This window comes from Centropristis striata, chromosome 9 (assembly GCF_030273125.1).
Source record: "Centropristis striata isolate RG_2023a ecotype Rhode Island chromosome 9, C.striata_1.0, whole genome shotgun sequence".
NCBI lineage: Eukaryota > Metazoa > Chordata > Actinopteri > Perciformes > Serranidae > Centropristis > Centropristis striata.
Genome location: NC_081525.1, coordinates 15,603,172 through 15,675,260, shown reverse-complemented (window position 1 = coordinate 15,675,260; position 72,089 = coordinate 15,603,172). Strand labels below are relative to the sequence as shown.

Sequence of the window (72,089 nt, the reverse complement as noted above, 5' to 3'; positions counted from 1 at the left end):
ACTGTATATGTGATAGTTTGAATGCATGTCATGTAATGTAAACTTGAACTTGATAATCAGTGGTGAAAAATGAAATAAGTACTTTTAAGTGCTATATTACTATACAGAAGTCTCTTCTTTTTTATGCAGCTTTGTTATACTACATTTGTACCTAAATATCGCACCTTTTACCTGACTAAAGATTAGGGCTGGATTGAGTCAATAATGAGGAGAATAAGAAGTTACTGATTTGCAGTAACTTCTTTTAAATCACTTCTCAAAACCACCTTTTATAGACTTGCTTTTATATAATGCTTTCTATTTTACTACTCCTTTTTACTTCTTCACATTTCTTCTTTTTTTGCTCCTTTTACCTTTATTTTCTGTGTATCTGAGAATGTCTTGTGATTGTTCTTGCTCTGTCTTTTATTGTTTTTCTTTTAATGTAAGAATTGTTTTTAGCCTTGGCATATGGCATAATTCACATCGTAATTAACTGCTCTCTGTCGGAAAACTTTGGGAACTGCTGTTTTAAAAGGTGCTATATAAATAAAGTTATTATTATAAAGTTATTATAATAAACTACCCTTGGATTTTGGCACAGACCGGACCCCCATAATCGATCACACACTAACTACCTTCTACCTACTGCACTTACTAAAAACACAAAATGTACACAAAAGTGTACAAAAAAAAGAAATGGAAAATATTCATGAGGCGATGCATTATTCACACAATATTATCATATGTGTATTGTCAGTGTTGGCATATTGCAACACCCCAATTTGAGATTAGGATTTTTATTTTTTTTAATGAGTCCCAATTGTATCCAGTATGTAGCAGGTACTAATTGTATAAGTATACTGTTAGTATAGTTACACAGCCATTAGTAATAGTTATTAGTAAGATACGAAAAATAAGAAGAGACTAACATGAGATGATGCAATACTAAATAAACATTTGTTATGCATAATTTATTATTTCCAATAAACATAACTATCTTTATTAGTTTTTAAATGAAAAAGACTAGAAAAGAAAAAAGAAAAAAAGGATCTAAAAAAGTACTGAATCAAACTTCAAGTCAACAAAACTTTCATATTGATTTACTTTTGACTTTTCTGGTTGGCAAATTGTGGCATATTATGATGTCTGATCATCTTAAATGCATAAAGAAAATTCTATCATATAGCAAGTCAGATCACAAGAGATTCACTGTCCCATGAACATCACTGATTCACTGAACATAGGTAGCTCTGTTATTGGGGATGAGACAATGAAAATAAAAAAGTTTGATGCTGGGAAAAAGCTAAAAAAAAATCTTGTGGATGTTTGATCAAGTTTTGTGGCTGCAGCAGCTCTCCCAGCAGCTCTGCAAGCTTAATCTCACTTGCACCCTCATCAACACAACACAGAAGGGAACAAATTTACTGTTTCATCCTCATTCTTCCAGGCACGCTAAGGAGCTGTATACAGTACACACCAGATCAAAGCCTTAATTGAAAAATAATTATAGGTACTTAATCATAGAAAGCACTGGGCTAATTGAAGTGAAAACAAGGAGGCAAACGCAGACCCTCAGAATCGTGGCAGAAAGAGGATATTGTAAAAGCTTCTTCTTCAATCCCTATTGTCTTCCAGATTAAATAGGAGAGGGCTATTAGCAGAGTTAATTGGCTCTCTAATTTAGATCTCGCCCCACTGAAAGCATAACGGATGCGAGCCTGTCGACCAATGATGTGTGCACTCTGTCACACTGTCCTGCTGGACTGTGATTGGTTAATTGCTCAGGGATTTTTGAAGTTTTCTCTCATTCTTCAAATGTAACAGATTTGTGGGGGGTGCACTCGTCTCCCTGGCTGCCCAGGTAGTGTTCATTGTTTGAAGTGGGTGAGAGCTGGAACTCATGTGACTCATTTAGCACAACTAGATCACTTGGTCTGCCTTCTGGCTCATACTAAACCTTTTTTTTAAACCAAATTCTATAACAGTAATAATTCCGACTGATGTCTGTCATATGCACCCTTATGCACTGAAGGAAATTTGCACTGAAATCCTGATTGTCCTCCTCCTGACCTGCTCATATTTTGTAGAAGTTCCTGATGCCCTCAGAGAAATAGCACATTCCCTCCAGGCCACGCTACGTGAAAGGACTTCTTATCACACTCCCAGCAAGTTTGCTCCCTGCTGCGACAGCCGCCTGTGTTTCTCTGCGCTCACTCTGCCCTCTAGTGTCCAGCCGCCAGCAGTGCACTGATTACTGAATAAAAATCCATTTACACACCCAAAAGGTGGAAGAAAGTAAATGGGCCATTTTTCTACCATTTTCCAGAGACAGCCTTTCATCATTTCAGCACATCTCTTTCTAGTGTTTTCTTATTGTAGCCTGAGTGGTAATGGAGCTCTTGACTGGAGTTCAAAATAAGAGTTGGTGTGGAAATTTCTTTTAAGGTCTGTCACCCAAACTTTTTTTTAACAAACTCGGAGAAAATGAGAGCAGATAATGCCATGCAGCATGCCATGCTATATGAGATACTGTTTGTTGCAGTTCCCCTGTTGTTTCAACTGAATTAGCCTTACCAGTGTGTAGGATTGAGAGAGCTTTAGAAGAAATGGAGTATAAAATTCATAATACATACATTAGTGTAGAACAGTGGTGAGAGAAATATTCAGAACCTTTACTTAAGTAAAAGTACTAATGCAACACTGTGAAATTACTCCACCACAAGTAAAAGTCCTGTATTCAAAGCTTACTGAAGTTAATAGTACAAAAGTATCACCATGAAAATGTACTTGAAGTATCAAAAGCAAAAGTACTTGTTATGCAGAATGAACCCACTCAGATTGTTATATATTCTAAATATATTATAAGAATATTTATATTGATGCTTTTATGGAAGCAGTGTTTTAATTTTGTAAAGGCGGGGCTCCTTTTATTACCTAATATATTGTTATAAGATTTACTTTAAAAAGTCTAATCACTTTAATTTGATCATATTTTTTTTTAAATTTCGACCTGAAAAGTAACTAAAGCTGTCAGCTCAATGTAGTGGAGTAAAAAGTACAATATTTGCCAAAAATGTAGAGGAGTAGTAGTGAAACGTTTCATAAAATGGAAATACTAGTACCTCAAAATTGTACTGAAGTACAGTACTTGAGTAAATGTACTTAGTTACTTTCTGCCACTGGTGTAGAATCACCTGAAACTAAGAATGAGCCCTTCTACATAGGGAGCGGATCCTCTACCCATGGATGTAAAATAAGAAACCAGATCCGGCATTGGAGGTGAGGCCTGAAATTGCTCAGTGGCAGACAGAGCCAAAAACCTTCAACATCCATGTGTAAAAAATATCCAGATCTTCCATTGCTCTTCTGCAATAGAGTCTTCTGCCAGAAGATTCGGCTACTTTCAGCATAGCACTCCGCTAACTTCAATGGGTTCGGCTTCTCTTACTTTCTTACAGCAGTTGCCACTTTATTGCCACTTTTTCTTCAAAAACCTCTTTTTGCCATTTCACAACTGTCTGCTGCTTTTCTGACATGAAAATTAATATTTCTGAACGACTTTTTGTTTTAGAAAACGTTCAGATATTAAAATAATCCTAATTAAATATTCAGTTTCTAATACTTGAGATTTGTACTAATTTTAAGATAAACTAATAATGATTATGTAGTGGCAAAGTCCTACCAACTTCTGTCTCAAGATAACTGGATATACGAAATAACATAGATATAGTTATTAATGTACATTCTTTTCTAACCCCATTTTATCCTGCTGAGAGACTATACTCTATATTACAGCTTGCATTCAATTGACTTTGACTTTTTAAATGTTATTGTACTGATAGGGAAATGAGCCATTTCCAGAGGAGCTGTGATGTTAAAACAAATACATTTGCTGATTTTTAGACATCTCTTTCCCAGTGCAGGTCTACGGGAAAAAGTCTTTCTGGGTCCCATGACATCAAGTGACGTACCTGGGAGTTGTAATTCCATTGTTGGCCCTTCCACTTCCTGGGTTCTTCCCTCTTCCATGGAGCTAAAAGATGATATGTCGTTTTGGTGTTTACGGCTTGTTACGCTGCCCCCAAAGTGGACACAAAAAAATCACTGAATGTCTGAGTGAAGGTTGTTAAAATTAGATATCACTTACACATTGCATTCACATCCCAACTCACCAGATACTGATTCTTTGGTTCTGGATGCGTCAGGGAAGGTATTTCACTTTCTGCTAGTTACATATATAGTGGGTTTTCAAAATAAATGTCTGTGTTTATTAGGCCTGTCTCAATAATTACTATATGGACTTATAGTTCCATTGATAAAATGAACAGATAGTTTGGTCTGGACTCGATAATTGTTGTTTACATGCGTGTTTATTTACATAAGCCATAAACCAACCAAAATCTCCCAAACAGCTGTTTATATATTATTTTTAATATTTAATAATATAATATTTATCTCAGTGAGTATATTTTATTTGTTTTTATTGTAGTTTATTTATTTATGTTTTATTTATCTAGAATGTTTAAATATTTCTTTTCCACATTTCAATTCCAATGTTTAATATTCTTGAGATTTAAAAATGAATTGTTGTGGAAAAGGATGTACTCAACGATACTATCGTTTATCGTGATAGTTGCATTACATTCAAAGTCAACATTTTTGTTTTATTAAAGTTCTGTGGCTTTAACCAAAATGTGGGTGCAGAGCATGAGTTTAACTGTCCAACTGCCAGATTAACAATAAAAACACTGCTTCTTACAGTACTTAATGAAGCATTTTATTCATAGTAAACCAATACCTTTACAGGGAATAAATCTTATGTTTGTAGCTACTTGGCAAATCCATGTGTGTGAAGTAGCTTCTCTTTTCATGTATATTTGTAAGGGCAGCTCATGATAAGTAAACAGCAGCTCCTACAGATGCTGAAAAAGTTGTTTGCTCAAGGTTCAGCCTGCTGGGGGAACAAATGGCTTTGCACAGCAGACAGCAAAAATCATTAGTGCGACACGCTACTGTTATTTCTATTGACAGTGATTAAATCAGGTCGCCAGTGTGTGTGAGTGGGAGAGAGTAGTGTGTGCTTGACTGGGTGGGTCACTTGAACTACTTTCACAGTCCTTTCAGCAGTGATTTATTGCACAGTTGCAAGTCCTGAGAGGTCAAGTCTGCCTTTAAACATATTTATTTAACCTTTTTTGTCACCTGCCTTTAGGTCATGTGTACTTTCGTCAGAGCAGCATTAATGAGAGGAAAGTCTAAGATTCTGGTATTATTTTGAGAAATAAATACAAACGTACTGGGGTTACTTTTAAATTTATGTAGTTACCATGTCATATATTATTCTAGAATTACTAAATAATTATTGATAATTGCCATCTTTTACACTGAATGAGAAAGTTTTTTAATAAAAGGGAATAATTTGCATCTGGCAATGCTTCTTTTACCACCACCAGTCATAAACATTGTCTAACTTCATTAGGATGATATGAGAAACATTAGGTTTGTCATAATTAATAATTAACTAATTGTTGCCGTCCTGCACTAATTAATGTGAGAAATATATCACAACTTTTATACCTGCCCTAAGACACCTTACATTACCTGGAGTTTAGCAAAGGTACAGTTCTGTATGTTTATTATATATGTACATGCACAAGGTGTGTTGTACTCTGAACACGGCCCCAGCCCGGTTTCGACTTAGTCCTAGTGCCTCGACATATCAGTCACAGGCAAATTGGTTTCAGTTCTCTACAATCATATCAGTATTTACTTTTGCCTGACTGGCTGCTGGAGCCCAACGAAACAGAGCTACCACCCAAACAACAGTGTCATCTAGTATCGCTTATTACAGTTTGGCTGAGACATACTGTAGAACAATATTCAAACTGTAAATGTGCTTCAGAGACAAAATGATTTAGTTTAAGACTTATAATAACACTAAAATAACATTTTAGTAAAGTCCTTTGTTATGAAGGAGTACATTTACTCAATTACTGTACTTAAGTAAAATTTTGAGGTACTTGTACTTTACTTAATTATTTCCATTTTATGGAATACTTCTACTTCACTGCATTTAGAGGCACATCGTGTACTTTTTACTCCACTACATTTAGCTGACAGCTTTTGTTACATTTAAAGTGATTTGACTTGTTTTTTATAAATTAAATCTCGAAACAGTATATTAAGTAGTGTAGATGAGCGCTATCTTAAAGAAATTAAATGCTCCTTACATAAAAACATTTATTTTAATAATAATAATCTGAGTGAGGCCATTCTGCATAAAGAGTACTTTTACTTTCGATACTTTAAGTACAATTTGATGCTGATACTTTTACTTCAGTAAGTTTTGAATGCAGGACTTTTACTTGTAGTGGAGTAATTTCACGGTGTGGTTACTTAAGTAAAGGATCTGAATACTTCTTCCACCACTGGTCCTTAGTATTTTAAATATGACAGAAACAACCCCACTGAGTTAATACAAGCATATATTTTCTGGTTTCAAGCTCCTATTAATGTCTTATTTCGGGGTGTTTCTATACATCTGGATCAAAATAGTGTCAGTGTTACTTTGGGATTTTGCAAAGTAGACAGACAGCAAAAACAACTCTAGATTGGAGAAAATATCAACATGTATCATACAGTTTCCTGCCAGGTATTGCCACATTGCAGCCCATCACATCACATTTAGGTTTCCCATCATTAGGATATGACTCAACCACCAAGCTGTAAACAGGATACAGTACGCTGGATGTACACGGTTTTGTCAGGAGATAAAGAAACATGAATGGCAGCCAACGTTTGGATATTCAAGGCAAAAACATGTTTTTTAAAGCCCCTGGAAATCTGAAGTACTTCTGTAAAACATTAAATATTCATGGCTAAATCAGCAACAATCAAAGATAAAGATTTGTATAGTTATTACATATTTTACATTGATATTTTGGGAAATATGTTTGGAAATATTCACATTCTGGCAAAGAATTGGAAGAGATGATTATTATCAATATCATCATTTAAATCTGTTAAGTAGCCAGCAGCTGGTTGGATTAGCTTAGCACAAAAACTGGAAACAGGAAAACAGCACAGTAGGTAACAAAATCTGCCCACCAACTGTAATTGGCTGTAATATTTTCTGGTAAGAAAGAAAAGCCTCTGTTTGAGGCATGTTTTTCGCTAGGCAAATTTGGCATCTCAATTAACATCCAGGTAAACCTGAATAATGCACCTACCGTGCTAACATAGCTAGTTTTCTATGCTAACGGTAGCTTGCCTCGCTGCCGGGCTGCTAACCTCCCCAGGTTCACCGTCAAACTTGTCCAAATACAGTCACCTATGGCTCCAAAAACCAAAATGACGACAAAATGTATGACTTTATAATCGCCTAATCTGACACAGTGACCGTCAAAAAGGACAAAGTTATTGTGTAGTCTGAACCTGTCATGAAGCTCTCATTATTAGCTCACGTTATTAAACAGTTTATAATTGTTTCTACACTTTGGTTTTCGTGCAGTTGTACAACTAATTAATACAACTGTACAGTAGTTCAGATATATATATATATATATATCAGATATATAATCCATTAAGAGTCACCAAACTCTGTTATTAAATTGCTTCATCTATGAAGGTGTGGTGTGATCAGGCTTGATTGACAAGGCAATACAAACACACAAGCACACAAGCGTCATGATATTCTAAACTCAAATTTTGCTTTATCCCGATTAGTGCACAGAAATACACCTTGTTTTTCCAACTGATTCAAAACAATGAACACAGACAACAAAACAAATACACAAATCTTTCATGAATAATCACCAAAACTGTAAGTTTGGAAGAAAATTGTGTGTTCATAGTGAGAAGCTAATTGAAAAAAAAAATTGGTTTTCAGGGTGTTTGAGCTTGATGGTTTGAATTCAGAACAACTTTATCCAACAACAGTTTGAATATGAAATAGTAATTTGGGAATTTTTTGCATAAATGTGCCAACAGTACACTCCAACTGAAGTTAAGGTTTCTGACGCACACTGTTTGCAGTAAAAAGTTAGAGAACCACATCATGTTCACCCTTTACTGGCCTGAATTAGAAAGCAACATTAATAATATTTTACTAATATGCTCCACCTTCTGTACATGACTGGGCTGTGTGTAAACAGGCAGGGTCATTGGTAAAGTCCTTCTTGACTTCACACCTGCCGATATCATATTCAAACACACAGCCGCAGTGCTGAGGAGTAGCCGTTAGCTTTTTGAATCCAGAGTGTCACTTATTTTTTACAGCAGCAGAGAACAGACAGCACCATGGCAGCTACTCTCTGTCAGGTGATGGGCTTCCTCCTGAGTTTGTTAGGGGTGGCGGGAATAATTGCAGCGACAGGAATGGACCAGTGGGCGACGGAAGACCTCTTTGACAACCCTGTGACGGCCGTGTACTCGTATTCGGGCCTGTGGAGGTCATGTGTCCGCCAGAGCTCAGGCTTCACGGAGTGCCGACCTTATTTCACCATTCTGGGACTGCCAGGTACGGTTTTTTTTAGCAACAAAGAATATGGACAAAAATGTGTGATTTTTAACGAAAACAATTTTATATGAAATACCTGTGAAATAACAGTACACAGCTGTTTTAATTACAGTAACCTTGTGATATAAAACTACTTACGGTTAGGCAATATAAACTACTTACTGTAACATCAGTGACTTTCATAATGTAACATGACTAAAAAAGTTTCCAACTGGAGAACGAATACCATTTTCGTGGGTTTGTGTCCACCTGCCCTTAATGCGTACACTGTAAAACCCAATGTTGCTTGTTTGTTATCATAACTAATTTTTCCTTTTCAATACAACAAAGATTTTAAAGTCATTTTAACTAAAAATATTGAGTCAAATAGCAAGATTCATTTGAGTGAACTCCATTGTCTTTGTTGTCTTGACATACAATTCTTTCGCAGCATGGACACTCAAATATTTAAGTTGAAACAGCAAGTTGGGTTTTACAGTGTACTTACATAAGTGGATTGGTACGAAATTTAGTGCTTTTGTTTTGCGGGATAGCTACCAAATTTCATATTACTTTTCGTATGAATTACTATGTTACTATGTTGATGAAAACAGCATGCTATGTTACCAAATTTATGAATCTTAAGTAAAGTTGCATGGCTGCATTTTTGTGTTTTATTCAGTTACTTATTTGGGTATTCTGGAATAATGGGTTCGTAAATAAGCAGTTCCATCATCAAGTTGTCATAGATTAAAAAAAAGCTGAATACACTTAGAATAATACTATATCGAACTGCTCATAGTGAGAAGCTGATTAAAAGAAAAAACCTTTTTCAGGGCGTTTGAGCTTGATAGTTGGAATTCAGAACAACTTCAACCCACAACAGTTTGAGTTTAATATAATAATATGGAACATTTTTGCATAAATGTGCCAACAGTACGCTCCAACTGAATTTAAGGTTTTTGACTCACTATTTGCATTAAAAAGATGACAACAAATCATTAAGGTGACTCATAATTGGCAGTTGGAAACCACATCATGTTCACCCTTTACTGACCTGGATTAGTAGGCATCATTAATAATATTTTACTAATACGCTCCACCTTCCATGTCAGTTCAGTGTGTCCTTCGAATGATGGGAATAATAACGAGAGGTCAAACCACACCCTCGTTACTAAGGGGTGGAAATTATCATTGCCGTCATTTCCCGAAACTGGGACAAAGACTCATGAAAATTAGGTAAACACCTGATAAGAACTGTTCCTTGTTTAAGCATACAAAACGATAAGCTGGAACTCAGATACTGCCATTTCAGGGCTCCATGACATTGGCGTTAACTTAGTTTGCGCGGGACATCTAAAATGGCTGTCTCGATGATCCAGTTGATAGGATTCATGTTGTCCACGTTGGGGCTTTTTTTAATAACAGCCGCAACAGCAATGGACATGTGGAGCTTGCAAGACCGATCTTTTACAGTTGTAACAAATTTCTTCACCTATTCTGGCTTGTGGAACACGTGTGTAGGGACATCATACGGTACCACACAGTGCAGGCCTTATTTTACCATACTAGGACTTCCAGGTAAGAGAATTACACTTAAAGAGAAAAAGACATTTATCAAACATTTCTCTCCACATGTTGGATTAAGGAGAACATTTTCCAAAAGGACCTTGGAAAGGTGCTTTAGAATATTCGGGAGGCTTTAGGGCAGATTTTCTCCATTTCCCTCCTGCATAAAAATGCAGCGGACTGCAGAAAAGATGGTGTCTCTCCGGAATCAAATGGAAATTTGATGAGACATCCAAAGCTTAGCTGAGCAAGCACAAGCTTTACCAGAGTGTCACACAATGTAAAGTACATTTCCACACTCTGTACTTAACAGCTGAATGTAGTGTAGAGCATATTGTACATAAGGTCTTAAAGGCTTAAGTCTAGAATAATACAGCTACAATATCTCAGGCCATTGAAAGATGGCATTTGGGTCAATATGTTTTACTACATGGTGCCTCGATTTATGAGTTTTATATCGCTACTGCTGCTGGAAAGATGTCGGGTTTTTTTCTTGATTTACTTTTTGCTTTAATTTATTTAAATTGTGAACAAATGCCATATGTGTTGAGCTCTCTAATCTCCTTTCAAAGTATTGTCTTGATATAAACATGCCTCAGTAAAACATGAGGAAAAGGAGATTCTGACCTTTCACAAGTAGTTCATTAAGGAGCTACATAAAAACCCTACAACCCTCCCCTTATGCAATTTACTTGTTGATTTTGTATACATGTATGTATGAGTGTGTATGCATGTAAGTATTTCTACTTTTATTATCCTGTAAAGTACCCTGTACTGCCTTTGTATACGTACAAGTGGTGCTAGACTGATGAGATTTGAATGTGAGTTAGTTAAGATTAGTAACTCAGTCAGTTTTGCTTACCTATCAGAAATATATATGAGAAAGCCAAGTTCAAAGCTGCTTTTTTTTAAATGAGGCTATATTTTGTTTGTTGTAAGTTACATCCTCAACAGAACACGTGTAAATGTTTATGATTATGAATAATTTCTAGTGTGTGTTCTATACTACACTGGCAGTGGTAAGAGAAGTACTCAGATCTTTTACTGAAGTACATGTAGTAAGACTACAGTATAATTAACAGGAAAAATACATTTGTTATATAAAGGATCATCATTATTGGTGAAAGCAGTATTTCTGGTCAAGATGGAGATCATTTTAATGGGGACTGCTTATTTTGTCAACATCCAAATGGTCCAACACATAGCTACATGTGTCAGTAGTCTGAAAATACACACTGGAGTTTAGTCGCTGCTGAAGTGCCTCTTAAAAAAAATTATTATGTTACAACTAGGACTGCAAATTTGGGAAATTTTCAAAGTTGAAAACTTTCCATGTGAATTAATGGGAATTTATGGGAATAAACCTGGAATTTACAAATATGAAGGTTGGCCCTTAACAGGGAACTTAAATATAGTTAGTTATATAGTTATAGGTAAATATATTTTAGCGTAACCTTGACTAAAACAACCAGATTTCATTTTGCATTTTACTTAATATTTGAATGTAAAACATTCATGTTTTAGTTGTTCAATGAAATAATTGATTGTTCAATAAAATAATTAAAACTTGATAAGGTTCGACTTTAAAATAAAGTTGTTGAAATGTCATGTTTTTTTTTAAGTTTTCCAAAATTCCCCAGCTTAACTTCCTACGGAAAGTTTCTGGAAATTTACCGGAAATTTACCACCCCTTTGCAACCCTAGTTACAATGCTGTGGTTAAGTAATGGTTAGGTTCGGGAACAAAACGACTTTGTTTGGGTCAGAAAAAGTTTACTTATTTGGGCTACTGGGCCGTTAGAAGAATGGCATGGTACTATTTAAGTAACATGCTGTTGGATAGCTTCGTGTGTACAGCTGCACTATAATTTATTTATTGATCATATACTTTTGTATAGAAAATCATACCCTGCTAAGTAATAAGAAACAGTCAAATAGATGTAGTGGACCTCAAAACTGCACAATGGTTGAGTAAATCTACTGTTATTATTTTCCAGTACTGTAATTTAACAGCTTGCAAATTCAAATTGTAACTTTGCCTTGCAGCTCTGCTCCAGGCCGTGCGGGCCCTGATGATTGTTGGCATCATTCTCGGAGCCATCGGTTGCCTGATCACCATATTTGCACTGAAATGCTTGAAAATGGGGAACATGGAGGACAACATCAAAGCCACAATGACTCTGACAGCTGGGATCATGTTGCTTATTGCAGGTGCAGTAATGTTCGCAATGTCTTGTTCTGTTATTACATCAAAAAACATTTTGCACTAATTCCATTATTTTCTCTTAATCCGTAGGTGTGTGTGGCATCGCTGGAGTGTCGGCCTTCGCTAACTTGATTGTGCAAAGTTTTCGGTTCACAACGTTCAGTGAGGGGTTCAGCTCGTTTGGAGGAGGAGGGGGGATCGGTGGACTCTCAGGAAATCTGACTCCAAGGTAAAGTCAAATTAAGATTAAGATATTATCTGCTATAGCACCAAGGACTACTTTGCATCACTTACAAATGCAAATGCGTAGCCCTACGCATCAAACTATAGACACACTACTATGGTCACAGTTTGTTCAATGTGTATTTGAAAAAAAACTGACTTTGTTAAATGGAGGGAAACATCGTGGTTAGAGTTAAAATAAATATGCTTTCTACCGGAGTCAAGTTACTTAACCTACGTAAGTGAAGTCGGCGTAAATAAGTCTACATTGACATTGATTTTGTAAGGAACGCAGACAGCAGTTTTCTGGGAAGTCAGTTGTATGTTTAACCCATCCACTCACCCTTGCTTTTTATACAACCCTGATTCCAAAAAAGTTGAGACATTGTACAAAATGTTATTAAAACAGAATGTCATTATGGAATGCTTTTTTATATGTATTCATAGACAATATGTTTAATATTTAAACTGATAAACTTTTATTTTTGGTACATCTACAGTCTGAATTTAGACGTTTTACAGTGTCCCAACAATCAAAAATTGACACATATAGGGCGCCACAGGAATGAGTTCAGTGAAGTAAATTAGCATTTTAGCAGCCTAGGGTCTGACCTCTCAAACTAACAATATAGAATATATATATATATATATTTTTATATATATATATATATATATATATATATATATATATATATATATGTTCATTTTTGCCATGTATTTACGTCATTTCCAACTCGGTTCCTAAGCGGTCGGACATATATTATTAAAGGTTAATTAATTGGAAAATATTTTAGCATGTTAAATAGGTTGAATAAGTTGTTGCATGTAGTATTATGAATGTAACATGTAACATTAATGAATAATATATTTAAATATATGCAGAGATATACACAGCATAGTATATGTTGTATGTGACATATATAATATAGAAAAAATACAGAAGGCCTAATGTGGTTGTAACATGTCAGCATCAGAAACATGCGTTTGCTACAGAGCTTATTTCCTGCAATGATCCAAAATCCAATGCAACTTCCAAGTTGGCCAACAAAAATACGTCATTTCGTTTGCTCTCTATAGGTTTACTTCGAAATAATGTAAAAGCATAGTGCGTCTCATACAGACACTGAAGTGTGCCGTGTTGGTCCATACATTTGGTTATGAGTGTCATACTGTCCTGTTTTACTGTCACCACTGTCTTCTTTCAGGTACACTTTTGGGCCCGCTCTATTCGTGGGCTGGATCGGTGGAGCTATCTTGTTCATTGGAGGGATCATGTTGTGTCTGGCCTGCCGTGGAATGACTTCAGATGGAAAGCAACGGTATGTTCAATCATCTTTAGGTGCATTTCCATTAGGTACTTTTCTCTGTAGTGAGCCGTTATGGGTGTGGCTTGGGAGAGAGGATGCGCCCAAGATCCGCCAAACTTCACCGGTTAGCAGCTCAGGTAGCGGCTCAGAAAGTACCTGCCTTGGGTAGGTACTTTCTGAGCCGCTACTAACTAGTGGACGCTGATTGGATATGGTTAAGGTGGCGATTTTGCGCATGCGTGACTCATTTGCAGACTGGTGCAAACTGGATGCTGAGGGGTTAACATCCGACTGCTGCGGGAGGACTGGGCAGCTTGTGGGTGCTTTGGGACGGCACCTGCTACTCGTTAAGAAGAGTAGGAACAAGTCTCCAATGACACCAGAAAAAGTCGCGAGATTTCTCGCTAGTTGCTTTTTTGAAAAATAGTCTACAGGGGTCTGAATAGTCGCTAAATGTAGCGACAGAAGTTGGCAACACTGCTTGCCGCGTCGGTCTGTTGTCACATTCGAACTCCGTTGTTTAGCAGCTACAAAAGTACCTGTATGGGAACAGAGGCCGAGGGGAACTAACTAGTGGGCGTAGCCAAAACACTCAGCCGCTTTCCAAATAGTACTAAAGTAAAAAAACTAAAAGTACTCAGTCACTCAATCAGTTACTCAAACACGCTTTTTGACCTTTTTGACCTTCAAGGGGACCAGTGGGGGACAGCAGCAACTTTGACAAAACTTCTTCTCTCCTGTACAGTAAAGTAACAGAGAGGAATACAGCAGAGATGCAACAGAAATGTCTAGTAAGCAGGTGCTACATGCAAAACACTCGTGCAGATTGTATGTTCGCTGATGTTAGATGAATGCTTTTAACAAAAAGCACCCTGGATATATTCTGTTTTGCTGTGGGGCAGTAAACATTTAGTTCCTTTGAAAGTTAAGGACACATACTCAGCAAAATGTAAATGCAAGTCATTTGGTGTGGGGTTTTTTCTCTGTGTTGCAAATGCTTATGAGGCTGCTCCCAAAACAATACAAAGAAGGCCTTATATTCTTCTCCTGGTCACAGTATTCCTTGAAAATGTGTTTTTTATTTTCATATTAATGAGTGCTGGGATATCCAGAGACTGATGAGGTGGGGAGAGCAAATCGTATAATTCACTCCAGCAGCATACAAGATGTCAAACTAGACTATTCATGCTTGTCTGTCTTTTATTTAAAGTTGCTTATTTTCTCATATTCTTCAGGTACGATGCAATGGCCTACAAAGCTGCCTCTCAACACACTATCTACAAGCCTGACACCAGACCCCGTCCAGCCTACAATGACTCCTACAAAGCCCACACCGAGGACGGACGGCAGTCCAACCAGAGATTTGACTATGTGTAGAATCCTTTCACTCCTATAGATACCTCTCTGTCATATTCTGCTGCTGTGTGATGATGTTTTTCTCTTGTTTTGACCCACACTAATGGGAAGAGTGGTTATTTTCTGATTTCTCTTTACATTCATTTGGCTGAACTGCTACACATTCAAGGTATTTTTTTTACTTTTTATTTTTTAAAACATCATATAATCATATTAAATGCTGTTTTGTGATTTGTGTCGTGTCAAATTAAAAAGAGTGTGATTCTTATTTGTCTAATTCAAATTTATAATGCTGTTAAATAATGATGTAAACATTTGTGAAATTACATTTCATGAAAAGGAACCCACTATAGCTCAAATAATAGAAGCATTAGCTTAAATTACCATATGATATATGCATATGTCTCCATGTATTTCATAATTGGGGTGTATAAATATAGCACAAATATAAGACGAAGTTGTACCTACGCTAACAAAGGATTGTCTTGTAATTTTGCCCCCCTAAAATTTTTCACCTGCAACGTTTCACTCAAAGAGAAAAAATGCCCACAAAAATAAACCCTATAAGGAGAAACAAAATAAAAGAACCACAAAAAGACGCAAATAACTGTAAAAAGAAGAAGAGAAAGGACACAACTACAAAATTAAAACACTGCTTACATAAATGCATCAATACAAATAATATAATAAATACATAAATAATCTGAGTGGGCCATTGCATCACGAGTACTTTTACTTTTGATACTTTAAGTACATTTTGGTGCTGATACTTTTGTACTTTTACTTAGGTAAGTTTTGAATGTAGAACTTGGAGTAATTTTACAGTGTGGTACTTTTACTTAAGTAAGGGATAGTAATACTTTTTCCACCACTGAAAAAGACAAGAAAAGGTGCATAACAGCTGCAAAGAGATGCAAGTGAAAACCTAAATAGCCAAAAAAACACATTGTGTCTGTGTGTCTTGGTCCTGTGTAGGAGAGGTGATGGGCCTTCTGCATGTCTGTGCCCAGGGGCCCATTGTCTCATGATCGGCCCATGGACCGAAGAGACACATTCACAGTGACAAAAATGAGTATGTTCCAATATGTAAAATGCAGTATGCAAAAACTACCAGGATGGCCTAGTACATATAACTGAATTTTGTAGAATGCAAGTCAGCATGCTTTTCTAGCTCTTGCAACCACAATCCTCTACCAGAGGGTCAAAGTTTCCATGGTGATTCAGAAGAAACAGCTTCAGATTTCATCACATCTTTTACACTAATTTTTTAAATGTTGAGTGAGGCTTTAAGCTCCTAATCACCCAACAGGTGTAGAAAACTTGAGAGTTGATGTTTGAGTTTATGTTTCATTCCCATCGCGTCTTTATGATTTATGATTTCATATGATGCTACTCTGACATTTACAGAATGTACAGGTTCATGAAAACATTGCAAATGTTGATGAATGGATTTAACCAGAAATTTTACATTTAAAGAAAACCTTTAAAATCCTCTTGCTAGCTACATTTAAGTTTGGACTTCACAAGTACTGTTTGTATTGATACATCCATCCCAAGTGCAACAAGTCTTGTCCAAAAACAGGGCAGTTAGATATATTAAAATACTCTGTATTAGATCTTCCACAGTCTGTAATGCTTTAGAAAATATCAAAAAATGTGTACAGAAATGTTGCAACTATTTCCACTCTGCCCCCACCAGAATTTTTGACCCACACAGGAGATATTAGAGTAACTAAGTAGAAAAAGGTTTGTCACATCGTCGTAATACAGAGCCATTACTCTGCTACAGTCTAATTAAAACAGTTAATGACTTGATTAAATGTTACCACCTTCCTATAACTTCCATTAACTGTATTATTAAAAAAAAAAAGTGATTTCATGCAAATCATCTGAACCGTTTCCCTTCTGTTCCCTGGGAGATCCAGACATTTCCCAAAGGATTAACAGAAAGTATGTCTCCAGTCAGAATACATACAGCACGGCGCTTCTGACCAAGGCTTGCATCAAACATGCAGCATCTATCTAAAGGAAAACAATTACTTTATTCAATTATTACCCGCAAACAATGTGAACAATTATTTTATTTATCATATGGTGCTGCGGGGCTGGAGATAACGCGTAACTGCATTGGATAAACTGATGACCACTGCATTTTCTATTGATAACACTAATAGGATAAACAACAACACAACAATCAATATTTGTTTCAGATGGTTTGATCCTCTCTCATGACATGATACACACAAGACTTTTTCTACTAATCAGTGGATGCAATTTAATTTCTGCTATATTTCTTTCATGTGTGAAACTTTATTTAATATGTGCACTGTTTAATATGTTCAATTCTGACAGTGGATGCATGTCTTCACAAGGTTAGATTATTTATTGTTTTTAGATAACTTTAGATAGATACAATATAGGGTGCAATCACACCTATATCGACATACATTATAAGATAGATATTCTTCCTATAAAGGCAGTTATCAGGTTGTGGTTGCAGGTGCTATTTGTTAATGGAGGTGGCACTTTGGCCTGTTGAGTAATCAATGCATGCTTATTTCACAGTTTTTCAGGTTTTATTAAATTAAAACAAACAAAAACTAGAAAAATAATGAAAAATGTGACTTTTTAATCTCAAAATCCAAAATATTTTAGTTTTTTGGTGTTTTTAAATGCTGGCGTAAAATGTGTCATAGAAGTAATCAAACCATCACATTTTTTTAGCTCAAGAAAGGAAGTGGGTGTGTACAAAAGCAATCATAGTAAATCCCATTTTAACTGTTCTTAGTGTCTCAGAAATAAAATTTTGTATTTTAGTAAATTCCATAATTATGACTTAGACAGACTTTATTGTCATTCAGTTACACATACAAATATGCACATTGAATCAATGCATGCTTATTTCACAGTTTTTCAGGTTTTATTAAATTAAAACAAACAAAAACTAGAAAAATAATGAAAAATGTGACTTTTTAATCTCAAAATCCAAAATATTTTAGTTTTTTGGTGTTTTTAAATGCTGGCGTAAAATGTGTCATAGAAGTAATCAAACCATCACATTTTTTTAGCTCAAGAAAGGAAGTGGGTGTGTACAAAAGCAATCATAGTAAATCCCATTTTAACTGTTCTTAGTGTCTCAGAAATAAAATTTTGTATTTTAGTAAATTCCATAATTATGACTTAGACAGACTTTATTGTCATTCAGTTACACATACAAATATGCACATTGAATGAAATTCCGATGCAATTGGCTAATAGTGATTGTACTCTGGAATGTAAGATAAAGTATAAATATAAAAATGTAAAACTGTAAAAAATATAATATTTATATTGCACAGAAGTGTAGCAGCAGAATGTGTTTTTGTACATAAACAATAGAAATGAAATATTATTCCAAATTATGGTTTCAAAAGAGGGTGCAAAAAAAAGATCCACCAGTATGATTTGTATTAATTTAACACAAATGTTGCAGCTGGTTTTTAGTTCCTGTTTATTCATATATTTAAAAAAACAAACACTTCCTTGCTCAGGCTTTTGGTTGGGTTGTAGATGCAGATTTAACTCCTGTATTCTCATCCTTAGAACTCTGGCTCCATCTATTGGCTGAGACGTGCATCACTGCTTTGTTCGTGAAGTGGGACATGATCAGTGGTTGAAGAAGTATTCAAATCCCTTACTTAAGTAAAAGTACAAATCGCACACTGTGAAATTACTCCACTACAAGTAAAAATCCTGCATTCAAAACTTACTGTAGTAAAAGAAAAGTATCAGCATCAAAATGTACTTAAAGAATCAAAAGTAAAAGTACTCCCTATGCAGAATGAGCCTCCTTAGATTGTTCTTCTAGATATATTATTAGATTATTTGTATTGCTGCTTTTATGTAAGCAGCATTTTAATTTTGTAGAGATAGGGCTCATTTAACTACTTAATATACTTTAAATTGATCATGTTTTTATGTTAAATCTCGACGTGAAAAGTAACTAAAGCTGTCAGCTAAATGTAGTGGAGAAAAAGTACAATATTTGCCCTTAAAATGTAGTGAACTAGAAGTATAAAATTACAAATGTGGAAATATTCAAGTAAAGAAAAAGTACCTGAAAATTGTACTTAAGTACAGTACTTGAGTAAATGTACTTTGTTACGTTTCACCACTGGACATGATTCACTTATTCCACAGAGCACGTTCCTCTAACTCCTGTAAGAAAACATGCATCAGATCCCCCACAATCCATCTGTGACTTTGTGTTCATCTTGAGATATGTGTGCAACATTTAGACCATCTTTTTACTCCAATAACATATATGGAGACAGGTTTTTCTGTGTTTGGACTTGCCTGACATTTACCACCACTTATCACATTAGTTCAGAATAATTAGAGGCACATTTTTTCACATACAGACCATGAAGTTGAAGCCGCTTGACATGAGTTCATGACAAGATCACAACTTTACATAAGAATGTTGGTACACCTGTTAATTATAAGTGGCCATATTATTCTCTATCTATTATGTATCAACAGACTACAATTGACCCATTTTAAGCATTTTTAGGCATTTTAAATTTGACCATTTTTGATGTATGATGTGGTCATTTTTGGAGAGCCTGTAACATGTTTTTTTTTTTCACTCGCTATTTTGGACAAACTACAACTGTATCAATTGTATAAATCGGGCCATTTCAAGCATTTTAAGGGCTGTCTTAAATTTAACCATTTATTACATAAATTGACATACATAGTATGATTTTTTTTTCAGGGGGTCATTTTTGGACATCCCATAATATGGTGTTTTTCTGTCATTTCAAATTATACTGTAATTACATCAAAACTCCTCAGATAGTTCTAACAGTGAAGTCAATATGAGCAGGAACTTATCTATGTCTTTTGTCAAATTATTGGCAAAGCATGAAAGGATATATAATATATATAATATCCTAAAATGTGGACTTAGATCAATTTCTTTGTACTGTTTCTCACAATTTAGTGTTGATTACAAAATTACAAAACAGACATTGTCACATTAAGCTGCAATTTGTTTTATAATATGTCAGTTATACAACAGCACTTTCATTGCTGCAGATTAGCCGGAAACAACGATAAAAAGCTGAAAACTGTTTAGTACATTAACTGTCCCAATCTCTCTCTGTTCTTACAGCATCTCCAGTAGGAAAGTATCAGGTCTCAGCAGCAGCAAGGGACGTTAAAGTGAGAGGATTAGAGCGGAGCTACACTTATATGTGCTGTTGTCAATGGAAAATGACTCAAGCTCAGACAACAGATGTGTTCCAGCTCAGGAAGAACAGACCCTGAAGGTAAGCAGTGAGACAATGGAGCCGGGCAGCTGTGGGTGGAAGCTAGGACACGCTGCATCAAGCTTAGCCACATTAATCTCATCTGTAACAATATACACATTAAAATGCACAGGAGGAGAAAGAAGTACAGTGTTATAATGTTGGCCTTGCAAACAGCCAAGTGTATTTTCCCTTTAGGTGACTTCTACCAGGCAACAGTTTTATATGTCAAATCCCATTCAATCTGGAACTGAGGGAATTTTAGAGTTCCTGTATTAACAGAAGATCTGTCTTGGCTAAAAATAATTCAATTTTGTTCATGTGCATCTTTAATGACAAAGATGATAAATAAACATTGAGGTGAACCGCCAGGTGCAGCACACATATTCTCATGAAGGTGTTTGTATGATTTCTTACAATAACTTTAGCAGCAGATTAACATATTTAAAGTGATATATGTTTACTTTTTAACACTAAAAGACTCATTTACTCTGTTGGCTGCTTGTCTTGTGGACAAAAATGGACTGTTTATTCAATTAGCATATCTATGTGTGAGAGGGCCTGGTGTGTATCAAAAGGGGAAATGAGAGGCCTGACAATGTCACACATTGCCTCAGATGAAATGATGGTTCCGCCTCATGAGGAAAAGTGAAATATACATACTTTATCATTTATTTTCTGGCCTACACTTTGCATGTTTATTCATTTATATTGTGTGTTGTTGTATGGTTTGTGTTCTTAACTGATTTTCAGACTTGACACTCTCCATTGCCTTAGATAAGGCTTTAATTGTACTTAAACCATTAAAAGTACAAGCCTGGGCTCAAGAAAGTTCCAGAAATGAATACTATTATATATGGAAAAGTCCTTCAACCCATACTACCACATATGTTGTTTGTTCCTTCCCTCTACCAGTGGCAGGAGATCAACACATCCTCATACCTAAAAGTAAAAGTCACAGCTTTAAACATGTGGTTAACGTTTTGGGTTTAAATAAGTATGTTTGTTTTACTTTAGTTATGGCCATAACTGTGACACAGAACATGATATACTTGCATCCCATAAAATATGTAACTTACATAATTTTTGTAACTTGGGTGGGTGGATGGATGGATGGATGGATGGATGGATGGATGGATGGATGGATGGATGGATGGATGGATGGATGGGTGGATGGGTGGGTCCTGGGTGGGTGGATGGATGGATAGATGGATGGATGGATGGATGGATGGATGGATAAATGGGTCGTGGGTGGGTGGATGGATGGATGGATGGATGGATGGGTGGATGTTACTATGGTAATGAATATTTCAATTACATCCAATGACATTGCTCCATTGTTCATTCTATAAGCAAGGTCCTATCTCTTTATCGTTACACAAAGTTATTACTGTTGGTGTACAGCAAAGCTGGAGTTGAAAGTTCTTGGAAGTCAAGTCTGTGAGTAAATTTTGAATGGGTCCCTTGATGGTGAATATTTTTTAGATGTGGCGGGAAATTTCCCCTTCACACCTCCATTGGGCCTCAGAGCTCATTGCAAAGCCATAGCCAGAGAGCATGGATGGACTGAACAGGTCTACCAGGCACAGGCCCAGGGGACCAAAGAGGCCCTCTCTGGCCTTCACCTACAAAACGTAACTCAAAGAGACACGTACCAACCAGGAAGAGACTAAAAATGACCACAAAGAAACTATAACAACTACAAAGAGACACAATACATCACAAAGAGACTGTAACAACTACAACATGATGCGAAACAGCTGCAAAGAGAGCTAAGAGACTCACATTTATTATGGTCAAACAAATGGTTAAAACGACCACAAAGAGACACAAAACAACTACAGAGACACAAATCAACCAAAAAGAGAGACAAAACAATTTAAATGAGAGATGCAAAATGACTAAAAAAGAGGCAAAACAACCCCAGACAATAATAACTACTAAAAGACCAAAACAATCACAAAGTGACACAAAATGACCCCAAAAAACACACAACTATAAAATCTCCACCGATGCCAGAGAGTGACATTATTGTTGAAAGTCAAGTTTCACTGTAAATTTTTTCTTCCATGATCATTCTGTCACATCCAGTGACCTGTCTGACCTTGTTCTTTTAATAAAACAGAGCCATAAAAAGAGTAATAAAAGAACTAAGGGCTACCTGATACATCCCCAATTTTCTAAACACACTTCCCTCCTCACAGTGGATGAGGAAGCAAACATATTTGCTGTAGCATATCAGTAATCAGTGGTGTAGATAGCAGATTTCAGCCTTCTCTTCTTCTTGTTACTGATCTTTGCGGTCATTGGACAGTCTAGGTTTGGGTCAGCTGCTCTATTATAAGAGGAAACACCTCTGTATGTTGTCAGAGAAGAATCAGAGCTATATCAATAATTGTAAGTTCCTCTGACATGTTTAACAAAGTCCAGTGTGACCTGGGTGACGTATGACCTGTACATGTATAGGTTAATCACACATCACGGTCTTTCAAATAATGTGGAACAATTTTTCATTTTGTGAATTTATTGCATCTTCAGATGGGATATTTCATTACTTTAATGAGTACTTTTGATGGATAATGCAACAATATGTTATTTCTTTATGTAGAGTTTTACATTTTGGTTAATAAGAACTTAAAAATGTTACATCCACTGGATTTAAAATGTAAGAAGGAATATAAGTAAAAGTTTTTGTAAAGTGCAGACTATCCATCATGTGTAAGGATTCAGAATTACAAGTCAGATAAGCTTTTGAATGGTGTATATATGATATAAATATACATAAATGTTTATTCCACCTAATTACAGTATGACAGTAAAGTTTTCTTACATTATTGGTCAATTTATTACATTTTGGGGGGTTTATAACTTTTTAAAATCAGATTAAATACCAGTTTGTTTTTTAAAAACATTTTCTAGAATTTTTTTATTTTTTTATTTTTATTGTTTATTTTTATCTACAGGTGCATCTCAATAAATTAGAATATCATAGAACAACACATTATATAGATCCATTACACACAGAGTGAAACATTTAATGTCTTAATTTATTTCATTTCTTCCAATTATAATGATTATGGCTTACATTTAATGAAGACCTGAAAAAAATATTACAAAAGACCAATTTTAAAAAGTTTGTTTAATATGGAAATGTTGGCCTCTGAAAAGTATATCCATCTATATGCACTCAATACTTGGTTGGGGCTGTTTGACTTGAACTTCTGGAAATTGACTTTTTCATTATATTTTAATTTATTGAAATCATAGACTGTATAATGATTGAGATGCACCTTTTGCAATGATACACACTCCGTCCAGTAGGTGGCGTTAAGCGCATTTATCATTGTTTTGAATTCTACTGGAGAGTAAACAGACGAAGAAGAACAGCCGCTACCCTCCAGTGATGTTGCTTGCTGCAACAAGCCCCTGACTGTACACAGCTGCTCATAACTGGAGTTTGAAGTCGCTTTTGACGATTTATTTTCCTCCAGTCTCAACTCGCATTTAAATGGAGCCAAATGGACTCTGCGACCTGTCGGCGGGGTCAAAAGAAAGCCAATTAAAAATGCGGAGTGACTTCTTCCGGCTTGGTTTTTAAAGATGACGTTAGCATGAGCTTTACGTGGCTTGATAATGATAGTTAGCGGTGAAGCTCGCTACTCTTAGCTTGTTTGGCTCACGTTAAGTTGCTGCTGTTGAGCTGTCGAGTATCAATTAATGGCGTTAAACAGCTATGTAGATTAACTTTGATTAACCTAGTTGGTCAGCAGCATAACATAGTAGCTTCTTCCTGTATTAGCAGTGGATCTGAGAGACTTCACTGTTTATGATTCATCTGGTGGTTTGATGGGGCTTTTAAGAACCATGATGCCGGCAAAGTTCCAGCTTTTATCTGTTTTGGCATTTGGAGTGGCCATGCTCTTAATTGAGAACCAGATCCAGAAACTGGAGGAGTCAAGAGCCAAGCTCGGTAAGACCAAAACAAAGGTTGCACACTTATGTTCATGTGAAAATGCTTTTTTAAATCTTTAATTAGTATTCCAGCCAAAAAATGTTGTTGGCAAAGGGGTGGAGTTCCATTTAGTGTTGAAACATATGGAGGAATTGCTTGAAACAGTGCAACACACCAATATAAGTGTATTTCATTGAAGAATTAAGTTGTTGTACAACAAACAAAATTATATCACTCTTATTCTCTGCCTTTTTGAAAAATCTATCTATCTATCTATCTATCTATCTATCTATCTATCTATCTATCTATCTATATCTAGTATGTTGATCATGTTGCAAAGCTTTATAAAACACGCAAGTTAAAGAGGAAATCATTGCATGTAAAGACTTATACATGCAGTCATGAAAAAAATTATTATACCACCCTTGTCTCTTCAATTTATTTTTCATTTTAATGCCTGGTACAACTAAAGTAACATTTGGTGTATGGTTTTCTTGATAATGATTTTGATTATCATGAAGAAAACCATGGAAAATGGCTAGATATCAGCTCTTAAATTAAGTTCTTATTAGCTATTTTTGTTGTTATCATTATGTTTGTCCAAACAAATGTACCTTTAGTTGCACCAGGCATTTAAATGAACAATGAATTGAAGAAAACAATGGTCTAATCATTTTTTCCATGACTGTATATACTTTTTTTGCTGTACAAACAACACATTATTCTCTACAAATGACTTCCACATGCATACACTGTATAGCTGAGTTTGAAGAATGTTCTTTTTTTGTTGAGTTATTTAATTGTAGCTTCTTTATTTGGAATCTCAGAAGTATAAATGTTGAGGAAATATATCTAACAAATGTATTTACAGGGAGTTCTGCTTCTTACTTTTAGCTTCCTTTTATTTTTTATGTATATATATTTTTACACTCTTCAGGGCTCAGCATTAATGAATTCTGCCCCACTTGTTTGAATCTACATACCCAAAGTCAGTTTTTGTCCGTCCTTGTACAAATTGTTTCAATATTAGCGGTTGTAGAATAATAGGCCTCAGAGGAGGGGGTGTTGGCACTCTCAGCTGCCATGCAAGCAAGTTGCTTTTGGCTCGTTATGGCAAGCCAGCAACTTTTTCGGAAACTTGCCTTTGAATTATACACATACATATACATAGCAGGAGTTTTGCTTACATCCCCTAATATCACCCAACTAATCACCCTACTCTGTTTTACCATGTAAGTAGCTAAGGAGTGAGCCATCTTGTTTTCTTCTTTTCTCTGTTGAGAGTTGCACATGTGCAGTAACGATCGGGCGTGTGAGTTGCCCTCGGCAGTTCTTACTATTGAGCCTTTGTATTGCAATTAGAGGTCGGGGGGAAAATCGATACAGCATAGTATCGCAATATTTTAGCAATATTATATCGATTCATGGCTGCCAAGCATTGATATTTAGCATTCTGACTAAAGTTGTCGAAATAATGCTGCAAAGTTAGGCTTTTTTAAGTTCCATTAAAAACATTCAGAGCAGTGAAGCTTAAAGTTGAGGAAAGTTTGAGGAAATGCTGTAATTGTTGTTGTCCATACATGTTAGATATCAGTTCAGTTCAGTTCAGTTCAGTTTAACTGAATATTTGTTGGTCAGTCTGTGGGTTTGACTCTCATTGTGGGGAAATAAAAAGACGTTAGATGAATAGACTGAGATTTCTCTCTCATTTGACAAAACAATTCTTGATTGGATTTAATTTTGTGGACACAAAATGCAGTTCAACAGTTAAAATGCAGTATATTGTATTGCAATATATTGTATCGCAATACTCACAATATCGCTAAATGCTTAAAATCGCAATAATGTCGCATTGTGACTCAAGTATCGGGATAAAATCATATTGTGGGGCCTCTGCTGATTCCCACCTCTAATTGCAACTGCTGTGCAGCATTTTCTCTTGGGATAAATTAAAGTTTAATCTCATTTTACTGTACAGTAGTACTTGTTAGGTATACACCTGCTGGATTAAAAAAACTTTTTTGTATCTTAACTACTTGATATTGTGTACTTCAGTGAATGTTGAGTGGAATGAGAGTAACTAAGCGGCTGCCCTTTTGCTGTATAATGTCTTTAAGGAGAGGGAGAAAACAGACGCCAAGACATCATTTATCTGCCTTCAAATGCGACACAGCAAACACCCTGCAGACATGTTGTCTCTCTCTCTCTCAGGGAGTCAGACTCTGAAGGGCTGGCTGGGCAGCATGATGCCTGCATTACATGAGTGACACACAGCTGATGCGGAAGACACTCACAAGGCCATTCCTGTAATTGGTTTTAATTAACATTGCAGTGGAGACAAGAAGTGGGAGAAAACACTTTTAATTATGCCTCCTGTCAATATTGTCATCTAAAACTTAATTACTTGTTTCAATGTTATTGTATTTGAAGGACTTTCTTGTTTTCTTTAATTAAGACAAGCTAACAAGCCTCTCTGGCCTCAATTTTAACGACTTGTTCTTTTGTACAACAGATGTACCTTTATCTTTGACTTCATTGTTGTCTTGGCGGCCTCACACCTGCTGTGTGAGAATAACAATAAGCATCAACTAACAAAGGCAGCAGAGAATGTCAGCCAGTCCATAATCATATAAATTGAAGATTATATTGATTGAGTTTAGAAAAACACAGCTGCAAAAACATCCAAATAAAGCTAATATATGATTATAAAAATTATATTTTGTGTCTGTACAGAACATACCATTGCCCGACATGAGGTGGCTGAAGTCGAGCAGCGCCACAGTGAAGACGCTGGGCGGGAATCGTCACCACTTGCAGAGAAAGATGACATGGTGATCATCTACAACAGAGTGCCCAAGACGGCCAGCACATCCTTCACCAACATCGCCTACGACCTGTGTGGGAAGAATCACTTCCATGTGCTGCACATAAATACAACCAAAAACAATCCCGTCATGTCTCTACAAGATCAGGTAAGACCGTCAAACTAAAACTGCATCACAGGGATGTCAAAATCTCATTCAAAACTGGAATTTTTTTTACAGCATATAACTTTTAACTGCAAACACAGGTTCATACTTATATATTGTGTTTCTACTAAAAAAATGTTAATCTGCTTGAATTTTCCAAAAACAGTATATTTGATCTCATATTGCCCTTAGCTGCTGCAGCTCTTTCACCCCTCTGACTGACATATTCTGTTTTAGTGCGTGTCCCTTTAAGCCCAGTCTGCTCTGATTGGTCAGTGTTGCCATGTCTTCCACATCTGTGATGATGGTGTCTCTGTATACCACCCACTGTTGCAACCAGAGGAAAGACTGTAACAGAGTGTAGCGCAGAGCTCACAATTAATAGAGGTGGTCGATAAAGCATAGTATCGCGATATTTTGCGAGGCAATATTTTATCGATCCTAACGATATTATATCGACCCGCCAATTATTTTCACTGTTCCAGTATATTCCTGACTTTTAGGAATATACTGGAAATTGTATTATATGAAACTACAAGATCTATGAAATCAATAGGCACCATGTGCATTAGGATATTGTGTCGGGAAGTTGTTTAGCTAGGTTAGAAAGTTAGGCTATTTTTTGATGTTTCAGTCCGTGGCCTAGAGGTTAGGAATCGGGCTTGTAACTGGAGAGTCTCCGGTTTGACAGGTCAAGGACTGAAGTGCCCTTGAGCAACGCACCTAACCCCCCTGCACAGCTACCTGGGCGCAGTAATGTGCTACCCACTGCTCCTTGTACGGTGTGTTCACTTTTGTGTAAAAAAAAAAAAAGGATGGGTTAAATGCTGAGGTTGAATTTCCCCATTGTGGGATTAATAAAGAAATCTTCTTTTATCTTCTTTTCAAAGCGCTCATGTGACCTCTGACGTCATGCTATCTCAATGAAAACAGGCTCTCTGGGTTCCCACAAGTTGACTCTCATTGTGGAGAAATAAAAAGACTGAAGTAAGATGAATAGACTGAGAACTTTCTCTTACTTGACTAAACAATTCTTGATTGGATTTCATTTTGTGGACACAAAATGCAGTTAAACAGTTGAATCACAATATATTCTATCGCAATACTCACCATATCGCAAAAAGCTTAAAATCACAATAATAGCGTATCAGGATAAAATCGTATCGTGTTGCCTCTGGTTATTCCCACCTCTAAGAATGAACCATGTTCCATTGTCCAGGGGACAATACAAATAGCACCTGGGTCACAAACATGCAGTTTTCTGGGACAATTCTGGCACAGCTAAGAAAGGTATCTGTACAAATAGAGTCTGACTGATATGGGATTTTTAAAAAATTGAAACTGATTTCAGAGGGGAAATATTCAATGATTAGTAATATGGCAGTATGTAGTGGCTATTTTAAGATTGTTCTTTCACATTTAAAACTTGATGCACCAAAACCTGGAGCATTACCTGTCACTACCACCTGCTACCTTTAGTCATTCATTCATTCATTCCTTCATTCATTCATTATCCTTAACTGCTTATATGCACTCGGGTCGCAGGGGGCTGGATCCCAGCTAATATTGGGTGAGAGGCGGGGTACACCCTGGAAAGGTCACCAGACTATCACATGGCTGACACATAGAGACAGACAATCACGCTCTCATTCACTCCTACGGGCAATTTGTAGTCACCAATTAAACCTAACTGCATGTTTTTGGACTTTGGGAGGACTGCTACCTTTATCAATGCCCACCTGTTTGTTCTGGTACTTAGTACCCCTAGTGTACTAATAATGAAATAGCTTCGACAGTAACTGTGTCAAAGTTCTCAGAAAGCTTCCTTTATCATACAAAACACTTTTATTTAATCTTTTTACATTATTATACAATATACTATACATACAGTGTATTATATTGTCTACCAATTCTAGAAATGAAAAGTAACCCCAAGCTTTATTTTCTGCATTATATTTTGTGAAAAATCAGGTTTTCATATCTCCATATATCGGATATGATATGCGCCCATACTGGGAGAGATTACCAGGTTTCCCTGACAACAGCTACATGTAGCAGTGTATGGCATGTACACTGCAGTGACGTGCCTGGAGTAGATGACCATATTTAGAAAAATCCGGTTCAGAACAGTTGTAAAGCTGAATGTTTTTACATACGTTTACTGCATTATTTGGAGCTTGGGCCACATTTAACATATGAACATTGTAACATTTTATATATGACAGAAAATAAGGAAAAGCAGAACAGGTCTACTTTAACTGTTTCGCACAGATTTACAGCCAGTATCCACCCCTACCATGAGCAAAGGTTTTTCATAACTTCTTTACTCAATACATCAAAGAAACAAAGACGGAAGAATCCTTTGTTGACATAACTGATGCTCCGCTCATGACAGGCTTGTGGGCACTTTGATCATCACAACTGAAAATGTGGAAATAAAAATAGGCCATTGTTGTGGCCAGATTTGTACTGGTTGGAACATGAAACATTTTCACATGAATGTGCTTTTAATACTAATACTTTAGGAATATTTGGAGACCTTGAGCCTGGCTCTGGTAACAGCCTTATATCACATCTGTGCAATTTCTCTAATGTTCTGAGTAGCATCTGCTTATCGTTCAGCTCTGTCACTGAGTTATGTAGAAGAATATGCAGTTTAATAGGACTGCATATCATGCTACGGTTTCTTAAGTGCTACATGGTCAGCAGCACACAAACCCCATAATATTTGAGGTTTTACAAGGTTTTTAATGTATACAGTGTTTACCTAGAGAGAAGGCCGTAAGTCACTGAAGGTCAGGTATTCAGTCCTAGATTACAGATAGATGGATAGATAGACAGTGCAGTCACTAATCCAGCTCTTTGGATTTGAAGTTAAATAATAACTATGACATTTTAGCTTCAGCATCAAAAAAAGACAAAAAAGTCTGGAAACTGTAGCCTTTGTCATGTATTGTCCCCCAGTTTTAGTCGCCAGGAAATAATTGGGACGGGTACCAAAACCCAGCATTAAACAGGCCCTGTGGCTAAATTATAAGGACCAGTAATCTGCGACATTACCAGTTCTTTTAGTGTTGCTTTTTACAGTTTCTGTGTAATTGATTATCACTGTAGCATCTCCCCTGCTCTCTGGGTCAGGCCTGAGCTGTTGTCACTGCTTGTAAGTTAGCAGTAACATAATAGCTGTGAACGTAACGGTGCAAGTTGTGTAATAGTTTAGACTATTAGTCGGTGAAAATAATGCTACAATTTGTGATTACCCGGTGATTAAAGGGAGGAGGATTCACCCCAACAATTTAGGCTCAGGCTCACTTGAGGTGGACTGACCTTTTAAGGTGAACCTGTCTGGAATTGATTCTATGTAAAAGCACCAATAAATTACCAAACTGATACGGAGTAACAATAGGACAAATAATACCCATTGCTATTAAGTAACTGGACATTTAATGAGATGGACTTTATTAAATGTTAGCAAATGTTGAGCTGCTCTAAAAGAAAAACAATTTGCTTTGGCCATAGTACTGGCATTTCATAAAACCTTAAGAAAAAGTGGTGAAGTTTAAGTCCATTACCACCAGAGAGAGTAACATGATTCTGACCTTGCAGAGTGATTTTGCATCAGTCGTGGAAGAAGTATTCAGGTCCCTTACTTAAGTAAAAGTACTAATATCACACTGAAATTACTCCACGTCAAGTAAAAGCCCTGCATTCAAAACTTACTGAAGTTAAAGTACAAAAGTATCAGCTTCAAAATGTACCTGAAGTGTCAAAAGTAAAAGTATGTTTTATGCAGAATGGACCCACTCGGATTGTTTTATATATTCTAAATATATTATTGGATTATTATTATGATTGATGCATTTATGTAAGTTTTTTAAATGTATAATGACTTAATTTTATCATGCTTTTATATTAAATCTGAAAAGTAACAAAAGCTGTCAGCTTAATGTAGTGGAGTAAAAAGTACAATATTTGCCTCAAGATGGAGTGAAGTATAAGTATAAAGTTACATAAAATGGAAATACTCAAGTAAAGTACAAGTACCTAAAAATTGTACTTAAGTACAGTACTTTAGTTAATGTACTTAGTTACATTCCACCACTGTATAAATATGTTTTTTAATTTTGAATATTAAATGTGCTGACTTAAACATGCTGAAATGTTCTGGGTTTGATTGAAAGGAATAATTCCAAGTTTTATATTAAAAACCAGAAATAAACTAAATGTGTTAAGAAATTACCAATATGGGAAATGGGAACAAATGGGAATCGTCAAAAAAAGTAACACTTTTATTATTGTGTTGTAAAAATGTTTGTGTGCACCTAAATGAAAACATTTGGTGCAGTTTTCGAATGAAACCAATGTAAAAAGTAAGGAGAATTATTAATTTGGGAAAAGGACAAACATGTTGTACGCTTTGTAATTATGCAATGGTGGCATTGTTTTGCCATGGTGAAACTACAATGTACCGAAGATGCACTATTAAAAGTGTAGATGGATGGAGAGAGAAAGGGGGAAATTGGTGATGTTTTGGTTACACATCTGTTCACCAGAAATCAAAGTTGCCTGGATTTGTAAAGATCTCATTTTGATTGATTGTATGAAATATTTCTGCTTCAGAGAGACCACACACTTGGTGGTAGAAGTTCAGGGCACCATAACAGGACAACATGTTTGTGGTTAGTTAGTTGTTTGTACTCTTCTCAATATAGACTTTAAAATCTCCAGAGAATATTTGTGGCATCAGCACAGAATACAGCCTGTTACACTGGGTGCATTTATATTGCTGTCAGTGCAGCTTAGGACACATAGTGTAAATGCCTCCAAGCTATGCTGGTGTTATTTTTGGCTGCTAGTGCCAAGGTAATATCCTGTCTGCCATCTCACAACAGGCTGCCCCCTCCAGCCCACAAACAGTCTGTTTCCTCTGCACAGGATAAAACAGAGACGAGGGCAAAGAATCAGTCTGCTGGCACCTCCAAGCCCAACTCGTTTTACAACAGGAACTCTCACTTTTGTATCCAGTAATAGCATGTCGCTTAGCCAAAACCGGTCGATGCGTTTGACTTTGTAATGTTTTTGCTCTCTCAAACCGCAGAGTGTGTGTCAAAGATAACAGTAATAAATGGAGGAAAGACTCAGAACCTGTTTGATGTTAACTGGTGAATGTGGCACTTGTTCTGGTCATATGTATGTTAGACACCATGCAGCAAGAGTTATGGTTTTAGAACATTTTGTGAATTAAAAAAAGTGGCATTTTGTTTTCATACTATTGACCAAGGTCGTAACTGCAGACTAGGGGGTCATGTCTCCCTCACTTTTTAATCCTGTTTTTCCCTATTCAACTTTAATAGCTTCAGCTTTTCTTACTTAAATCTCTCTGAACATTGTCTTCTTACTGTTCTTCCACTATGAAAGACAATATGCTGTCTGTTGCTGTGTGCTCACAACTATAGACTGCATATTAATAATGGGTGTAGTCACTGTGACGTCACCCATTGGTTAGTGGACTGCCTGTATGAAGCTTTGAGTTCAGCGTTATGTCTGATGCCATCTTTGTTTTTTGAAACCGGGAGAGACCATTGGACTGGGGAGGCGCGAAACAAAAGCTTAAACAAAATGTACGTTACTTACTGAATAAATTGAACAGCCGACTCCTTGGAGTGTCTTTTAGTACAACCAAACGCTGAACAAGACTTTTTTAAAAGACCAAAATGTTTGAGTAAACTTTCATGAAATGAAAATGCACTGTGAAAGGGTCAAAGTTCAGAGACGAAAACACAGCAAAGAAGTTCACAGCTATTAAGATGTACACTGTGCTGTGGATTTGCTTTGTTTTGTCTTGCTACTTTTATCCTGATTGATAGCTCGCTGTGTATGTGACCCATCAATTAAAGGTAGCCACAATTAACATCATATGAAATTGTAGAAGACTTGAAACTAGCGATTGAGACCATAATGTTGCCATGACAATCTTTTCTGAGGTAATAAATCAAGTGAGAAGTCGTCATTTTATATTGAGATAGATAGGACCGGAGTTCTTTTGCAATCACTGTTGCAGACCCCTGTTTTATTGAAAGAATGCAGGCTGAAGGCACTTCCGGATTTGCTTCAGTGCTCAGACTGGGAGGTTGCTGCCTGCTCACAACAATACAAATAAGTTCACAGCAGTGAGCTGTGCAGTACGGGACTTTCTTTGCCCCAAGATTCTGGCGCACATTGTTGTATGCAGCTTGAGAGGGCTGGGCCAGTGTAAAAAAAAAGGTTTGATATTAAACCAAATGCAGGACATAATGAATTTTACCATATCACAATTGACTCAACAACCTTTCCTGGGTGGCACGTAATGAGACTGATAACTGATGGCGATACTGCACCTCTAAGTTTGGTTTATTTATTGGTTGGCTTTATTAGTCAATTAATGAACAAACGAAAATCTTACATTAATCATGGTCAATTCCCTTTGTGTTCTGAAAGGGACTGTGTTCTTACACCCTTACTACTGACACAAGGAAGTCTGTGACCCATTCAGTCTACCCTTTGAGATCATCTCTTAAACACAATGGCTTTTTCTTTTACAAGCCAATGTGATTTTCATGTCATAAATTCTCACTAAAACTATCTTACAATGTAGACTCCAAAGGCACAGGCTTTAAGACGTGAAAATGGGAAAAGTCTGTCTTTTGAGAAAAAAATAATCCATCAGTCTTTTCTCTTCTCTGTCCCTGTGTTTTTTGTTGTTGCTGTTTTTCCTCCATTTGCTGGAGTTTCCCTGCTGCTCCATAATTAGTTTCCATTATCTTTGTCTACAGGTGCGCTTTGTCAAGAACGTCACCTCATGGAGAGAGATGAAGCCCGGCTTCTACCACGGCCATGTAGCTTATCTGGACTTCTCAAAGTAAAGCCTTTCATTTCCTGTAATGGCATTAATATCTAGATTAGTTACAAACAGTTAGCAAAGCCGATAAAGCAAGGTCATGTATTGATTGCTAACGTATGCTTTAGTGTTGATTAATAGCATTGTTGTCCTTATCTCCCCTGACACTATCATTTCAGTGATCACAGGTAATTATCCTAATGGTGTAAGTGTTTGTCAGTGGGAGAGTCTCTGCTCTGCCTGATGCTGATGGAAAAGCTCTTTCTACAGTGCAATAAACACTTTTCATTAGTTAGCAGCTTCACAGTTGGACTCAAGTGTCTGTTCAATGCAAATAAAATAACCTCATTTCTTTTTCTGTAGATACGGGGCGACAGGCAAGCCCATGTACATAAATGTGGTGAGGGACCCCATAGAGCGCCTGGTGTCCTACTATTACTTCTTACGTTTTGGAGACGACTACAGACCTGGCCTTCGACGAAGGAAACAAGGAGACAAAAAGGTCTTATTTTAGAGCTCAAGTCTTATTCAAATTAGGGATGGGCATTTGGAAGAAACCTGCCAACTTGAGCATCTATAACGTTAACAATCAATTAATCAATTAATTGCTAGATTTTTATACATACTCCAGTATGTATAAGAAACATGCATACATGGGCAACATAAAAGATATATATACAGTACAATGCAAAAGCCTGTTTTGATAAAGGTCACTTTTATTTTGAAAGGAAGAAAAGAGACTTCCTGTCAACTGTAAAACTAACTCACATGAGGTGATACTGTAAAGAAAGCGTCAAGGAGTTCAATGTTTTATATTTTAGCCCCTGAAGAGGCATGAGGTATGTTTTCACAGTAATTTTGCATATTTATGTATATTCTGTGTTTAAATAAGTGTTGGATAAAATAAAACCTAGTAATTCATGCTAGCAAGGTTTATAAATGTTATTGCAACTTCCAGTTTGCAAACTGTAGCTTTATCCAACTTAATTTTCAACTTATTGGCGTATGGCCGCAGAACTGAACGCTCGGTCGTGTTTCAGTTCAGTGAGTACTGATACACAGTCAGAGATAAAACAAAAAATTAAAAAAATATACAGATCGATTAAAAATTCCACGTGATCGACCCAATTCTTAAGGACCATTAATCGATCATCGAATTCCTATCCCTAATTCAAATATACCTTTATTTCTGCCTGCACTGAAATGTATGACAGCAGGTGTTTGTTGTCTTCCAGACCTTTGATGAGTGCGTGTCATCAGGCGGGTCTGACTGCGCCCCAGAGAAGCTCTGGCTGCAGATCCCCTTCTTCTGCGGACACCATTCAGAGTGCTGGTGAGTGGGGCTGCACCTGCCACATCACAGACAACACAGGCTGTGGAAATGAGTTACAGTTACAGAGAAACATCATCATGCATGAAGTAAATTAATAAATATCTGGCGCTTTAGCTGCCCAATACTTCACTGTGTCCACCGGCTAGCTGTGTCTGTCTGCTGTTAAGCACTGAGCAGATACAAGACAGTGGAGTTTCGGAGGCTTTTCTCTCAAAACAGCTGTCTGCTGTGTCTGACAACACTATGAGGGGAAAAACAGTAGAGATGCAGAAATTAAAAACAAAACCAAGTGTTGAAAATCACTATAAAGGGAGCTAATTATTCAGGTGATAATTCTCTGTAGATTCCTCATTGTGAGCGACCCCTTTCATCTTGTCATGTTGTTCTCACAGTGTCACTTGATGTACTATATATGTACTATCATAAAACAGTTTTAGGGCGTTTTTGCTCAAGTTGAACTTTGAAATTGTATTTTACTGAAAAATGAACTAAAAAAACAGATTTTAATGGGTTTTTTTCAGGATTTAGTTTGTGTAAACACTTTATTTTGGGGCCTTAGAATGTCTAATTCTCTTAAAATCTCATAAAATGTCTTAAACACTTATATTTTGAAAGGTCTCAAAAATGTATTAACATTCCTTTTATTTAAAACAAATGCATAAACTTCAGTCCTGCTTTTTAAATGTTTCGATTTTTGAGGACGCTATAACATAACTACAAAACTGATCTAAGTACCTGTGCCGCCCGGTCACAATTTATCCAGCACAACCAGCTAGTGTGCTGTGCATAGCAGCGGAGAAAAAACTTCACGAAAGCTCACAGGAAAGCCAATCTACTTGTGTAAAAAGGGTAAGTGCAAGTTCAACGATTTTTTATTCCAATGTGAAAGAGCTGAGAATAAATTCATATACTTTTCAAGTAATTCCGTGCCTCCGGTTTTCTTTCATGTCTTTTGTATTTTTTTTTGCCAGTATGGATGTGAAATTGGTCTTAAATTGTATTCATTATGTTCTTAAAAAAGTCTTAAAAAGTCTTAAATGTGACTTGTTGAAACCTGCAGAGACCCTGATTTAACATTAGAAGTGAATCACAGGAATTTATTGATAATATTTTCTCTGCTGTTTATAATACAGGACTGCAGGCAGTAGATGGGCCCTGGAGAAGGCCAAGTACAACCTGGTGAATGAGTACCTGCTGGTGGGAGTCACTGAGGAGCTGGAGGACTTCATCATGATCCTGGAGGCAGCACTGCCACGCTTCTTCAAAGGAGCTACCGAGCTCTACAGGACAGGTACCAACTCAGACTGAACACTCCAATGTTTTGGTTGAATAATTTTGTTGGGGCCCACTGGTGAGCTCTGTTGTCCCTGAAATCATTAAGTAAAGCTCTGATGTGAGTGAGCTTGTTTGCTCAGAAACCCTGTGTTGTGTAAACTGACAGACTCATTAAACTCTCTCATGTTCCTCCAGGAAAGAAGTCCCATCTGAGAAAGACCACCGAGAAGAAGCCCCCTACCAAAGAGACAATCGCCAAGCTGCAGCAGTCAGACATCTGGAAAATAGAAAATGAGTTTTACGAGTTTGCGCTCGAACAGTTTCAGTTTTTGCGTGCCCACGCTGTCAGGGAAAAAGACGGAGAACTTTATGTCCTGGCTCAGAGTTTCTTCTATGAAAAGATCTACCCCAAAGTGAACTGAAAGTGCAGCCAGAGACAGACGTGGGCTGCACGGGGACTTTCCACCACTCTCTTACAAGTCATTTACACTGGGAGGAAGTTCACTTAGCGATGCTGGTGAACACTCGACTGCTTTTTCTGATCCTGTTCCAGTCCAGAACGTCCTCTTCAGACTGGACAAAGGACTTTCTACGAGGAATGTGTCTAATTTTTTTATTGCCGGTGCAGCTGTTGAGAGAACCTATCATTGATACAAACTGTGAGAAAGAATTCCGACCCAGAGCAGGGTGAGATGTTTGCTGGATGTGATATATCTCAAAACCCAAACACAAGCAGCCTTTGATTCATGAAGTCGTGTGTTTGGTTTTTGGGTGGAGCAGCGAGATAAAAGCAGCAGACCTCAACGAGTTTAAAAGCATATTTTTAAAAAGCACATAAGCTCAGACAGCTGTTCGGCTCCATGTTGCGTTATTTTATTTCTGCACACTGCATTTTAGGTGCACAAATTCTTGTTTACACCTCTAAACTGTTACGAAACAAAAAGAAAAATCCCAGCTGCATTTGTACATAGTATATCAACATGCAGGGAACATGTTTTTGGACCAAACAGTAGCAAAAGGAAACAGACCAGACCATTGCATCCTTTGGTGCGTGACTATTCTTTTTTTACCCTTCTCTGATGTTTTTAGACACGTTTAACACATAGTATCAGTATTTTATCACACAGATAGGGATGTGCATCTTTGATAGAACTGATAGCTGCTGTTTGAGCCTGTGACAGGAGCACAGCAGGAGCAGGACAATGAAAAATGAGTACAGGGTTTACCAGAGCTTTGAGCTTGGACGGTGATAGTGCCTTTTATTACAATGTTTGGGACATTTTATTTTGGCATCTAGCAATCATGTTCTCTTTTTTTCTGTATTCATATGAACTGTTTCTCTTCTGTTTCACACCCCATTAACAACATAAACACAAATTCATAACTGCAAGTTTCTTGGCTCATTTTATTCTCACTGAATTCCCTTTTTAGTGTTGATGGTGTCTAATGTGTGTGCTTGTGTCATGTTACTCATGATGATAGTAGTATATACACTAATATTCCACTTCTTCATCACCTTAAATACAATGTTGAAACAGACAAAGTTTTGTTTTTTGACAAAGTTCTACCGAAGGCTGACAAAACATGAGCTATGTGACCTGTTTGTAGGCAGACTTGTCGTCCTATATCACCTTCGTTTTTTAGAAATCCAAGTTTTTTAAACCTTGAAAAATACCATATTAGAATTCAAGTGTTTTCAAAGCTTTGCAGCACCAAAAGGAACCCTGGAAGTAGTTTGATGTCCTTCTAACTTTACCTCCATATAAAACTAGAGCAGCAGAGGCTTTTAGTCCGGACTGTGGATCGAGCACCTGAACTATATATGAAGATAAAGCAGCTTTAAATTTCCTAATGTCTACATTTGCCTTAATGCAACTTGATAGCATCTTTTGCTAGGAAGATAGCAACAATGATACGTTTTATTTTTTAGAGTACTTCTCAGAATACTCAACGATACGGAAGAGGATTAGGGCCAAGTAGAAGAAAAAATCACTAAGTAAGATGATAAAGTCAAAATATAATGTAGAGGAAAAAAAGTCGAAATACAATGTTGACAAAATACCTTTATAATATTTAATAATAATAATAAACTTTCACATAAATTACATAAAAGCAGATTTTCCCCAAAACAATAGTTATGGTAGCCTACTACCAAGAATATCTCATTTATGTGTAGGAGGATTTTACTTCTACTACACCCCTAAATAGTGTGGTTATTGCTGATTTTATGACATTGATGAAAATCAGGTTGTAGCTGATTGTAGCTGTCTACCAAACTGTTGGGATAGAAAACAATGTTCCTCTGATGACCTATTGACACAAACCTGTGAATACCTTTCCAACTTTACCGAACACAAAGTTTACTTCATTGTCGTAATTTTCGACTATTTTCTCCAAATCATATTTCAACTCTATTCTCAACATCTGACTTTATTCTTGTCATTTCGACTTTATTCTCGCTAAACTGCATAATGAAAATAAAAATCCTCCTTTCATTATTTATTTTTCCTATCTGGCCCCGATCCTCTTCCATACAAAGACACTTTACAAGTCAATAACGCAATTTAAAAACATAGTCACACATTTAAAGTCTAAAAACAGTTGCATATAAACGCGGTGGGAGCAACAATGAGAACACGGAAATATAAAACAAAACAGCTTAAAGCAGTCACAAATTAAAAGCAATACTGAAGCGGTGAGTTTTTTATTTGTACAGTCGATGGTTTTTGTACGTTTTTTGAACGTGGGCAGGTCAGTACGGTCACGGATGTGTTTTGGCAGGGAGTTCCAGAGGGTGAGAGCAGCTATGGAAAAGGTTCGGTCTCCCAGGGTCCGGTGCTTGGTTTGTGGTGGTAGAGAGGGGAGGTTTGCATTGGAGGAACACAGGTTACGGTTGTAGTTTGTGGTAGTGGAGCAGATCAGTTAGGAGGAGGCCTGGTGATGGAGGGCTTTATGGGTCAGGAGGAGAACTTTGAAGTGGATGTGTTGTTTGATCCCTGTGGATGTTCTCGAGGACCGGGGTAATGTGGTCTCGTGAGCAGACAAACAGTTCTGGATGTGGAAGTTTATTGATGACTTTTGTTCTTTTATCTTGGAGAAACCTGCAGCGTCCTTCAAAATTTCAGCAGACAGGAATCTTTCAATATAATCTCTTATGTACAGCAGGCCTACAACAGATAACTCAATTCAGTGTCTTTATTATTTTATTATTAGTCATTTGTAGCTGTCATACTGTTGGTTAATCCTGAATTTGTATCCTGTACTGCCATGTGGTGCTTGGAGCTAAATGCTAATGGATAGCATGCTCATGTTGTCAATGCTAACATGCTGATGCTACGCAGATCTTATTATCAATAATGATAAACATCTTAAATTAGCCTGTTGGCATGCTAACATTTGATAATTGCCACTAAACATAAACTACAACTGAGGCTGATGTTAGTTTTCTTAGTTTTCTTCTCATTTACTGTCCAAGCATAGAACTCAATGAGCAACCCTTAATGTATTCATTAGGTATTGCAAATGTTTGAAAATGACCTATTTGTTTAAAAATTGACTGGCCTGTAAAATCAGAACATATTGATGATTGATGATTGGCACAACATTTTTCGATGAGTTGTAGAAAATAGGATTTTGAGAAAATTGGGAAAAAGTTGCAAAGGTTCAAATTTTTAGAGCAAATGACCATTAGAGCAAAGATGCAGAAGAATGGGAGAAAAAAAAGGAATTTTCACTCTAAGGCAAGCCGTTTTTGAGCTAATTTTTAAAATGTAAACTTCATTGATATAGCGCCACCTTGAGGCCAATGGAATTTGCAACCCACCTGCAATTTTTTGTGAATGTTGTTCTTACGGTTCTTGCTGCAGGAACACTTTTAGAGGAGGAAAATAAGAAGAAAAAAGAAGACTGAAATAAATAAAAAAATAGGGCTACAACAGCTAGCTACGCTGCTTGAACCCCTCATTGGGGACATTCCAGTGTCAAATCTTAAAGTTGATAATATTAGGATTCAACAGCAGAGTACACAGGGGCCATGGCTAGTCCCATATGTGTGCAATCAGACTTGTTTTGTACCCTTTTGAGTCCCTTGCAGTGATTTACATGAGCCCAGTAACTCTTGACTCCATTTCTCGTCTTTTGGCTTCATAATTACAGAATAATTGCCTCGCTATATCTTACTCAACAGGGAGTACTTAACCACTGAAACCGTGAAATAACAGACTGGGATGGGATGATCTGCTGAAGTCAGCGGTATTACCAACTCTTGCCTCCTCTCTGATGGGAGAATAGACAGGAGGGAGGGCGAGTGTCTGCAGGGAGAAGCACTAGCAGCACGCTCCACCAGTCCACAGCCTGTTCTTGTGTCTACACAGAGACAAGCACAAAGGCCCCAGCCCATATTTGACGCTTTGTGGCCATGGACACAAGGAGAGGCTGCCCGTCTCAGAAAATAGAACTCAATTAACAGTTTAGCTGCAGGCATATTGGAACATTGTTTCATTAACGAGATGAATACAGTCTGATAATTACTTCATCTCAATTAGAAAAAAAGGGCTACACTCTATATTGATTGTGGCTGATGAGCTTGAAGGTTAATTAGGAACACAATATTTCAAAAGTCTATCCTGCTTTGTTGTTTGGCAGTTGCGGGAACTGTTGTTTTTGCTTTTGTGTAGTTTTTAAGGACTTTTTTGTTTTTGTTTTTAAGGAGGCAGGTCTTTCTTGTCACAGTAAGTCTACTTGATTTTATCTATTCAACAAAAGCTTTGTCTTTTGTTTCAGCAAAAATAACATGCCTCTCCCTTAACCTTGACTCCAGCTTGTGTTTGAAGTGACACCAGGTTCTGTCTCGCTGTTCTGCTCTAAGCCACTAGAGGGAGCCGTGGTCCTTCTGAAAGCCTCCACAGAGCAGCATGGGAGCTTGGACTGACTGAAACGGTTCACCAAGCCCCCATTAATGCACCTGTGCAAAGCCAAATGGAACAAACTAATAGTGCATTACCATTAACAATACAAATTACACCATTAGGCACACTTGGCTCTCAGGCCTTGTGATAGCTATAAATAGTTTCACTTGGTCTTGGACAATTTGTGCTGTACTTGCATAATGACAGCACTCAAATTAATTCAGGGTGTGCAAATGGAGAACCCATATTGCTGCATGTTGTGAAAGGGGACATTTTGGGCTTTTTTAATGATGTGCCTCTTCCCACAGAACCACCTTTGCAAGAGGGATCGATCAGCAGGGCCAGCAGCCCTAACATAAGTAAAATGTCTCCATTACAAGCCATCCACAGCATTTGATCCTGTTATTGCTGTAGCCGTGCACAGAGTAATGACCTCTTTTTGTCAATGAAAGTTGGCTGGATTGCTAGAAATGGCCCTCTGGATCGGTTTTGGACCGTTTTTCAGCGGACCATAGGAGACCCAGCACAGTTTTTGCAGCTAGCTGACCTCAAAGTGGTTTCACTACTGCTCCATAAAACAAACAGAGCAGAGCAGAGGCAGCTTGACTGCCCCTCACTGGGACTGTGGACAGGACCTTAAAGCATTTAGCCAAAGGGGACCATTATGTGTACTACTTTTCGCTGTGTTTTATGTAAATGCGCCACACTGAAATGGAAGGTAAAATTAAGCCAGCATGTCAGAGGCATTGGGCCAAGAAAACTTTAAGTGTTCCTGATGCAGATGATAGATTGCAGTTGATGGGGGGGAGAAAATGATGGAAGCAATCACCATCATAAAGCATTGCCAGATTCATCCATTAATGGTTTCTTGCCTTCCTGACTGTTACACATTGACATTTGATGATGTGTAAAGGATAGTTAACCAAGGCTAAGGGTCTACATTCATGCTAGCAGCTTGGTGAGGCACAAAGTAGATCCAGTTTGTGCCGCTCATGTATTAGTGCTACATTCAGAGCTAAGCATCCATTTCTCTCCAATATAACTACCTGCTGATGTTTGAAAACCACAAAAGGTCATCTAACAAGACTTATTGCTGTTCTAAAGTATTTCTCCTCAAAGACTCTCCAAACCATCTGGATGAGCAAATATTCCTAATCCTAAAATTCCTCATCCAAATAGAGACAGTAGCCCATGGTTACCTGAATGGTAAACAGAGTCACAACTTGGGAAATAAGTTAAAATAATCTTTCTTGTGCAGTAGACTGGACTTATTTCCTTATCCAGATACTTAGAAGAGTCGTCCACTCCAATAGCTGTCAAATGAGAATTTATATTGGTCAGAGAAGTCAGTAGGATTCATCCTCTGGGGAACATGAATATCTGTTAAAAGAATTCATAGCTGTTCAGACATTTCACTAAAAAAACAATATTAATGTTCATGGTGATGCTATGGGAAAAGTCAGGGGATCACCAAGTCAATAGAGTTCATCCTCTGGGGACTATGGATGTCTGTGCAATATCCATGGCAATCCATCAAAGAGTTATTGCAATATTTCCAGACCATCCTTAACCACATTCTAGCTGTCTTTGTCAAGCAGCTTTTTTAAAATTCCATATATACAGTACATTTTTTATTAAGCGGCTACCTCTAATGGTATTTTTGACGGGAGCAAAGGAGGAAGTCAAGTGACATATTATAAAGAGGGATAAAGTCCACATAAGGAGAAGTTTGGGTGGATGGATGGCTCATATAAACTCAGGACTTTTTTAAAAAATGTAACCAAGAAGTTTTATTTCACGTCGTTAACCAAACAGGTCCACCAGTCCAATCAACAACATAGGTCTTTCCCACCCTCTTATACAACTCACATCAGTGTCTCCTACATTGGCACCCCTACAGGTAGCAGGAGATAAACACGTCCTCTTACCTAGACAAGTAGTTTTAAACATGTCATTAACATTATAAAGATTGTTACAGTTTGGTTTTGTTTGGGCATCAAAACTACTTGGTTAGGTTTAGGAAAAGATATTTTGGGTAATATAACTACTTCCAGACGTGAGACAGATAAAGTAGTTACATAGGTGATGTAATGTGACAGAACGTGATGTAGCTATGCATGTCAGTTAAATAACAAACTTAAAATAGCAATGATGACCTCTGTCAAAGTCCTGTGTTTGTTTGACCCATCCAGCTCCCTTGGTGGTCGTTCTTTACACTCTGTGATCTCACTTCTGTCATAACTACTACGGCCACGAATGATCGCCCTAACAATAATAGTTTTCTGTTCACATGTTTAAGATTGCGACTGTTTCACAACAATTTTGGAGTTCCTGGCAAATTACCTCATCTTTCGTTTATGTATAAGCCAATGTTTCACTTTGGACTGGTGGAGCGACCACCAAACACGGCGAACACAGACAACACTTGACCTGAGCAGTAATCCATGCATACATCCTGCTGGTCAAACTCTTTTTATAGATCTAGACACTCTTATCAATTAAAAAGAATACAGACAGGGGAGATCACAGCATCACATCCATCATTTACATGTAGGAGTACATGATGTAATACATAATGGACAATATGAGCCTGTGAGCACAACAGGGAGGTTGACCCTGTACAGGAAACTCTCTGATACTCTTAATTAGATTGCTGTATTGTAGTTTGACCTTGGTGGGAGACACTCTACACTACTCTCTCTCTCTCTCTCTCTCTCTCTCTCTCTCTCTCTCTCTCTCTCTCTCTCTCTCTCTCTCTCTGTCTTTCTCTTGCTCTTGGTTGTGCTGGCAGGCTGAGAGCGCATAGTGGAGCATGGGCATTTTCTCCTGGAGGGTAGGAGAGAAATGCAATCAGCAATTCAATCGTGGCCATTGTGTAGCAGTGCTGATGAGCTTTGCAGAGTAGATAATGGATTAAATTATTTATCCCCCCTCTCCCTCCTCCTCAGTGCTTATTGTTGCCTCCTCTTTGTGCTGCTACAGCGGTACACAGACGTAGGTTGAAGGCCTAGATCACTTGCTGCCTTTCATAGATCTAATTTTTCTAATTAGCGCTTGAATGCAGAACGTTCTCTCCCCCTTTACCCCCTGCCTCCACCGCGCCGCTCATTGTCAGATACGTTCCATGAGGTGAGCATGTGAACCTATCAGCGTCCAATTCAATGAGAGAGAATACCACTGTACCGCCACATCGCTGTCACTCCTCCCCGTACTTCTCTTATTGAAACGCTAAATGATCTTGATAATAACCTAATCAAGGACACTTTCTTCAAATGAATGCTATTAGACTGCAGCAGCTGTGCAGAGAACTGGCTGATCCAGGATCAGGAACACGGTGACCAAAATATCACTCGTCTAAGTGTTTTCAATTATGTGGTGACCATATGGAGGAAATAGGAAAGCTGCTGGATCCAGATTATCTCCAAATTGAAACATGGACAATCCATACATGATATTGATTATGGAGGCCATGAGTCAGGAGCTCAATATACAGTATGACTGAGATTCATTCATGTTGCTGCAGCAGCTGTCAACATCAGAATCAGCAGCTTTTCTGTAGTTATTTCGGTCCAGTGATTATTTCAGATTCAAGATAAAATAAGCAGTAAAGTAATGCATTTCACAGAAATTATTCAAATTATGAGCATCTACTTTCTACAATCTGAAGGATGAAAAGAAAACAAAAAAGGTATAATAAGCACTGCACCCTAAACACTTCAGGGTACTGTTAAATCAACCAAGTAGCTGGAACAAGTGAGATGTTTCAGTTATTAGTGTTATATTTGGATAATTATAATGCTGTGTAAAGTAAATGTGACTTTCCACTTTGCTGGTGATTTTTTTATATTTTTTTAATAGATTTTCGAGGGCACAGTTTGGGTTTTCAGCTGTCATGTTTAGTCTTGGTAACTCCTAGCTACACGCCTGTGAGAACAACACATACACACTCACACATTGTGTAGAATAAGCATCGTGAACAGCTGTTGTTATTAGTAACTGGCCAATAGAATCGGTGTCGATACGTCCATTTTCTGTACGAGGGCAGGCTTAGTTCAAGAAGAATAAAATGTAAACTTTTATAGTGTTCATGGTTCACTCTAACTGATTTCCTGAGAGAATGGGCTCTTGGGCCCATCTACGAACCAGAGTGCCTTTATAGGAGTTTGCAAAAATAAAAGAAGAAGAAAAAAAGTAACTGAGCCCTCATTATGGAACCCAAAGCCCAACAAAATGTAGGTACATGTTATCAGATGACTTAAAATTGTACCCAACTACATCTACAAACTATAAAGGCCCTAGAGTTGGGAAATTGTTCTTTTCTTCTACTTCTGTGTGTAGACGAGCTTTAAGTCATTAGATCCGTTGTATTTTAAAGCTCAGCTTGTTTGATAGCAGTTTCCAATATTTGCATGACAACAAATAGCAAAGGAAATGGATCAGGTAAGGCATGAAATATGATCAAGAACTCACTTTTCAGATTATTCAAAGAGCACATGAATACAGCACAAATGCCCAACCTTGCAACGTTAATGAATGTGAAAAATAATTTGTGATTTGGATTCACTCCAAAATTTAATGTGTTCTTCCTTGGCCCATTCACCCTGACTCCAGATTTGTTTAAAATGTGGTAAGCAGTTTCTCCATAATCCTGCTGACAGACAGAAGAAGCTAATAAAAATCTAAGTTGAAAATTAAGTAAGATAGTGAAAGTGTATCTATTGATGTATAAACATAAAATAAACCTTTAATTAAGTAAAATGATTTACTTTACTGATTAGTGATTAAGCAAAAATATACGTCTTTATGTTTGTTTGTTTGTTTATGCATCCAATTTTAAAGCAAGTACAAGGAGTTTTTATCTGGTTATGAAACAGGCTCTATTTAATACTGATGCCTCTATATGACCCACATAAGCAAACTAGACCACCAGCATAAAGATTGGCTATTTGTCTATAATTATCATAAATGCCTGTCCCCAGCTCTGATTCCCACAGCTCCAACATGTAATTTCACTCTTTAATCGTAGCTTTAAGGGTAAAAATCATATTATTCCACACATATGTGCATCATCTTGGTCCAACTCTTCATTGAAGCTATTTGATGTTTACACAGAGTGAAATATTCAAACCAAAGACTCCATGTTTTTTATGGCTCCATCATTCCATCAAATGGAAATATTCTCAGCTTGACATATTTGGTCTCTTTGGAAACTTTAGGATTTCCAGATGCATTTAGAACAAAGTTTTGTTGGGGTTAAAACATTTTTTGTCTTCACAGCAAGAGTTTGACTGAGCCACAGCAGATCAGTAAAGTTTAAAACAGAAACAAGTTTAGATATTAAGTCTGTTGACTGAAATGTGTCGCTATGATTAAACCGTACCTCTCATAACATCTGTTTGAGATTTTTGTTCCTATTTTTCTTGTCAAATGTGTCTAAAATGATACAGTTGGCAACAGCGTTGATGAAAAGTCTGTTACTCATAACTTTTTTACTTCTCTACATTCTTTATTACTCTTTATTACTGGCACTCAGCTTCTACTAAAGAGGTAAATCTAGAAAAATCTACACATTTTAAGATAAAGGCTCAGTAATTTACTCAAACAGCTGGGCAGTGTAGCTTTAGCAAACATTACTCAGACAAAAGGGAATAGTACACTTGTTGGGGAATATTTTCAGCTGCAGATTTATACACATTTAGTGATTTATAGAATATTTACAGCAGCAGGAGTAGTTGGACAGAGTCAAAATAAACAATGTCACACACACCGCCCAAGGAAACTGGCACCTAGTGCAACAGTGTGGCTCATTAAAATGGTTTTTAATACACGGTCACCCATAAAGTTGGAATAATGTAGTTTTCAGACACAACCCTTCATTTTCATTGTGATATGTTTGGAAGAGATTGATTAATGAAGTTTTGAGAAGATAGTCGCTTTATCTGTCAATAATAAGTCACATTGTCACAATCATTTCATGGAAAGAAGTAAAAAAATATATATTTTATTCCAATTTTCTGAGCAACAGTGTAGTTTTTGGAATAGTGTAATAGAGAAAAAAAGAATTACCCCATGTGTCCATTGAACAGCAACTTATTACGACCATAGACTGTATTACAACCTATATGTTGTTATTCTATGTGGCGGCCTCTAGTGGGTGTAGTAAATATAACCTGAGCTAAGTCGCAAAACCTGACAAAGTCCACTTTGGGGACTTCATTTATTGTTAAGCAGTGCCCTCAAGTGGCCATAGTAATTATAATGGAAGAGAGCGTATGCCGTGTCAAGAATGACAAGGTCCACTAAGGGAGGTGGATGGGTCAAACAAACAGGACTAAAACCAAAAATCCCTTTTATTATTTTAAGTTACCTATGTAATTTAACATCAGTGTGGAGCTACATCACATTCTACGTCACATTTTACATAACCTATGTAGCTACTTTCTGTGATTACATAATGTCCAGGAGTAGATATATTACACCAAACTATTTTCCTAAACTTAATCATGTAGTTTTTTAAGTTTCCCAAACTTAACCAATGTATGGTTATATTGCAATATATTTTAACTAATGTTGCTTAATAATTATGAATACTCTCTTCAAGAGGCAATGATATGTGAGACCCTGGAAGTTACAAAGAGAACCAGGAGAGATAGTGACACTATTCATTAATAAGTTTCCTCAGAAGAGTCTGAAATCTGTTTTAATCACAATAAATTATGTTAAAGCAAAACTGTTAGAGACAATGCATCACAGTTATTAGTAGTATGGGCACAAGTATATAGACACAAGTTGTATAGACACTATATATACTGTATGCGTGTGTCTCAGTGGACGTGCAAACGAGCAAATTCATCTTTCCACAGCTGAGTTGAGACCTGTGTGGCAGAGCTCGTTCCTCTTCCCTAACAGCTAACACGGGCCCATTTTAGACTGTTGACAGATGATGCAACTGTTGTGGTCACATCCGAAAAAAAAGTGCCACCAGTGTCTCACATGATGCAGACTCCGTGTCTACAAACGCTGCCTATTATTCTTGCTGTGGCCGGTGGAGGCTTGCATGTACTGTAAGTTCCAGAGCAATGTGGCCTGCTTGTGTTACATACTTTTGTGGGCCGCCTCCCTGACAACTGGCAACAAAGGATCCATTGAGCAGAGGCAGCGACGAGGGGCTTTGATGGGTAATCTGCATGCGTTTGTAGAGGGAAACTGGAGCTGGGTTAAAGGAAACAGGTGCAACTAATTACAATATCCCCAGTCCTCTTTTCCTCTGGATTTCCTCATGCTTTCTCTCCTTCTTTCATTTTCTTTATCATTCTTGTTTTCCTTGTTGCGAAATCTATCTCAGGGGTAAAATTGCCTAATGAGACTCACACACATGCTGCAATAACACAGAGTGTGCGGCTTCATTCTCCGCTCCATCACAGGTCAGACATCAAAGTGGCGAGGTGAAATCTACGAGGGAAGGAACAGGAAGACGTTTTAATTTAATACTTCACACCGCACGTGTTACGGCTTTGTTCTTTGCACGTCACCAACATGCTTCCCAACTGAAAGCAGGATGACAAACTCCTCAGTACAATATGGTATCTCTTTGTCAAAGTGCACTTATTCTGTGTGAACAACTGAATGCTTTGGCACAGTCTACAGTGCAAAATAATGGCAAGAGGTTTCTAAAGCACCTGGCAGTGGGTATTACCTCTACAGTAGATGTCATTTACAACGTTTCACATTTCAGAGTCTATTTCTGAGAGCACAGCTCTCTAATACATAAGAGATCATTCTGTGTAGACACACTAAATATAAATTAAAAACATGATCCATGGTCAGACTTTTTGCTTCCAAATGTCCCCTTTTCCTCCATTTTCCTCCGAGCTTGATTTGAGCAGAGGCAATTGGCCAAATCCATACAGATAAATCATAAAAATAAGCTGCTCAATACATATTATGTGTTTGGCACCCTGCTGTGGTATTTTAAAATCATAAGCAGATTTTTTTAAGGAGTCATAGGCTGATGTTAAATTTGGCAGCATGTACAGCAGGAGGGATTTCCATGTTGATAGTTGAGTCTGACATAAATTGACATAAATTGACCATTCTCTAGATAGCTTAGCAACTGTAACTCAGCAAGGCAGGTCTGTCAGGTTTTGGGTTTCTCCACAGGCTGATACAGTGTGCAAGAGAATACCTGACTTATAAAGACTTTAGTGCACTAGTGTTTTGGTGCTTTCAATTTGAATTTTTTTTGAAAATTCTAGATGGCTGCTAGACCTCAACACGAGTAAAAGCTAAAGTCATATACTGTTTATTCAACCTGATTTCACAAAATTACCTTAAAAATGACCATGACTTCTTGACTGGTTAAGGTTTGAAGAACAATAAAGTAAAATCATATTGATTAAACTCATATTGGGGTGTTAATCTTTACTAGAAAAGTATAAAATATACTTACAGAACAACATAAACAGCGGACCAGTCTTTTAGTACAACCGAACACTGAACAAGACATTTATAGGCAACCAAAATGTTATGATTAACTTTCATGAAGTGAAAACACATTGTGAAAGTTCAGCTGAAAACACGGACAACACCCAGAACTAAGTCCACGGCATGAAAACCTCTAGCTTATCCTGATTGACAGATCCCCCACTTGAAATCAGTGATTGAAACCATAAATCAAGCGAGACAAATAGTCATTTCTCATAGACTTCTATGCAATCGGACTTGATTTTGCAGCCGGTGGAGTCGCCCCCTGCTGGCTATTAGAAAGAATGCAGACTTTAGGCATTTATGCATTGACTTTTCACTTTTCAGACCCGGAGCAATGTAGGGTAACATTTATTCAGCAATGGTCTGGTAACATCAATGTATACCTAAAGGTAAATTGAGGAAAATGGTTAAATTCAATGAAAGTAAAGTCTGAAATACATCCAAAAATCCATACTGGTTTTTAAAAAAAGCCATTGTGAACAGAAAATATAAGGTGCTTCCAAACTTTTGGCCTTTAGTGTAGCCGTCAAGTGCAATTAATTTGTCTATTTTCAATTTTGTTACTTTTTTCGTGGTAAAACTGAATATGATGTGACGTACTAAACAACAGAACAAATTAATTCCTATGTTGTTATAAAAGTATATACATTCATAAATTTAATAAGGAACAGTTTGAGATAAATGTGTGACTTCCATGCATTACAGCTGAAAAATGACTCGGATGGGATGTTTTTTTTACACCGTAGTCTCTTTGACATAAAAGCAGGATCAGGCTGTTAATTGATGCCCTCAGATCTCCATCTTTTGTTCTACTTTGTCTCGGATGTCTAGTCCTTGAGCTCTCCTTTATATCAGTGCACGATCAAAAAATGGAGTCATTAATTTGCCGTTCTGTGTCATGTGGTTTCATTTGCCGCAAATACAGTCAAAGACATCCAATTAAACAAGGTGCTGAACTTCGGCGGTTTTTCTTGTGCATATTAGAGAGATCATACATGGATTTTTTTTCACCCCCTTCTTTGCAATAAGTCATTATAATCTTAGCAGATACAGAAGGTGACTCCCCCAAAGAAAAAAAACTGTTATTTAATGATACAGATCCATTCACTTCATGATGAGTGACTCACATTAAGACAATTCAAAGGCTGCTATCTTGCAACAACACATTCCAAAGTCTATGTTTCATGCAGGGTGCAATATCTTCTCCTGCACTGCCACACCTCCAGGACAGATTATCTCCATCTACGTGTGTGCGAGGGGGGGAAAGGAAAACAATCTTGCACTAACAAAACCATTATTAGTTCATTATGAATTAGAGAGCCACATCTGTAACTAATATTAGGCCAGGTGGGATTTGTAAAGAGAGTACAGTGTAGAGTTTGTTCCACTAATGCATTATAAACACTGCGAGAACATGTGGCCTTTGAGGTTATAGTTACATTGAATGTGGAGCCTGATGTTGCTCAGATGTAATGCGTCTCACATGGGTCAACATTTTTCAATTAAACAATCTGGGGATGAAACGAAGCAGTGCCCTTGTTTTTGCTCACAGAAAGCTTTTATTTCAGCACTTTGTCCACTTTTTATGGAATTTCTTATGGACCTGAATTCTCCCCTGTGCTTTTTGTGGCGGACTGTCCATTTGTGAATGAATAGCGCATTAATCAAATCCAGCGATAAAGACAAAAGAATGACCACGGCTAAAAGACTCCTGATAGATGTTTTATCTGGGAAAATAGACTGTATGAAGCAATCAGGAGCCTATTCATTGCAAGTAGAATTAAGACACAGGCAGTTTATTTAGTCTCAACATTCATCTAAATTCAATTTAGCTCTTAGTCGTCCTGTCAACTCTGAGACAAGGAAGGTGGGTAAAAGGCCATTTTCCCAGGCTGCTCAACCAGATTTGGGCTTGAAAGAGAAGAGCCGCAATGAGAGAAAAGGGACATCAAAATTGGCCTCTTGTCATCAGGCCCCGGTATGATCCCCATTTGCCTTTCTCCGGGCGATCCGTCAGCAAGCCTTGATCAAAAAGGGATACGTCTTCGAGCATTCCCCCTTTCCAAGAGATGAGTGTCCCTCACTGTCCCATTGCAATCACTTCCTGTGAGCCAGGAAGCCCCAAACAAAGGCCTGCCTCTTTTCTCCCGACCGGCGTGAGTGCAGAAAAAGGAATACAACACATATTTATGAGATTATCTGGCATCTCATGTTTCATTATAATGAAAGAAAGAATTGTTTCAGCCTCACAGAGTTGAAACATGTGACACCAGGAAATGGTTTGGTGCTGTTACTCTCTTGTCTGTGAGAGGGAGTGTATTTTTTTGGCAGGAGTGGAACGTGATGATGTTGTTCAGAAACTGGTTGGACTGTTGGAATCAGCAGGAGAGAAAGGCAACATGCTGTTTGAAGAACTTATTAAAGATGTAGTATATTCTATAGGGGTGGGCGACATGGACAAAAATCAATCACGGTATACATTATTTTATATCACTCTATCATGATAGAATATATAATAACTGTTTTGTCAATTTAATAAAGAAAATATTTCAAATAAATAATATGCTCTTCAAATTTCAGCAACACTTACAAACAAACAAATTCAAAACAAAACAACTAGTGCATGAAGCCAAAAAGGTTCAATTTCTTTGCGTAAATAAATCCACATCTATGGGGCTCATAGGGCATGTGTACTAGAGACTTGTATTGGTTGAGCTGGCTACTTTCAGGTTAAACGCTCAGCTAACTTGAGTGGGGATAAGATGAATGAGTGCATGAATTAATCATATACTGAAATTAGTCTTTTCTGCATTGTAAGTTCATGGGAAAAGGTATTTTTGGCCCTCATGACATCACATGACGGACCTGTAAGTTGTACTTCCACAGTTTGGCCACAGTGTCAAATTGGCATGAAAGCATTTATATGTAAGACATATAACATATATATAAGAACTGAATACCCAACCCCAAAATAGCGCCTATTCATTCCAATGAGAATTGCTGGCCTGGTTGTGTGTTAGGGGAAATTTAACAAATATAAAACTAGTTAGAAGTATCATGTCAACAGTTTAACAGACATCTGTTTACGATAGGAAAAATGCTTTTGGGGCTTTTTAGCTGCAAGACTGTGAGTGGCCACTGGGTAAAATTGACTGCAAGGTTGAGTGGTGACACCCTATCTTATTCTTTTTATACATCCATGCTCTAAAGCCCGGTGCTGTTCCTGGGGGCTTGGTATTTACAACTTAACTGTCCAAATCACGTTACTTGCAGAGAACTAGATTCCATCAACTGTGTGAGAATTACAACATCAGATCATGCAAGAATAGCTAGCATGGCAGAAATACTCCTGCCAAAGCTCTACCAGTGGACACATTCTAATACTATATATCTCATAGAAATTGTGTTATCTTATTATCCTCATTTGCTAACATTTTAAAACACACAAAGTATATTGTGGATGAGTAAAGTGAAGTTTTACCAAAGCAGCAGTAGCCTAAAAGTGAGGGAAGTAGGTTTGTATCTGTTGGACTCCCCACAGCAGCTGGGAAAATCACGGTGCTGAAAAGGAATGAGTAATGTGTTCGCCTCCAAAAACAACCGCTTTTGCTCCCATTTGTTCCACTAATGCTGCTCAAAGGCCAAAAACTGGATGTCTGCGGTTACAAGAGCAGGAATAGAACATGCACGCTTAGCAAAACCTTACCCATGATAAATAAAGGTAACACATCAACAGCCGCAGGGACCGCTGCCCCGTGTGTGTTTGCTCTGGGTACCCGAGAGACACAGGACTCTGTTTCAGAGGGATCATCTGAAGCAAAAACCTGAAGGGACAGGGGGAAGGAAATGGCTGCTCTGAAGGATGTGTCCTCATTTTGACTTTGCTCTAAAAGTCATATTTGGAGGCAACTGATTTCAAGTCTAAAACAGCATCTTCTGCTTTGGCATGCAACTGTTGAACTTTATATATCTATTAATTTACTGTTTACATACTGTAAGAATCGGTCCACAAGGTTATCAAACTGCGATATATCGCACAGCAGTTTTGGTGTATAAAATGTGGTAAAACTCAGTCAGGTGACTTGTCATGATTTGCCAAAAAATAAATAAATAAATGTCAGACCTATTTTACAACTTCAGGTCTCATGAAAAATTACTTGAAACAATGATTTGAAAGAATGTAAAGCTGAGTTTTCATGAAACCCATCAGATTAGCATTTTAACCTACTTCCCAGTATACATTGTTTGGGGGATAAAACTTGAATTCAGTAATCTTACATTGGACAGTAATTGCTGAGATTTCATAACTTACATTGACATTGATATTTTTGCTAAAAACAGGTCCTAATGGTGACAAACATGAGATCAAACCTTGAGCCTTGAGCCGGACTAACTAGTACTTTATTGAGATTTTTACAAACATACTTTATTTAAACGTAAAGTGAAAGTACAAGTCATGTTAAAAATCCTTCATTGCACATTTCATTTACGCCAAGTATGCAAAACATTCTCTAAACGACAGAATCGGTTTGTTAATGACAAAATAATAGCAAGATAACATACGATGCTGTGAAAAACAGAATGCAATGATTGGCAGCCAAAAATAAATAAATAAATAGAATATTCTGAACTTGATGCATTCTGTTTTCAGTATCCCAACTTTTTGGGAAGCAGGGTATTCAGCTTCTTGTACATACAACATTTAGTTGGTAGGTTAATGATGTCCAGCGTGTACAAACAGCAGTTTGAGTTCGAAAGGTTTTACAAATACAAATATATGGTGACACAATGTGATTTTACAAATCTTAAGACCTTTAGATTTTTATTCCTTGGCTTTTTAACTTTGTGTGAGTTTTGTGGTCCTCTGTGTCTTTCATTTCTTTTATTTAATTTACTACTTTTAACTACGTCTTTTATTTATTTTACTATGTTTATCTGTTTAATTGTTTTGTTTTATTTATAGCATCATTTTAGATTCATACACTTATTATTTATTGCTGATTGTTATATGGAAATGTTTGTTTTACTGTTGATTCTATGTACAGCACTTTGGAGATGTTTTTGTTGTTTAAATGTGCTATACAAATAAAGTGGATTGGATTGGAAATACATTAATTCAACATGAGCATGAATTTAGCAGTAATAGAGACAGAGAGCAATATTTAAGCTTGTTTGTAATTGTAGGTGTTTTCTAAACAGTTTTACACACATAATGGTGATCAACGGGAAAATGTTTTTAGGGTTACATGGTGACACAATGTGAACGATGTTTAAAACAGACAGATTTGGTTATTTTGGAATAAATGCCTTTGCTTTCATTCTCAATTTGTACTTTCCAGTGTACATGTCAGACTGCCCTTATTAAAGCTCTTTTTATTATTATTATTTTTAGAAATGCTGTGGTGCTCCCAGTGCAATGTTACCATAACTAATTAAACCAGTGGCTGGAGCTATAGTTCTAATAAACCAACATTTACAGTCAGCTCTAATTGTTTTGGTCATATATTGTGTGTCAAGTGTTTCTTCCAGTATCCAGGAGGACTGAGGTGTCCTTCCTTCAACTTGATGCAAACACATTCATTTCCATTCAACACTCCATTTACCAGAAGGTCAAGTCTATAGAAGTTTATAGATCTAAAGTGGAAACGGCATATTCATTAATTCAACAAGAGAATGTATGAAAAGCGAAAAGTATGATTTTAATATATTTTCATTGCTAACCAATGTGTCGTGATGTGCTTTCTTTATATTTCCGACCATGGTAATCTTGTTCATGTACAGGGTTAAATGTGACAATATAAAATTAGGTAAAGCTGCAGCTCATACTTTCAATATGTGCTTTGGGAGGAGGAGTGCTTTGACCTATGGGGTGCCTCCATTCAGTGCGTTGAGGTAAGATGTTTATTTTCTATAATGAAAAACTTTCACTCAGTGCTATTCATTAAGAGTCTCAAAGTAGAATTCCTTTTGTGACTGTGACGTGGCAGACATGAGGTCTCCTTATGTCCCCTGATCACATATAGCAGGGGTTATTCACAGAAAATGAACCTGACAAACAGAACATACACAGCTGTGTTTTGAATGTAACAGAGTGAAGTCAGAACTACAGCACTAAGATGATTCATGCAAACTTCTCTGCAGCTTCAATCAGAGAAGGATCTGATGGGAAACTGAAAGCCAGAGACTGTAGCCATGCATGAATGTCATTCTATATTACAGCCAGTATGTCGGACAAGGTTTATTCCAGATTTTGCCTTTTTTATTGCAAGACATAAATTAGTTTTTCAACATGGATATTTTCCTCTAAGTCAGTGATTCTCAACTGGTGGGTCGTGGGTCAAAAATAGGTTGCGGGGTCACTTTGAGTGGGGCCCTCAAGTGTGCATCATAAAAAAGTGAAAGGGAAAAAGTCTACAGAACAGAAACATTTCTGATACTTTGAACAAGCTGCATTTCCCTATTCCTTCATAATAGAATGCTGTTCAGTAAGCTGTGTTTCCCCTGATGGGATAATCTCTGCTACAGTTGATGAGCATTACCGCTAAGATGAAGTCTGCCTTCTTATTTATCTAAGGAAAACGGAAGTCTGCATTTGAATTTCAATATTTCATACAGTATGGGAGTAGCTTGGGCAAATTCCCGGTGGGCCGGCAGGTCTTTTGGGCCGAACAACTTAAAAAAATAAAACAAACAAACAAATTATATTTTTTATATTTTAGTTTCTTTTTTGGTTTGACTGATTGCCCAATGACCAACAAAACAGGTAGAGGGAGGGCCCCCTCCTCCTTGGCCCCTTCTACTGTCAATAAATCAGCCAGTGACGTCACGACCCGACAGGTCTTTACGGCAGAACAATCAAGTTTGGCCCATCCGGACTTTTTATGGAGTTTAACAGTTATGGACTTAAACTTAATTACTTAATTGGTTGAAGTTCATTGACTGGCACAGCAACATGCTCGACTTGCTGCTGTTACCAGTTTGACATTCTAGTGCCTTGTTGTCATAACTGGATGTTGGTCAGTCCTGCTGGGGTTGAGAAGCTGATTTGTTGTTATCTGTGCCACCATGATCAGTTGTTGATCAATCTGGAGGTGATAAACAGACTAGCAGTTAGACAATGAAGGTTATGATGTTAGTGTGATAGTGTTTAATGTGCTATAAAAGGGCATTTCTGTCTCTGCAGGGTAATTTGCCCACCCAAAGGGTGTAAACACTTGTTTCTTGAGCATTAGTAGAACACCATTTTACACAGTCCAAATACATGTAGCTTAGGTTTAATTGGGGACTCTAAATTACCCGTAGGAGTAAATGAAAGCGTGAATGGTTGTCTGTATGTGTCAGCCCTGTGAGACCTGTCCAGGGCGTACCCCGCCTCTCACCCAATGTCAGCTCTGGATCAGCCGCAACCCAAGTTCAGATACTCGGTTAAGGATAATGAATGAAATGAAACTTGACAACCTCAGATATTAATTGGTACCAACAATGTGATTCGAGCTTGTCCGGGGGGTGGGTCCCTTGATCTCTCAAGTCAAGATATCTGAATGGGCATGGCTGGGTACCCACAAGATTCATCTTTGGTGGAACTCATGGGTACCCAGGCGTACCCACTTTATGCTAATCGTCATAGCGTACCCCTCATCCATCCACACATGGGTTCCACTTTGGTTTCACCACTGCAATGTGAGCTGTGTAAGATGTTATGTATAAATGAAGAAACGAGAAGCTACTGTTGTTTGATTTGTTAATACTGCCTTCGGAAAATTAGCTCACGACACATGCTCACAATCTTTTTCTCTGTTATTTGATGAGTCCAAGGGACTCATCAAATAACAGTTACATTTTAGTGTGGATGGAGATATTTGGAAAAATAAAGGTAATTGAGACAGAATTGTTCTTTTAAAAAATACCTGTACAAGGTCTTAATCATGAAAGTCTGTTCCTCCATTCAGAGGGAGGATTTTTGTTTTTTTGCTTTACATCTATTTGTGTGTGTGTGTGTGTGTGTGTGTGTGTGTGTGTGTGTGCGCGCACACTCCAACATCTTGGAAGCAAATTCACAACACAAAAGATGTTTTTCTTCCACTCATTGATTTTTCTTAGGAACATTAATCTTGCCTCACTTATCCCCATCAGAAATCACACAGAAAATAGAATCCTCTCTCAGTGACTAATTGCACTTTCTGACACGTCGGCTGATTTTCCAACAAACCCGATGGAGCGTTCATTTTTTGATGTGACACAAAAAATAATAGTCCAGAGGATGGTTTCCCTCCATCTGAGGAAAGAGGTGGAAGGGTGAATGTACACTGTTATCTGCTTTTCATCACAAGCAACCTAAGCGGCTATAAATGAGGCAGGGCAGTAGAGCTTTGCAATGGTAAATAGGGTGTCTGATTGAAAGATTGGCCCACCTGCCCGTGACTGTCAGGAGGCCTCATCCGAATGCAGGCAACCACAAAGCTCCGCTGGCGTCCCCCAGCACCCACTTCCCACTCTGTGTCGCCCAAATAGCCTGGGACGGGACCCGTGTCTGAGGAGATTGCTTTCGGAGCGCTGTGACTGGACCCTGATAGAGGAACACTTATCTCTGGGTAATTACCCTCTGTGCACAATGAATAAAATGAGAGACAGCTCCATAATCTAAGGTCTGGCAAGCTCGGAGATTACACAGCCACTCATATTATTCGCCAAGACTAATATGCAAAGATGATAAACAAGTGAGGTTATCTTTGGCTTGTCTTGATATAGAGTGGGAGCTGTTCAGATTTATTTTACACTGAAATATATTTCATTTTAATTAGTGGGACAGACATATTTTGACTCTATTACTGGATCTGTAGTGTTCCCTTGGAAACATAAAATGATGTGTATACCACTACAGGGGATTAAACCTGCAATGTCCACTAACAAAAAGAATGCATATTTGATTTCACTTCTTTGGAAGGTGAGAGTGTTTTCACAAAGTCACTCCATGCTTATGGATATTTTCAGCTCTCCATAGTCTCCCGTCTTTGTGGAGGGTATAAGACTTCCCCACTCTATTGTTGAGCTTTGTAATTGGCTGTGTGTTCATGACAAAAGAGGCTCATGGAGGGACCCTGATGAGAAACTGCCCCAATCCAGCTCCTCTGTTTCTGGATGGGCTTAATTAGAATTGCTGCAAAGACCCTAAGGGCTGGAGAGAAGGCCTATTTCATTTTCCTGTTGTCTTTTGTCATCCTCACATCGTCTTCCCTAATTATTTCAGAGCCAAGGAAATCTGCTCGAAGGATTTCGTAAGCGTGTGAAGAGGTCAATCTGTTAGATTACCCAGAAATGTGTCATTAGAACTGCGGAAAAAGTAAAGTTTGGGGAGGAATAAAAACACAAATTCCAACAAGGAATACAATATAACAAATATATGTGTGTCATGTGGAATCATACAACATGTGTATGGCTTTATATGATATATACTGTTGCTCAGTTGGTAGAGTGGTCACATACTGATCGGAATGTCGGTGGTTTGATCCCTGACCTTAAATGTCGAAGTATCCTTGGGCAAGATAATGAACCCCAAATGGCTCCCGATGCTGCGTTCATTGATGTGTGAATGAACTCTGAATGGTGGCAGGTGGCACCGTTGTAGAGTAGCCTCTGCCACCAGTATGAATGTGTGTGTGAATGAGCGAAGTCTGTAGTGGAAAGCGTTTTGGATAAAAGCGATATATAAGTGCAGTCCATTTACCATTTACCATATATATCACAGTCCAACCGGTGGAATTCATAGCCAAATATATTAATGTTTTAGAAGATTCGAAAAAGTTTAACATTTGGGGAAAGATGCTTATTTGCTTTCTTGTCAAAAGTAAGATGAAAAGATTGTCACCACTCTAATGTCTGTACTGTAAATATAAAGTTACCACCAGCAGTCAGCTAGCTTAGCATACAGCTTAAAAACAGGGGGAAGTAGCTTGTGGTTAGTTTAAAACTGGCTAACCACTGCTAAGGCATTAGGAAGGACTGTAACATAGAGAAAATGCGAATTAGGGGTGTATTCCATCAACTGCATAAATGTACTTTCATCAGAAGATGGCAGTGTAATGTGTTGCTGTAGGCTAATCTGTCAACTGGGCAATTTATAATTGTTCTTTCATGTCACAGCAGAAACAGCTGATCAGTCAGGAGTTAAATGTTTGCTACGTCAGAACTTAGTCTGAAAACGCGTCCATCTCCTGTTATCTCCTCATGCAAATCTTCAAAATGTGCATTTGTTGATGGAAATGCCGCTTGTGTAAGAGAAGCTGGTGTAGCTACTGTGACACAGCATGGTCTCACTACCAACTTGTCAGATACCAATACTCTGTCACCACCCACGCCGGCAGATATCGACATAGAAGGTACCCTTTAGTGCCTGTGTGAGACACATCGTGCTTTGCATTAATACTAATATAAATCTATCCTTTTTTTATATCCGGTATTACATGCTTAGAGTAACGGATGTAATACAAAAAGCGTGAAGGCTGGTTCAGGGTTGGCGGGTTAAACAATCTTGTGACTTTGACCTAGGAGACTGGTGCTCTTGTTCCATGTGAAACCAAGAGTCAATGTTGTTATTTGGAGTCAACCTGCGTTACTGTGTCCAATAGTTAGGTGCGAAGTAGATGTTTTTAAGCTCAACCATGTTCTTTTACAGTTGAAAACTATGTTCATAACTTTAATCATCCATTTTACTGTAAATGGGACCATAATTTATGAAATTAACATTATGCCGTATTGAAGAAGACTTGAAAGTAACGACTGAGACAGGGGCAGGTAATATTGGTATTACGAGTTATACTATACTATATTTTAGAAATAGATATGTAGTATAGTGTAATACTGCCATACAGATATATATAATACCTTTTGATGTTGCCTGAACGGCTGTTTCAGATTTCAGATGAAGAGCAACCTACGTTGTCTGCAAAACATGCTGCAAACAAATTGCTTCAAAAGGGGAAAGTTTTGAATTTGAAAAAGCCTTTAAATAAAACAGATGATTATTACGTGTGACATTGAGTTAAAACTAAACACTTAGCACGTTTTGTTTCAAATACCAATATATATCGTATATCGCCATTCGGCCTAAAAATACAATGCTACGAGTTTTGGTCCATATCGCCCAGCCCTAACTGAGACCATAAACTCAGTAAGAAAATGTTAACTGAGGTAATACATTTAATGAGAAGTGGAGTCATATTCTCGTAGATTTCTATACTGTCTGACATCTTTTTGCAACCAGTACAGTTGCCCCCCTGCTGGCCATTACAGAGAATGCAGGTACTTCTGCATTGGCTTCACTTTTCCGACCCAGAAGTCTCACCTTGGACATGTAAACTTGTGGATTTCAGAGCAGCTGCTGCAACCCAATCCTCGCATTAACATCACTCTAGAATGCCACAGTACAGAACACAGAGCTTATTGAGCTGAAACTGTATACAAGAAGACAGACAGCAGTCAGCACAAATCCAGGCACATACATGCTACATCTGCATACATCGAGGGAAAATGCCTGCTGGCATAAATAGTCCCTGACTGTGCAATTTGGATCACAGAATTTAATGAAAGGTGTGCAAGAGGCCGCAGTGCTATTACTGTACACAATGTGACGTGATGATGTTGGTTGGAGCAGTTAATCACTTGACATAAATAGCCTTAAGAGTAACAATTTACCTGTTGAATTTTACATGTAAAGTCAATCACTACTGAACATACTGCCTGTACTGTAGTAGAAAGCTATTTAGTGGGGATGTTGCGCTGTATGAGGGTGATAGGAGTAATCAAGGAGGGGAGGGGGCTTCTCCATAGGAAGTTCCTGCAAACAGAGTGCACCCACTTTTTAAACCCCATTTGTCTTGTTAATGCTCCCCTCTGATTACCTGATTGCACTGGATGACTGTGGAGAAATCTGATTGCGTAAAATTATATAGAGCAAACTTTTGATTGGGGAGGGATCTGGCGAGCTTGCTGCCACCATTGACAGGCTTTGTGAAATTTGGCCTCGCTGATTTGAAATCAGCTAAGTGTCACGTCCCGTAATTGTAATCAGAACTTAATTTTTTATCCTTGTTCTCTTTCACAGCACAACTTTTCTCACGCAAACTTTTCAAGCTTGAACAATACGGCATGCTACATACAATAACGGAAAATACACTCATTCATTTTCAAAGTGACTTTGCTTCCGCGTGGGTCAATGACAATGGATACTCATTATGCTCGCTGTGTGCATAGCTCTATCTTAAACATGGCGCATGATGAATTCATGAGCTTCCTCTCCGCTGTTTAAACTCATAGTTTTAATCATATATACTGTGGATGTTAACGCTCATTCTCATTTAATTTTGCATTTTGAAGCATTTATCAAATCTTGAACCTCTTACTGGCCCTTCTATCATCTGGATCAAAGCTGTTTAAATGTCAGGAAAATGATAAAGGAGATATCATCTTTATTCATAGCCAGCAGTTAAATCAAGTCTTTAAAATATATTCAAAACTTCAAAAAGCAAGCTGAAAATGATGTATTTGGGGGATTAATTAATGTTATCACTCTTTCATCGTAGACGTAATTGAACATATTTTAGCCATGACAATAAAATATTCAGTGTGTGCAGCTGGGTATAAGTAAAGCTATTTTCCTTTATTTCATTATAAATTGAAGGTAAATTAAAGGTAGGATGATTTTTTTCAGATGTAATGCTGGTGACATTTCAATGATGAGAACACAATCATAAGCATTCGGAAATCCATACTTCACAACATTGAATACTCCTCATTAATTAACTTCCTATTGATCGCTGACCTCGCCACTTCAACTTATTTCCATTTCACACTTCAGCTTACAATTCAGTCAATTTGTGTTCCAGTGAATTACAGTTGAACGGGTAAGAGGAAGTGGTGAGGGCAAGTGGAAGTGAATTTAATGCAAGTTTCATTCTTTGAGCCGGTCGAAGCTCCCATTTGGATATTTCAGATTCTTGTTTTTCATTAAAACTGTTGTTGATAATGGGATTTTGGAGAAATTTAAAGTGCAGGCTTTGGATTTAAGCTCAAGGACCCACCCAGCAGCGGGCTCAAGAGGCTGGAGGATGTTTGGAATTCAGTGCAAGGCTGACAGTGTTTGTTTTTCACTCATGATCACAGATGTTGAGTTCTATTAAGGTCAGGTTTATGCTACATGGATTAGGGATGGGCGTTTGGAAGAAACCTGCCAACTCGAGCATCTATAACCTTTACAATCAATCATTCGCTATATTTTATATACATAAATATATATAGCGAATGATTGATTGTAAACGTCATAGATGCTCGAGTTATATATATATATATATATATAACTTTTATTTTGAAAGGACAAAGACTTCCTGTCGATCATAAAACTAACTTGTGAGGTGATACTGTAAAGATAACGTCAAGGAGTTCAGTGTTTTATGTTTTTGTCCCCGAAGAGGCATGCGGTTAGTTATCACAGTAATCTTGCATATTTAAGTGTGTTTTGTGTAAATAAGTTTTGGATAAAAACTTAATACTTGTATTTCTGTGTGTTTTATAATTGTTATTGCAACTTTCAGTTTGCAAAAAAGCTTTATTCAACTTAATTCTCAGCTCATTGGCTTGTTGACGTACAGCTGCAGAACTGAACGCATGGCCGTGTTTCAGTTCGGTTAAACCCAGAAGTAAGTTAGCATTTTAGCGCCCTGCGGTCTCTCCTCTCAAACTCGATGAGTATTTTAAATGGTTTGGTGGTTACATGCCTGAAATAAGATCTGTGGTTAACACAAGTTTAAGAGATGTTGGTGTTTTGTTGTAAGACATAAAATACGTTAGTAAATATCCCCACCTAATCATTTTTAAGTTTTTAATGTGTCCTTAAAAAGCAGTTGCTAACACCTGCCTAATCAGACTACACTGGTTTTTGGGGACATTAAATGTCATCACATTGGACACGGACAGGAATTCTCTCTCTAGTCATGCTTTTCAGTGCTCTTTCAAACTATTGTAAATTATGTTAATAAACAATCTATAGGCTACGGATTTGCTGGATTAAAGCCGCTGGTTAGCTTGTCTGAGATCATCTGAAGCTAACGGTAGTGACGTAGAAGTCATGCGACAGTGGTGTAGTTCACGTTAGCTTTTTGCTTCTGACGGCTGCATTAACACTTGAAACATCAGAAAAGTGGTCTTCATTTGTGAAGATTATCTTGCTGAACAAAATGTGTAAGTATCAGAAATGTGTGTTTGCCACAGAGCTTATTTTCTGCAATGATCCAAAATCCAATGTAAAAAACCCATAGGCCAATTCTCTATAGACCCCATGGAGATGCTAACTTCCAGGTTGGCCTACAAAAATAATTCATTTTGTTTGCTGCAACACATCAAAATGAATGTTGGTGCTATTCAGAGATATAATCCAAGACTATGACTTTAAAAAAAGAAATCCCTGTAGCATTAAGTATAGAGTCAATAATCATAATTTTTGTGCATTTCGTATCAAACCGACAGTGACAATGTGTAAACAAACTGACATATAAAGGCTTTACATTCTCCAAATGAATGAATATTTGGTAGTTAAGATCCAGACTGATGTTAAAAGAATGCAGAACAGTAATGCTATGTGTACACATTCATTTGACTGTTTGAAACAATGAAAACATTGACTCGTGCATCTTTAAGACTACGCCTGCACTATAAATAATGAACCTTAGTCCTGAAAGTAATTGAAAAAGACAAATCGCTGAAAGGCACGTATGACTTTTCTAGCAAATTTTCAAAATGAGGGCAGCTGGTGGGTGTTTTGTAGAAATTCTTGGAATGCCAAAAAGGTGATAAAGCTGCTTGCTGTGAGTCCCAAACTATACTGCGGATACTGTGGCAGCATGTGCAATTTCCTGTATTTAGGATGGAGTTAGCTCAGGCTTACACAAAGTCGTAGCCTCGGAGCCTTTAATCTGGATTTGTTCACACGTTAAAGTCAAACATCTTTGTTGGGTCGATCACGGCGTAGTGGGAGGCATACTGTAGGAGCACAACAGCTTCTTTTGTCCTCTTTTTGTCTTTTCAGGTATTGATAGTATGTTAGTCGAGAGTGTCGTAGTGACAGTCATAGTACACAGAGGAAACACCATTATAAACTCAACAACTCCTCAACATTTTGGACCGTCTCCATGCGGCATTCTTTTTGGCTCCTGAGCCTCCAGCCACCTGCACAACTTGTAATAAAACTGTCACAAATGAATGAAAGTGGGGAGGAGGAGGAGAGGGAGAGAGAGGGGAGGGGGGTTAACACAGATGTCCAAATAAAGTGTGAATGATTCATTTTGCCAAGATTAGTGGCATTCTCCGGCAGAAACTTTCCCATGGCAAAGGAACTCCGCTGCTTTCATTACTGCCCTGTGGATTGTCATCATAAATTGATTTTCCCTCTGAAAGACAAATTAAATTGCATATGAAATACAACAGAAAGAACAAGAAAGTGTCTGTTTCTCCATTTTCTTCCACAGCTCCCGTTCCTTCCCTTCTCTTTGTTGTCCCCTTTTTGTCAATTTCCCATGTCTCTCACATCTAAGTGATCCAGAGTGTTCAAACTTAAATTAAGATCTCTGGCAAGATAAACAGTTAAAACCAGTTCCCATAGTTACGGCTCACACAGCGTGGTGATTGCATTATAATCCGACAGCAATCAACTCTAAATGAAACGGGGATGATAAGGGTGCTATTTTCTGTGTGTGTGAGCGTGTGTGTGAGTGCGTGCTTGAATGTAGCTTATTTCATTCCTTTGTTCGACTTAGATTTTTATTACCTTCCAATCAGGTCAGCTCAAAAGCAGAGGCTTTTTGGACAAACATGGCCACGATGTGGGCAGAATGAGATTAAGACACCAAAGCAAGGCCTCAGTGAAGGGCCTTCTGCTGTTGTGGAAAACTCAGTGTCCCATGACGCAAACTATGAAACTCAGTTTGCCCTTAAACTTTAAGCAGTGTCTCATTCTACTGTCCACTTACTTAATAAAATAAAAAAATATTTATAGACATTAGCAGGGCTTTAAATTGACACCCGCCAACCTGCCAAATATGGGTAAAAATTAACTTTGGCGGGTAACATTTGTAGAGTTACTAGCCGATTTGGCTGGTGATGAATTAAGAAAATATCACAGTGTCTGACCTCAGTGTTGCCAGATTTGTCTGTTTCCCGCCAGGAAATTTGTGCGGTTTTGTGTGTGTTTTTCTGGGGAACGTAATCTTTATCTGGCAACACTGCTTGTAGAATTAATCCTACATTTCCCATGAACACTATGTGTTTGAGTCAATCAGCAATGTAAAAAGTATAAAAAATGACACTCTACTGCAAACAAGCCTTAGAACCAGAGTTTCCCACAGGATTTTCTGATACTATGATGGCGGGACCCAAACAAAAGAAGGGGGTCTGTGGGCATGCTCCCCTGGATAAAATTTTTGCCCTTAAAGCCTAAATTTGGTGCTTCCTCCACATTCTAATGCCACTATTCCATGTTAACCATTGCATATTTTAATGAATTAATGTAAAGGAGAATAAGGGTTCTTCTATGTTTTATTCAAGGCATCATATTTTGACAGTCTTCTTGTAAATTAAGTTGGTGGACTCTGTTAAAACATCCATGTGCTCTTATTTTGAAAGCTACATGTGTTTGCGAGTTTAAATCGTTCTTACTGTAACGCTTAGTAAATACAAGCAGTGGGAAAACAAGTGGAGGCTATGAACGATACAGTGGTGTTTTGATTGCTTATTAAAGGTGACAAGAACACCCCTTTTCTTTGTGTTTCAGGGGCATGTCTTGTTAGGAAATGTAATGGGATCCATAAGAACAAGCCCTGGAAGAGTGTAGAGATTCAAAGCCAATTTAATACACTGGTAAAATGCTGATATTACAAGTTTCTTGTCCGTCGTGTGATGCCACTGGGGTCAGAAAGACTTTTTCCCACTTACATTAGGGGAAAAAAAGTATCAGATAATTTTGGTTGATTTATTCAGTCCAGTAACATTTGGAAGGTCTATGAGCGCCCGTCCACACACTATACTTATTTAATACATAAGGAACACTACTGCAAAACTAAAGAATGATATAAAAACCTAAAAACCAAACAAAAATATAATGTGAAAATAGGAATACTACGTCTAAAATTGTTCCAAAAAGTTCATGCATGCAGTAGAGACAGAAGCTATTTATTGCGAATGAATCATCTTCAAATCAACGTTTTATAAGAATAAGTATACAGGAATTTGATTGCTACCAGTTTGCATTTGTTCTTGGTTCTAATCTTCGCAACTCCCGAACCTCCATCGAGCACCACTCTACGGCATCAGTTTCTCACGGCCTCGACCCCAAACAGAGAAGCTGTCCTGTTCATTCTTCCACGTATGAGACTTGGTGTCTCTGTGGGAAGAATGTTGCTCATCTGAGATGTCTGCAGGTTGTCAGAGCAAAAAGGGAGAGGAGCGAGGGTAAGGCACACCCCGAAGCAGCCCCAAGACAAACAAGAGAGGCATCTGTGAGTGGAAGCCATCATCAGTCATCCTAAAGAAATGATCCCCTCCGCCGTGTGCCACTGATCAACAAGGAGCTGTGTGCTCAGACCACGGCCTCCTCCCCAAAAAGACAAAACCCTCTTTCATTATTGGCTTGTTTTTAATCTACATTAAAGGAGACATCACTGCTTCTTCTTTCTTTTCAAGTTGTAGATGAATCAATAACGATGGACCAGGTAGATTTGGCGCTCTGCCTCACTGAAAGAAAAATGAGCAAATTGTGAGAATGGAATTGAAGGAATGCCATTTCTGTATTAAAGAACAGAACAACATCATCAACCACACTATATTGTATTGTTTAACAGCAACTGTATGCACAGAATGCAGCACGCTGCCGTAAATAAAAAAGGGAAAGAGCAGTCATTCAGTAAAGTGGGGTTAGAGCCAAATGAAATATGCTCCCAATTATGGCAATGGGTGTAAGGAGCTAATAAAGTGAATGTCCCTACAAGACACTGAACCCTAATGGATCCCAACTAATTTGCTTTGACTGATGAATTTCCCTCTCGAGTTGTGTGGGGCTGAATAATTATGAAATTTATCACAAGACATTGGGACTCATTAAGGATTCACGACATTTCATTAAAGCAATGTTGTTCGAGGCAGCACATGGTGTTCTGTTTGTGTTTGTACGTGTGTGCATGCAGCGAGTCTGAGATAGTGTGTAGAAGTAATTATCCGACGATTAAAGCACTTAAAGGAAAGGGCTGTTTTTTGGCTTCTCTGTCATTTAGCTTCTGAATTTCATCATTCCACATCTTTTTTTCCCATCTCTGAGATGTTTTCTGGCTCTGTTGTGCACATTCATTACTGTCAAGGGCTTCTGGTGTGTTTGAAAATGTGCACCCTGATCCATCAAAAACCAACAAAATCCATTACATTTATATGAAAATGTCACGACAGACTAGATGGGTTCATTACATAGCTTTGCAGGAAAAGTTTGCTTCTGGAGCCCAAATCCTGTACAGCATGAGCTTAAAGTACAGTTAATTTGGGGGAACAAAAGTCCCTTTTTGTTTAGAGTGGTATCAGACGAGAAAAGCTTTGTGCATTTTTAAATACAGCAGGCTGTGACAATGACAACCCATCTAAAAATACCATCAAATTTGGAAGACAGAAACAGATAGACAGCAATCCTCAGATGATTACCCCATATGAGGGCTACAATGACCACTTCTGTCGAATACACTGTAAATCTGCCCATCGGGCACTTTTTTATTAGTCTTTTGACCCAAATCTTGTTATTAGCTTCACGATAGACAGGCCTGCCCACAGAAATGGCTCGGCCAGTGAATCCCAAAATCTGCTTTCAGGCACTTCCACACATGTACAAAATAATGCTGATGAATACTCAACGCTTGCATTCTATGTGAGCAAATAAAACATTTGCTTTTGTGTCCAACTCTGGTAAACTTTAGCCCCTTTCAGACGAGTGAATTGAATGAAAAATTTTCTCATCGCAATATCAACAACCACAACTGAAATGGACTTCAAACCAGCAAACTGATTCCTGTATGCATCACATCCTGCACCGTCCACCTTCAACACAAATATCACCTCAACAGACGAAGGTCACTCACCGTGTGTAACCGTGCCCTTACCATATCAACACATATCAACGCATAACAAGGACATTTATTCCAACATTCACTAATAGTTTTGATCAGTACATTTCTCAGGTTATGGACGCTTTTTTTCTTCTTTTTTGGGGCAAAGGTGACGTTAAAAAAACGAGAAGACTAATACCATTTTCAGGAGAGGGGTTTCTTATGAAACAGGCAATATTTTCCTCAAGCACCAATGATTACAATGTTTATCTTTGTTGGCTTTCGAGTAACGCTAAATAATTTGTTAAAAAAAAAAAAAATTGGTCATCATTGCTTATATTTAGGATAAATGTGATTTGGTTATGGCGTCCTCCCTCCTAGTGTCTGGGGCCCCCAAACTTTCCCTTATGAGTGGCCCTGACTGTAGAGTGGAAGAGGAATAATGCCTTTCAGCTCGGACTGAGCTGTTGCACAAATGAACGCATCTGCAAATCAGACCCGAAAGCAGTATATATCTTGCAGCAGTGGCATACATAAAGATGTATAGGGAAAAGATGTAAATAAATACATTATTTTTATCTGCTATAACAGATGGTAGTACTAAAAGCAGGAGAAAAAAAACACCTACTTTATATAAAGGTTTAACATTTTAGGAAATAAAGTTGATTTTTTTTTATTTCAGAGAGAGAGGTTTAATATTTTAGGAAATAAAGTTGCATGTTTTATTTCAGAGAGAGAGTGATTTTAATGTCATGTCTGTATGGAGCTGAGACAGGACATGGTTAACCTTGCTTAGACTGGAGGCAGGGAGAACTGCCTAGACTTGCTTCATCCAAAATTCTGTGCAAAGAGAATTCTAAAAAAGTCATCAACTGATTTTTGGACACTTCTTGGCATTTTTTGGCAGCCAAAAGAAGCTGACAACTCTGACATGTTATCGCCTTTAAATTTTCATGGAGAAGTTGTTAGCAAACAGTTGCTTATTTACACATCCAGCAAACACAGAGAAACATTAACATTCATTTGGAATATTGCCTGTGTCCACTTAATGCAAGTCCAATATTCACTGCCCTTCAGCTCTATTTTAGTTTCCTACCAAATGTCTCCTACATGTTCCACTGTGTTCACAAACAAGTTGCTTTCCTTGTCTGTCTGATGCTGCACAGCTGAAAGATGCTAAAACGAGAGTTTCTTTCTGTGGCTTTACCACTATGATTGACAGCTTTCACATTACACATACTTATTTGATCCATTGTAATATAAAGATATTGATTATAGCAGCTTTAATTGTTGTCGTCAAGGAGTTTGCCAGGTCTGGTCCCATTGTGACTGCATCTCAGGTAATCTATATTATTTACTCATGTCCTCTGATGGTGGCTCTTATTTTTATTAAAAAATCTAGTTATCCTGCCTGTTTGCCATGCACTGGATATAGGCCCCAGTCACATAGGTGATGCGTAGGTTCAAAATGTAAGCTATCTATTTTTATAAAGCAACTATTGATTCTAAGATGCATGTATGTCTTATATATATATAACTAGAGTATGAAACTACCAAAAGGACAAGTGGCAGCAATAAGGTGAAGCCACCAAGTGAAGTGGATGCTGTGACAACTCTGGGTTTTAAATTAAACTCCTTTGGGTATCTGTGCACGTTTCTGGACTTGCATTCAGTTTAAATCTTCCCAATGTCACTACATCACTAGTGTCGCTATACTCACATCCCAGGTGATGATAATATTTTACTAATGCCTTCCAATGGTGGCTTATATATTTCTTCAAACATCTAAATATATCCTGTTTGCCTTCATTGCTTGTTGAAAAAAATAAAAGCAAAAAAACATTAGATTTTGTGCTAGTGTAGCCGAGTGGTCTAAGGCTCTGTATTAAAGCTCTGAAATAAGTCTGAAGTCAGCAGTAGCTACTTTGGCCATACTTGACTAGGAGCAACACCGTAATGTCACGTAGTGTGCCTGAGTGGTCTAAGGTGTTAGATTTAAGCGTTAGTTCAAATCCCACCTTTGCCATTCTTACTGGACTTACCTCCAAGTTAATTGTAATAAAAGTGTCCAGAAGTCAATTATCAGGTACACCCAGTATCCACCAACTGTCAACACATCAGCCTAACAAGCTCAAATCTACTTCCATCTATACTCACCATGCCATCACGTTAGGTTATGTGCAGGTTTAACTGAAATACAATACTATAGCTTTAGAGGTATTTTTAGGTATGTTTTTGAACCTTGACAAAGCTACATTAATAAATGTCTCAGTGTTGCCAAATATTTTTCAATGAGTGTAACTAGCACTAGCTTCAAAGTAAGAGGTGACATTGGCCTGATGATGCCACATTTTCATTTGCATATTGGTGACATCATCACACATTCATTTACAAGTGCTTCGTGGTTGAGTCGGTTGCAGCGAAGGAGAGACTGCTTGCACATGGAGCAAGAGAAGAGTGAGAGACCCGGTGCTGTTGGCAGAAAAGCTGTGGATTGCAATTGATCTGCGCAGCACTAGGAATTAATAATAACATAATTTTTTTCCCTTTTTTTCTGATTTGTGGCTTGTCAAATACATTAGAAATAAAGTTGGTAAGAGTTTCCAAGTTGGCAACACTAAGATGTTTTGACTTCAGTTCTTTAATGAGCACACAGATATAAATTTGACATAGATTTTTCCATCTTTCGTCATCTTTTTCACCTCAGAAAGAAAACAAATAAGTGTATATTCTTAA

The 72,089-nt window shown here is 37.6% G+C and overlaps 2 protein-coding genes across 2 annotated transcripts; both read left to right on the top strand.

The window, feature by feature from the left end:
* Window positions 1-8,280: 8,280 nt before the first annotated feature.
* LOC131977745 (claudin-18-like) lies at window positions 8,281-15,347 on the top strand. Its single transcript, XM_059341172.1, has 5 exons — window positions 8,281-8,500; window positions 12,094-12,258; window positions 12,344-12,482; window positions 13,681-13,794; window positions 15,018-15,347. The coding sequence occupies exons 1-5, from the start codon at window positions 8,281-8,283 to the stop codon at window positions 15,157-15,159; spliced, it is 780 nt and encodes a 259-aa protein (XP_059197155.1). The 3' UTR covers window positions 15,160-15,347.
* Window positions 15,348-23,797: 8,450 nt separating this feature from the next.
* Window positions 23,798-38,225, top strand: hs2st1b (heparan sulfate 2-O-sulfotransferase 1b). The gene is made up of 7 exons (XM_059341596.1): window positions 23,798-24,399; window positions 27,115-27,353; window positions 34,163-34,248; window positions 34,591-34,729; window positions 35,463-35,560; window positions 36,694-36,851; window positions 37,031-38,225. The coding sequence occupies exons 1-7, from the start codon at window positions 24,276-24,278 to the stop codon at window positions 37,255-37,257; spliced, it is 1,071 nt and encodes a 356-aa protein (XP_059197579.1). The 5' UTR covers window positions 23,798-24,275; the 3' UTR covers window positions 37,258-38,225.
* The last annotated feature ends 33,864 nt before the right edge of the window (window positions 38,226-72,089 follow it).

What these genes read in the sequence shown, in the direction of transcription:
- hs2st1b (XM_059341596.1), top strand. Translation starts at nt 24,276, where the DNA reads ATGGGGCTTTTAAGAACCATGATGCCGGCAAAGTTCCAGCTTTTATCT. An exon ending in GGACACCATTCAGAGTGCTG is followed by an intron (nt 35,561 to 36,693) that starts GTGAGTGGGGCT and finishes TTTATAATACAG; the next exon opens with GACTGCAGGCAGTAGATGGG. An exon ending in TACCGAGCTCTACAGGACAG is followed by an intron (nt 36,852 to 37,030) that starts GTACCAACTCAG and finishes ATGTTCCTCCAG; the next exon opens with GAAAGAAGTCCCATCTGAGA.
- LOC131977745 (XM_059341172.1), top strand. Translation starts at nt 8,281, where the DNA reads ATGGCAGCTACTCTCTGTCAGGTGATGGGCTTCCTCCTGAGTTTGTTA. An exon ending in TCAGGAAATCTGACTCCAAG is followed by an intron (nt 12,483 to 13,680) that starts GTAAAGTCAAAT and finishes GTCTTCTTTCAG; the next exon opens with GTACACTTTTGGGCCCGCTC. An exon ending in ACTTCAGATGGAAAGCAACG is followed by an intron (nt 13,795 to 15,017) that starts GTATGTTCAATC and finishes CATATTCTTCAG; the next exon opens with GTACGATGCAATGGCCTACA.